Here is a 72,089-nt window from a genome sequence, read left to right on the forward strand (position 1 = left end):
TACATACACCACAGACAGACAGACAGATAGACACTGTATACAGATCCACAGTAGGATACTATAAACCATAAAACAAGAAGGAAATCTGGTTGTTTGTGGCAACATGGGTAGAACTAGAGCTTGTTAAGTGAAATAAGACAGACACAAAAAAACAAGTGCTATATGACCTCGCTCATGTTACATCTGAACAAACTGACTCATGGAAGATGAGATTTATAGGGAAATTTTAACTCAGCAACATGGCTGCTCTGGCAAGGAATCACATCCAAAAACCTCCTAGATCTGTGTGATCTGGCTAGAATACAGACAGGCCCTTAACGGGAAAGATAAAGTTAGTTTGGAGAAGGAAGCACATGTGTATGAACATGATGTCTAATTGAGGGGCAGACAAAGTGACAAATCAGAGAAAGATTTGACAGAATGAGTCAGAGATAGGACACGCCCAACTCACATGAGAACAGACAGGAAGTAGAGGCTACTTAAGAGCAAGCAAACAGAGAGAGGGTGGTATGGAGATGTGTATGTGTGGTATGTGTGGACAGTTTTATAAACAGGTTGCAAACAGAACAGGCTAGACACAGTGAAGACAGAACGAGCCAGAGAATGAGAAAAAGCCATAAGATTAGAACACATTGCCAAAGTTAGTATGAGCCCAAGCAGAACAATTCGGTCAAGAGCCAGGAGAAGCCGGACTGAATCAGTCAGCTTGGAAGATTAGATTGTACAGAGGCTACAAGCTTCTAGGCTGAGGCCTAGGGATACTTAGAAAAAGACTCTGGACCCAACCCAAGCCATGTATTCACATAACTTGGGTACAACTCTCATCTTATCCCTTCATCTGAGGAAATAAAAGTGATGTTTACAACAACAGAGTGGTGGTTACTAGAAGTTGGGGGAAGTTGAGGGGTAAGGAAAGATGTAGAGAGGCTGGGGCAAGGTCAAGCAGTGGTACTAGGTTACACTATGATAGGACCAGACGCCCTGCTATGCTAGAGAGGAACAGGCAACTGTAGGTGATGATGAGTACTGTAAAAGCAAGAAATGGCTTCAAATACTTCCAATAAAAGGTAATGCTTGAGGAAATATTTCACCTGAGTTAAGCCTTACACAGTGTTGCATTAAATGAGACCCCATTATATTGTTAATTCTGTTTCTGGTGTACCCGTTCTGAGAGTGAATGTATGAAACAGTAGTACCTGAACAATCTGCCTGACTTACTCTGCTTCTGTCTTTGGATTCTGGAGAGATGCTGCCTCTCCTTTCAAATGTCCATCTCTAAACTATTCAACCCAGCCAGCAAAAGAAGGTGTCTCTTGCATCCCCCACCCACTCCAAGGGACAAGGGAATAAGGGAGTTGTCTGTTCTGGAAATGAGTCTGGCTGAGGTGTAGAGAGACTAAAAAATGATGCTATCAGGAAGGAATGTTGAGACCGAGCTATGGCGACAAGAGTTGAAGAAGAGGCAGGAGCTGTCTCTGTGGTTAATAGTACTTGTTAATCATGCAGAAGAGTGAGGATCATATCCTAGAACCGACACAGTGGCTCGTAACTATCCATAATTCCAGTTTCAGGGGATCCGGTGCCCTCCTCTAATGTCTACATGCACCAAGCATGCATGGCATCCACATGCACACACGAACAAAACAAACATATAAAATAAATACGCCTCGACACCGCCGGAACCTGAAGGAAACAGACCGGATAAACAGTTCTCTGCACCCAAATCCCGTGGGAGGGAGAGCTAAACCTTCAGAGAGGCGGACACACCTGGGAAACCAGAAGAGACTGCACTCTGTGCACATCCAGACGCCAGAGGAAAACACCAAACGCCATCTGGAACCCTGGTGCACGGAGGCTCCCGGAAAGAGCGGCGCAGATCTTCCTGGTTGCTGCCACAGCGGAGAGGACTTAGGCAGTACCCCACGAGCAAACTTGAGCCTAGGAACCGCAGGTAGGACCAACTTTTCCCCTGCAAGAAACCTGCCTGGTGAACTCAGGACACACAGAGGCAAAATTCCTCTAGGACCGGGCACTTCCTGTGTTTACCGGAAGTCCCACACCCTCGGATCCCGGCCCGCAGCAGCTCTCTGCTCCCAAACCCCGTGGGAGAGAGACCTCACCGCCTGATCAGGTGGGCACTCCTGAGGCTGCAGAGCGGAAGAGACCACCAACACTGCCCACCCCTGCCCACATCCCTGGCCCAAGAGGAAACTGTATAAGGCCTCTGGGCTCCCGTGGGGGAGGACCCAGGAGCGGCAGGACCCCTGCCTGAGACACCGCCGGAACCTGAAGGAAACAGACCAGATAAACAGTTCTCTGCACCCAAATCCCGTGGGAGGGAGAGCTAAACCTTCAGAGAAGCAGACAAGCCTGGGAAACCAGAAGAGACTGCTCTCTGCACACACATCTCGGACGCCAGAGGAAAACACCAAAGGCCATCTGGAACCCTGGTGCACTGAAACTCCCAGAAACGGCGGCCTAGATATTCCTGGTTGCTGCCGCCGCAGAGAGCTCGTGGGCAGCACCCCGCAAGCAAACTTGAGCCTTGGGACCACAGGTAAGACCAACTTGTATGCTGCAAGTGACCTGCCTGGTGAACTCAAGACACAGGCCCACAGGAACAGCTGAAGACCTGTAGAGAGGAAAAACTACACGCCCGAAAGCAGAACACTCTGTCCCCATAACTGGCTGAAAGAAAACAGGAAACAGGTCTACAGCACTCCTGACACACAGGCTTATAGGACAGTCTAGCCACGGTCAGAAATAGCAGAACAAAGTAACACTAGAGATAATCTGATGGCGAGAGGCAAGCGCAGGAACCCAAGCAACAGAAACCGAGACTACATGGCATCATCGGAGCCCAATTCTCCCACCAAAGCAAACACGGAATATCCAAACACACCAGAAAAGCAAGATCTAGTTTCAAAATTATATTTGATCATGATGCTGGAGGACTTCAAGAAAGACATAAAGAACTCCCTTAGAGAACAAGTAGAAGCCTACAGAGAGGAATCGCAAAAATCCCTGAAAGAATTCCAGGAAAACACAATCAAACAGTTGAAGGAATTAAAAATGGAAATAGAAGCAATCAAGAAAGAACACATGGAAACAACCCTGGACATAGAAAATCAAAAGAAAAGACAAGGAGCTGTAGATACAAGCTTCACCAACAGAATACAAGAGATGGAAGAGAGAATCTCAGGAGCAGAAGATTCCATAGAAATCATTGACTCAACTGTCAAAGATAATGTAAAGCAGAAAAAGCTACTGGTCCAAAACATACAGGAAATCCAGGACTCAATGAGAAGATCAAACCTAAGGATAATAGGTATAGAAGAGAGTGAAGACTCCCAGCTCAAAGGACCAGTAAATACCTTCAACAAAATCATAGAAGAAAACTTCCCTAACCTAAAAAAAGAGATACCCATAGGCATACAAGAAGCCTACAGAACTCCAAATAGATTGGACCAGAAAAGAAACACCTCCCATCACATAATAGTCAAAACACCAAACGCACAAAATAAAGAAAGAATATTAAAAGCAGTAAGGGAAAAAGGTCAAGTAACATATAAAGGCAGACCTATCAGAATCATACCAGACTTTTCGCCAGAAACTATGAAGGCCAGAAGATCCTGGACAGATGTCATACAGAGACCCTAAGAGAACACAAATGCCAGCCCAGATTACTGTATCCTGCAAAACTCTCAATTAACATAGATGGAGAAACCAAGATATTCCATGACAAAACCAAATTTACACAATATCTTTCTACAAATCCAGCACTACAAAGGATAATAAAGGATAAAGCCCAACATAAGGAGGCAAGCTATACCCTAGAAGAAGTAAGAAACTAATCGTCTTGGCAACAAAACAAAGAGAAGAAAAGCACACAAACATAACCTCACATCCAAATATGAATATAACAGGAAGCAATAATCACTATTCCTTAATATCTCTCAACATCAATGGCCTCAACTCCCCAATAAAAAGACATAGATTAACAAACTGGATACGCAATGAGGACCCTGCATTCTGCTGCCTACAGGAAACACACCTCAGAGACAAAGACAGACACTACCTCAGAGTGAAAGGCTGGAAAACAACTTTCCAAGCAAATGGTCAGAAGAAGCAAGCTGGAGTAGCCATTCTAATATCAAATAAAATCAATTTTCAATTAAAAGTCATCAAAAAAGATAAGGAAGGACACTTCATATTCATCAAAGGAAAAATCCACCAAGATGAACTCTCAATCCTCATCTTCGGTTGGTTTATATACAAGTGTGCAATTTCTAGGCTTGAAAGTAAAATGATGCTATCTGGTGCTGGATAGAGGAGCCTTATTTTTTATTATGGCAGCTTGCTATTTTTGTAACATGGTGATTTGGTTGAACACAATAAAGTACAGTAGTAACTGATCTCCCCTTCTTCCTGGATGAGTGAGGAGATGATTAAATGTTGATGTCAGCATCCTTGAGCATATTCAGATGAGCTTCTGCTTCTGTTGAAAAGGATGCTGTGTTTGATTGTTTGAAGCACTACTTGGCATCTCCTTCCTTGGAGGTCTCACTGTTTAAACATAACAGATTTGATAGCTTGTTGGTAAGGTGAGGTCCAGCTTGTCTCCACTAGGTCATCTTCATGTGAATCCGGTGGTTATACGGTTTTGTTCTAGGGATATTTCATTTTTTTAATAACGGTTTTAGCTGACATTCATGGAGAGAATGAATCCTTAGAACTGTGCCACTAGTGAAAGGAAATCCTGTCTAGAGTATGTTTCTTTACAAAGCTGTGTCACACCATCCTTTGGGCCCTCTGCTGGAAAAGTAGAATCAAGTCTCAAATAATGCCTTTTAAATTGTATCCTCTAGTATTATAGATGTAGGACAGTACTGTATCATACCTCTGTGGATGTAAAATAGCTTGTACCTGCTTTATGATACGTAGTAGTGACCGTGCTTTATCAGAGCTGTTTTTAATGATGTTGCTCAGAATGTTTTCTTTCCAGATGATGATTGAGAAGCTAATTTTAAAAAAAAATGGTGCCAGGTACCACAAGAGTAACAGAACTGTGCTGTTTTCTCGGGTTTTGTTTTTTTTACTTTTTTTTTTTAATGGAGTGTGCTGGATGTCTCTACAGTTTTGTTCAGATGACTGCAGAACCTGGAAAAGCTGTTGCTGCTGTTGATGCATAACACACTGCTATTATTGGTCTTTTTATATAAATATAAATATATATATACAGATATATAATTTGAATTTTTTGAAACTTTAGCTGTGCTGTCAACTTTGGAAAAAAGTATCCCCGTATACTGTGTTGAGTGGGCACTGTACAGAAATTAACAGCCATATTGGTCTAGAAATGTTGAACTTAAGCTTTTTCCATTTGTACAGGGGTAACACACTGTATTAAATATGTAAGGTCTTATCTACGTGGGTTTGATTACAAAAACTAATAAAGTATTCTCTAAATTTAAAAAAAAAAATAAATACGCCTAAAAATATTCTTTTTTTTTTTAAAGAATTGAAAAGACTGCAGAGTAGCGTTAGCATGGTAGAAAATGAAATTGGTGTTTGGATCATTCTGAGATGTTTCTCAGAAAGGTAGAAAACAGAAACAGAAATAAGATGATGAGGATAGAAATAGGAATCACTGATGGGTGCCCTGGCCCTCACCTAGAATCCTAGCAGTTGGAATCAGAAGCAAGAAGTTCACAAGTTCAAAGCCAGCCTGGGCACCAAGGCTAAACTCTGTAAAAAAATAAAGGGGGGGGTGGAGTCAGGGAAGAATACTGAGAACAATCTTTATAAGAAAGGAAAAGTGAGTCCGAACTGGGGAAAAGGAGGAAGAAAGAATTATATCCTCTGGGGTGCGGGGAGGATCCATTTAAAGCCACATAGAATTGATAACCAAATTTTAAGTCTCAGGGTTTTTTTCAATAATCTTTTATTCACTTACTCTCAGCTTTTTAAGGCTACAAATAAGGAATTTGGAGATAAGAAACCAATCAGTGAATCATCAGGCACGTAAAACCGAAGGTCTCTGCAAAGAAATAACAGCGAGACAAAACTTTTTACCACAACACAAAAACCAGAACTCTGAGGGCGAACATTGTGTTTCAAACATTCCCCACCACCGAGCTGTGTTTCCCACAAAAAGCATCATAACTTGCTGAGATGTGCAAGACCCAGAAAGGACCTTCCCGCCCACACAGCCTTCCCTGGTAACTCCTCAACCGGCGGCTCGAGCTGACAGACAGAACCCAGAGCCTGGCAAGTCACAAAAGAAGCAGACTGTGGTGACCACAGCGGTGACAACAGGATAAAAGTTCAAATAATTATAGACATGCTATTTATTCAAATGTCACAGTGTTACAAAAGATGCCCAGTTATAGAAAACAGACATAAAATCAGAGTTCCGTCAGTAAAGCGCTTGCCTAGCTCAGTTCTAGTCCTGCATGAACCAGGAGATGCACGCCTATAGTCCCAGCACTCACAAGACAGAGGCACTCACAAGAGGGTCGTCAGTTCAAGGTTATCCCCAGCTACATAGTGAATTCAAGGCCCATATGGTGACATGAGACCTGTGTCAAAACAATAACAAAAAATGGTCATACATGATGTAAATGAGATTCTTAACGGTTCGGGGAGGTGACATGTTTCAGGTTCACGTCTTTAAGATTTAATAATAATGAGAGAGAGAGAGAGGGAGAGAGAGAGAGAGAAAGAGAGAGAGAGAGAGAGAGAGAATGCAAAAGTAGGTCATGCTATAGAAGATCAATTTAAAATCATCTGAGACTACAGAAGTCTTTTTTTTTTTACCCCGAGGCTCCTTTCAAATTGCATAATGTATATTTCTGCCATAACCTTACTTTAATAAAGGAATACAGTGCATTGTGCAGCTGTTAACATACAAACACATATGTGTTACTGAAGTGGTGAGAAATTTTTAAGTTATAGGAACAAGAATTTATATTTCAGACCCCATCTACTGTTTGAAGACACAGAGGGCAGACGTGGAAAGGCCATGGTCTTGGCTATAGCAAAGCACCAGAGACGACCTCGCTTGGAAAGCTGTAGGAAGCCCATGATGAAGATGACGGAAGATTCCGTTCTTGCTAACCCTGCTCATCTGGCTAGCCGCCGTCTAACAGTTCATGCTCACTCCTTGATACACACACTTGGAGAGCAAAATCCCTACCTTTTTGTATGTTTGCTTGTGCGTGCGTGTGTGCATGTTAGGGGAGACTAAACTCTGGTCCTTGTGCATGCTAAGCAAGCACAGCACTTACCACTGAGCTGGTCCCATTTGTCCCTTGGCCTTGCAGCAAAGCCTGATCTCATCATGAGGAGTCCATATCACATCATCTCCACCTAATCGTTTCTAAGGTCACCAGATCCAACGTCATTACACTAGGAAACAGGCTCAAAGCACGACTTGGGACATGGGGCACACACATTCAGCCATGATAGCCTTTCTCTCACCAGACAGGCAGCCAGCAGTGGGGCACCCAGTGAGGCCTGCTGGCCACACACCATTTTCAGCAGCATCCACATCTCCCAGTCACACTGCATGGGGCAGTGTACTATGGAGGGTAACTCCCTAGTAGCTCAGGTCCTGCTGTTAAAGACTGGCCCCCAGTGTCACCTCCATCCTGGCTTCAAACCTCTCTGAATGTGGCCAGTCCACCATGAGTCACCCGTCTCTGCAATATTTCAGACACAGGGGGTGACTCAGAGAGAATGGAGGACACGGGCTGCTGTGAGGCAGGAGTGTTGGCAGGCTGTCCAAAGTGTGCCTTATGTCCCCACACGGAGAAAAGAGCCCGGGCAGCCACCTGCACAGTTGACGCTCATCTGTGAGTGGGCTCACCTGCCTTCAGCTTGGGAGGGAAATGGAGGGAAAGGCTAAGGAAAGGGAGATCCTTCTGGGGTGGCTTTCTCAATGGAGCAGAGGTGACAATGGGGAAGGCAGGGCTGAGAAAGCTGGAGTACACACACACACACACACACACACACACACACACACACAGACACGCATGTGCAGGAAGCAGGTGTCTTTTTATTCTTGGCCGTATGTGTCAACTAAGCTTACTCTCAGTCATCTTGTACTCTGCCCTAACTTTAGTTTACTTTGTAAAGGGGGGTTACCCATAACCGACCAATTACCCAGAGGGGCAAAGCCCTCATGAATTATTTTTTATCTTCTTAATCTGCTATTGTAGGATTGTAAGCCTGGTTTACGTTTTATGTCGAGGTTCATTACAATTTGCCTTTAATCTAAGCTTCAGGATTCTCCCGTGGGTTACCTAATGTTAGTTTTACTGAATGGATGGGGCTTTGGTTCTCTGTGGCAGAGCACATGCTTGGTAAGCACAGACGCTGGGCTCAGTCCCCAACACCACAGCTGCAACCAAAGTCCACTCATTATCCCTCATCACTAAAACAGCTATGAAGATTATATAATTGTACTGATTGATTGGCAGCAGGGGTGGGGGGAAGCAACATGACAAAGCTGGAGTTCTCAATTGAGAAAAGAAGACTGGCCCATGGGATGCCTGACCCATGGCTGCTGCTGTGACTGTTGCTGTGATGGTGGCAGTGGCTGAGGCTTCCTCTTCTCCTCCTTCTCCTCCTCCTCTTTCTTCTTTTTTTTTTTAAAGATTTATTTATTCTCTGTATATGAGTACACTGTCGCTGTCTTCAGACACACCAGAAGAGGGCATCAGATCCCATTACAGATGGTTGTGAGCCACCATGTGGTTGCTGGGAATTGAACTCAGGACCTCTGGAAGAGCAGTCGGTGCTCTTAACCTCTGAGCCATCTCTCCAGCCCCCTCTTTCTTCTTTTTAATGAATGATGCAGAAGACCCAGCCCACTGTAGTTGGTGACCTCTGGGTAGGTAGTCCTAAGGTATACAAACTGAGCAAGCCAGGGGAGGCAAACCAATAAACAGCGCTTCTCCATGGTCTCAGCATCAGTTCCTGCCTCTAGATTTTTACCTTAAGTTCCTGCCCTGACTTTCCTCCGTGATGGATTGTGACCTGGTTGCTATAAATTGAAACAAACCCTTTCCTCCCCAAGTTTCTTTTGCTTCATGATGTTTATCACAGCAGTAGAATCCAAAGTGACCCTGTCTCAAAATAATAATAATAATAATAATAATAATAATAATAATAATATAAATTTAAAAATCTCTCCCAATTACTAGATACAGAAAATTAATCAAAAAGTCTTTTGAAAGCAATAAAAAAGATTTAATGGGAATATTTAGTAGAAAAACCCTTAACAGTTGGATGATGGTGGCATATGCCTTTAGTCCCAGCAATGGGGAAACAGAGGCAGACAGATCTCTGTGAGTTCGAGGTCAGCCTGGTCTACAGAACTAGGACAGCCAAGGGTTCACAAAGAAACTCTGTCAGGGTGTGGGGGGGACAAGAAAGAAAGAAGGAAGGGAGGGAGGGAGGGAGGGAGGGTGTCCAGTCTAGCCAATCAGTGAGCTCAAGGTTCAGCAGGAGACCCTGTCTCAAAAAGTAAAGTGGAGAAAATATTGAGGAAGAGATCCTGAGAGAGGGAGGGAGGGAGGGAGGGAGGGAAAGACAGAAGAAAGGGAATCTTTGTGGGTGTTGGGAGCTGGAGAGCAGTTAGGTAAATCAAAGCAAACACATCCAGCTCAGACTTCTGAACTTTCAATATGTAGCCAACAAGTACCTTTTCTCTCTTCATACTTTTCCTCTTGAAGAATTTATATATTTTTCTTCCACAACCCGGTTGACATAATTAGAAAATGACATAGCTCCAAGGTGCAGATAACACCCATAACCTATTCCATGGCATTAAGGCCAGGACAATTTCTTGTAACTGACAAGATTCACAAGCCTTGAGCAGAAAATGAGAAGTTTTGCCTTCACACACGTCTAAGTATGCGGGTCAGGACAGGGCCATCCAATAGCACAGCTAGGTTTTCAATTGTTCAAATATTCTGGCAAATGGATATTGGAGGGGAGACAGTAAAATCAATAACTACCAAGAGGGAAAAATTATCATGTTGGTTTACCTAAAACCTTCAGTACAACTGCCAAGCTATCAAAACCAATCAAGATACACACTAAGAGGCTAGTTAGAAAATAAGTTACCAGACTGGAGAGATGGCTCAGTGGTTAAGAGCACTGACTGCTCTTCCAGAGGTCCTGATTCAAATCCCAGCAACCACATGGCGGCTCACAAACATCTGTAATGGGATCTGGTGTGTCTGAAGACAGCAACAGTGTACTCATATGCATGAAATAAATAAATAAATTCTTTTTTAAAAAAAGAAAATAAATTACCCAAATCAGTAACTTTTCTACAATGATCAAGCAAGGAAAAGAATATTGAAAACAAGAGCTAAGGAGCTGGCCCAGTGAGTGAAGCGCTTATCATGCAAGTATAGGGATCTGGGTTTAGACCCCAACTCCCACAGAAAAGCCAGGAACACTGCATCAGTTTGGAGGCAGGCAGATCCCCGGAGCCGGGTGTCCAGTCTAGCCAATCAGTGAGCTCAAGGTTCAGCAGGAGACCCTGTCTCAAAAAGTAAAGTGGAGAAAATATTGAGGAAGAGATCCTGAGATCAACCTCTGGCCTCCCTTCGCATGCACGAGCACGCAGGCACACATGCACAATTTTAAGAATATAGATCTGTAAGACAGCTCAGTACAGTGCCTGCTGCCTTGCCTGATACCTGAATTCAGTCCTTGGCACCCTCATGGCGGAACACGAGGACCAACTCAAGCAAGTTGTTCTCTGACATCCACACGTGTGCCATTCATGGCTCATGCATGTGTGTCACGTGCTCATGCACACACTCTAAAACTAAACAGAACTTGCTAAGTTTTTGTTGTTTTGCTCTGTTTTTTGAAACCTGGTCTCACTGTGTATGTAGCCCTGACTGTCCTGGAGCTTCCTATGTAGATCTGGCTGGCCTTGGACTCGAACTCAGAGATCTGCCTACCTCTGCCTCCCAAAGGCTTGAGAGGCCTGTGCCACCATACCAAGCATAAATTTATTTTAAATATGAAAACATAAAGCCCATTTCAATTGCCACAGCATCCCTTCATATAATGAATGACCACCCAGAATAAACTTAACAAGAAATGTAGACTTCACAGGACAAAGGAAGTACAAAGTTGTGTCTCTGCGTGAAGGAAGATTTGAACCTGTACCTGTGGAAGTCAACAGATACAAAGGGGACACCCCCACATGCCCAGTGAAGCAACTCACAAGACCAAAGGTAATCTGTGTAATGCCAAACCCAGAAACACGAGCTTCCCGAAGCGTTCTAACCATCGGTCACTGAACATTGGAGATGGCGTCATTACAAAAGGCCCAGTTGGGGGTTGGGGATTTAGCTCAGTGGTAGAGCTCTTGCCTAGCAAGCGCAAGGCCCTGGGTTCGGTCCCCAGCTCCGGAAAAAAAAGAAAAAAAAAAAAAAGGCCCAGTTCCATTGGTCAGCATGTTTCAGTGGTAAGGGGGCCTCCTAAGAGCCTTTACGAGTTGCCTTGGCCATGATCTCTTCACATCAACAGAACCCTAACTAAGAATCTCCCTCCCCATATTCCCTTCTCTAGCCTAAGCTCCACTTCCTCTCCCCAGTTTAACCCTTCCGACTCCATTGTTCCCTTTTAACCTTTCATACTAGTGCGTTCCATGCCCCTAATAGCTACCTCCATACCCCTTCGTAGGTTCCTGACCTCTGTGGGATTTCCAAATGAGACACACATATCTGAAGACTCTAACATGCACACTTGAGAGAAAACAAGCGACATTTGTCTTCTTAGTCTGGGTCGCCACACTCAGAGTGATTATTTCTAGCTCTATTTTTGAAAATAATCATTAAGTCCAGTCCTCCCACGGGAAAGAGAAGAAAGAACAACAGAGAGGGTCTCTGCCACCTTTCATCTATGCTATAATAGCTCAAATGAGAACAGCCCCTCCCCTCGTAGTTCATATGTTTGAATACTTGGTCCCCATGAGGTAGAACTGTTTGGGAAGGATTGGGATGCATAGCCTTGTTGCTCCCTGCCCCCTTCTTGTGGTTGGAGATGTGAGCTTTCAGCTGTTGTTATGACCATGTCTTCACTCCACCATTATAGTCTGTAAGCTCGATTAAACTGTCTCTTCTATACATTTCCTTGGTCATGGTGTTTTATCACAGCAATACTAAAAAAAAAAAAAAAAACTAATACACACGGCTCCTCTGGTTGCCATGGACATCAACATCATGCAAGCAGAGGAAAAGAAAAACATTTTTGCCAGATCTAAATGAGTCATCCCTCACTCCTGCTCCCATCTACGGAGTCCACCCAGGGAGCATGGCACCAGAACTCACTGCCTCAGCATCCTGTCTGACACTGGGCTACACAGTTGAGACAGGAGGAGCAACTGACCATGCTGTTCGTATAACTGGACCTGGCCTTTTCAGTATTCTCTGAGTGTTGCGTAGCTTGGACTTTTCCGAGGATACACAATGTTAGGTTTCAAACCTGGGACAGATCCGTGAGCTGCCTATTTAACAGATCAAAGCAGACCTGGCCTCCAGGTTCTCCCTGCATCCCTCAGTCTGTACCTGTTACAGGATCATGCAGGCTGGCATATCCTTCCCCCTACCCTGAACTCTCCAGTCCAGGGGGCTGGACTACTAATCCTTATAAAACCCAACCAATTTGTTACTCGGTCTTTCTGTACCTTGGAGCCTCCTGATGGTTGCACCTTGTTACCCTCTGTCCCCTCTTCCTCCACCTTCTCCCTACAAGCCTCAGCTCAGTCTGGTCATGCCCGATGCCCGTTCAGAACTCTCCCAGCTGTGTCTGCCTGTGCTCTCCCACATGTCTACAATACACTTCCTCCTCCATCATACCTAGGACCAGTCGTGCTCTTTCCTTTTCTTTTTTTTTAAAGATTTATTTATTTATTTTATTTATATGAGTACATTGTCACTGTCTTCATGCACACCAGAAGAGGGCATCAGATCCCATTACAGATGGTTGTGAGCCACCATGTGGTTGCTGGGAATTGAACTCAGGACCTCTGGAAGAGCAGTCAGTGCTCTTAACCACTGAGCCATCTCTCCAGCCCTTTCCTTTTCTTTTTATTTCTTTTTCATTCATACATTTCTCCCCTCCCCTCCCCATCCCCCTTCATGACAGGGTTTTGGTTGTTTTTTTTTTTTTCTGTGTAACCCTGGCTGTCCTGGAAATTGTTCTGTGACCAGACTGACCTCAAACTCAGAGATCCACCTGCCTCTGCCTCCAGAGCACTGGGATTAAAGGTGTGTGCACCACTGGCCAGCTGAGATATAACACTTGAACAATAGGCAAATATGGGCTTTTTAGTCTGGCTCAGGACTCTTGTCAGGACTACCAGGCCTCCCCTTCACTACCTTCAGGGATTCTTGGAGAGTTGCTGGTCCTCCACTACTGTCTTAATCAGGGTTTCTATTCCTGCACAAAAACATCATGACCAAGAAGCAGGTTGGGGAGGAAAGGGTTTATTCAGCTCACATTTCCACATTGCTGTTCATCACCAAAGGAAGTCAGGACTGGAACTCAAGCAGGTCAGGAAGCAGGAGCTGATGCAGAGGCCATGGAGGGATGTTTCTTACTGGCTTGCTTCCCCTGGTTTGCTCAGCTTGCTTCCTTATAGAACCCAAGACCACCAGCCCAGGGACGGCACCACCCACAATGGGCTAGGTCCTCCCACCTTGACCACTAATTGAGAAAATGCCTCACAGCTGGGTCTCACGAAGGCATCTCCACAGCTGAGGCTCCTTTCTGTGATAACTCCAACTTGTGTCAAGTTGACACACAAGACCAACCAGTACAACTACCATAATCAAAGGCTCTAGATTATTCTTTTCTCATGAACACTTTGAAATGGCTCTTAGTCTATACTTCATGCCTTCTCAAAGTAAGGGCAACACACATCAGCTCCTACTGCCGTCACCACCACAGGCTTCTAGAAGCCCTTCCCTGGCTAATGTCTTGTTCCTGCTAAGATCTAAGCTCATCTTCGTTATGCCTGAAGTAAAGGCAAACCGTGGGAGCAGACAAAGGCGCACTGAGTAAACAACAAAGCTCATCGTCTGGCATGTGATCTGATTTTGACTGATTTTTTTTTCTGTCTTTAACGGTTGCCAATAAACAATATGTTGTTCTATGATATGACACTAGAAAAGAGTGTAAGTCATGCCTCAAAAAGAACCACTTTACAAATAGCTCTATGGGGGGTGGGGTATTGAAAAGAGGCAAAACAAAGTTCTGACAAGGAAGCAGGCCTGCCTCATACACACACACACACACACACACACACACACACACAAATAAAAGCAGGCTGGAAAATGGCTATCGTGGTGCTAATCCTACTTTTAGAAGAGAAATTTCTGTATGTACACAGAAAAATTCCGAAGGAACTGAGAAACTGAGAATAGTTATTTCTGGGGTGTAGGATTACTGAGAACCTTTATTTCTAAAGCATCTACCTGTACAATGTTTGACTGGAACCTTGGTTACTTTTCTGTGGCTGTGGAGGGACACCGTGACCAAGACAACCTACAGAAAGAAGCATTTCATTAGGTCCTTGCGTATAGTTATGGAGGGTGAGTCCACGTTCATCAGAGGGGGGTAATGTCACTGTAGCAGTGGCTGGGAGCTTACATCTTGATCCATAAGCAACAGGCAGAGAGAGAGAGACCAAGACTGAGCCTGGTGAGGGCTTTTGAAACCTCAAAGCTCAAAACTCATTATCAGTGACAAATATCCTCTAACTAGGTCACACCACCTAATCCTTCCTAAACAGTTCTACCAACTGGGAAGAGAGCATTTAAATGCATGAGCCTCTGGGTGGCCTGTTCTCATTCAAGACACCACACATGGATTTTGTAAACTTAATACCCTGGTTTGCATGAGGTCCAGATACTGGTTTGCATGAGGCCTTCCTGGGGGAAGTATGTCACCAGGGTTAGGTATGAGAGTTTATAGCCTTGCTCACTTCCCTTCTCTGCTCGGTGCTTCCGGTAAGACGTGTGATCTCTCGGCTTCCCTCCTCTACCACCATGCCTGCCGCTTGCTCCCAGGACATAATGGGCTCTTATCTCTCTGAAACCACAAGCAAAATGTGCTCTTTTTTTTTTTCCTGTAGGTTGCCTTGGTCATGGTGTCTTATCACAGCAACAGAAAAGTAATCAATACACATGAAAACAATGAGGATGCCAAGCGCATTCGTGCTACCCTCTCAGAAGCTTCTGGAAGATTGATGGCAGCTAAGTACTCCTCTCTATGCTGCCTGTTGCCAAGAATAAGGACCTTCTAATAAACACCAGCCTTGTCAGGTCAAAAGAAAGAACACTGAACTCAAAGACTCATGTGCACATACAAATACACATGTGGGAGCAAACTCATACACATAAACATTTTTAAAATAGTTTTTAAAAGCTTGCTCTTTCTATGGCGTCCAGAAGAGGCTGTCCTGTGGCTGCTACCTCTGAGATCTTCACAGTTGCTCCGTGTCCCTGACCTCTGCATCCCCTCTCACCCACACGTCCCTCAGGCCATGAACTGTCCTCTCACCTTGCCAGTGTGTGCTTTTCTATAAAGGAACCAAGGCTGAGTGGCTCCTTTTATTATCTCTAACACTTTAACTTCTTCTTTCGCAACGTCGTGCACGTCTATGATGTATTTTTATCGTATTCACCCCCTTCAGCCTCCCTTAGGCCCCTTCTACTTCCTCTGGACATCGCCTTCCCAAATGATTTACTTCTCTTAATCAAAGAATGGCATCAGGCACGGCTAGGTTCCCTTCCTGTTTTCTACTCCCCAAAGCATATGTGGAGAGCGTCCATGAGAGCAAGCATTAAAGATGCCTCAAAGAGAATAATAAGGCACGCTGTCACTTAAGAACCTAGTGTCTAAAATCATCTTGTGAAAATTACTGTTACTGTGGCAACCTTTAAATGTGTATTCAGTGACTTTATATTAACATTTTAAGGTAAACCTAACTGTATTGATTGATTTGGCTTTAGTTCCTTTTCAAATATGGACTATTTGGTCTTATAGATTTATCAGACAAACACTGTCATGAAAGCATTGTTGAAATCAGCCCATCAAGAAGCACTCAAATTCAGTTTTCTCTGAAATCAATGTAAAAATGCAAATTTTATACTGGCATTATTTATCCTGGCTATGACCAGGAAAAGCATGTTTTTAAAACACTGACTAGCTTTCATAGTGCCGGAAGGTGCCATATATGCTACTGGAGAGGGAAAGTGACTGTTGGTCTTACCCACCTGTGAGTCCTGCAAGCTATAACAATGACTGTCCTGGGAGGACACACCCCCTAGTGCAATAGTGGCCAGCATGTCATGGAAATAACCACCACTTCCTGATTGGATCTAAGACCCACTTTACAAGTTTAAACCGATAGCTGGCACCGTGACCCCAGCCAGGAGCTGTGGCTAGACAGGTCATATGCCTTATGGGAGAGCCCACTACTCTTATTCCCGTAAGCAGACACAGTGATGGTCTGACCCCTAACAACTTGTTGCCAGCGGTGAGTACCTCTCTCGGCCCTCACTGGAGCCTTCGTTAATGTATGGCTAACTCAGGAACAATAAGTACACTGCCATTCCCACCCTCCAAAGGACACGGTATGCCCATCCGTTCGGGTATTTATAACTTGGACCTTTTAAACCTTACTTAAATAAGTCTTATAGCTTATGCGTGTGCAGATTTGATTCCTGGATTTTGTTTCAAAGCATTACAGTACAAGGAGGAAGTGTAATGCCAGGGAGATGTTAGTGGTCCCCCAAAAAACAGACAGGAGCCAATCTGATACAACTCAGGCAGGGCCTTTATTCTATTCGAGCTAGCTCGGGCCTCTCCCCCTCCCCCAGCACACTGCTGTCATGCAGGATGGTTTTGGGGGGGGGAAGCCCTGAATATCTATGGGGCAAGGCTTTATAGTGAGCAGCAAGCAGGGGGGGTGAGAGTGCAGGCGTCTAAAGCATCTAATTGGAAAGCTACTGTGTGGCCTTTAACATAATTGGCTGGTGCTGGGAGTCATATCATAAACTTAATCTCTGCTTCCCTCTGCATTGGTGGTCATTAGGCAGGGGGTAGGCTTGTAATTTGGGGGTACAGGTTTGTTGGGGGAATAACCTGGAGACACTGGTCTTGTTGGGGATTAGTCCAGAGACTGGAACTAGGCTCGGGTTTTGTTGGGGAGCAACTTGGAGACTGATGCGAGGTACCAGCCTGCTAGTTTACCTGAGTTCAAACTTAAATCAGGTTCTCTAAAATGGAGTCTGAACTTAAAAGATTTGGCCTCTCAGAAGGAGGATAAGACACAACAAAATTATAATGGCAGAACATTGGCCATTCCTGCAGCTGGCCCAGGTGCTGTTCCCTGTGCTCTTGTGTGTGCTTGGGAGTTGTGATGTTATCCCGAGGACGTCAAGTTGTATCATGATTTTAGGTAAGGTACTTTACAGACTGTTAACAACAGAAAGAAACTGCTGCTTTTTGTTTATTGTCTTGAATCTTTCCACTTTTCTAAAAGTCATCTAAAACTCTAATCACTTGTTATTCGAGTCTCTTGAGTTTTCTAAGCAAATAACCAAATCAGAAACAAAACATTTACTTTCCTTCAAGCTTTTGGCAACTACTTTTTTCTTTTACCCACATGGACACTCCTGACACTGAAGCATAATAATGTCAAGGAGTCCCTGTCTCCTGCATTCAGTGCGCTTACATCAAGGTTTTACCATTTAGAATGTCTGCTGCCGTGTTTGAGGCAAGCTCCCTAATGCTCTTAACAGTACTGAGCACTGAGCTGGGGCCATTGCATGGGCTAGCGTATGCCCCGTCTCCAAAATACCTCAGCTCCAGCGTCCTAGTTAGAGTTTCTATCGCTGTGGTGAAACACTGTGGCCAAGAGCAAGTTGGGGAGGAATGGGTTTGTTCTGTTTATACCTCCACATCACTGTTCGTCCTCAGAGGAAATCAGGACAGGAATTCAAACAGGGCAGGAACCTGAAGGTAGGAGCTGACGCAGAGGCTGCAGAGGAGTGCCACTTACTAGCTTGCTCCTCTGTTCAGCCTGCTTCCATATAGAACCCAGGACCACGAGCCCATGGGCGGTGCCACTCTGGGGTGGGCCCTCTCCCATCACCATCAATCAATCACTAATTCAGAAAATGTCCGGTCCTGTGGAGGCATTCCCTCCTCTCGGAAGACTCTAGCTGTGTCAAGTTGACACTAAATTTTACAGCACATCCAGCTTCAAGCCTTTAAATGTTTCACGAACAAACAAGAGATAGTGTATCACCTCCTCCATAGACATAATGATTCTTCCCCTATAGATCTGAGTTCGTGGGCCCATATCCAGACACATTTGCACAGGAGTTTACCATACAGTTTAACTCTCGCTTCCTTATTTATTCACTTGTTAGTTTGTTTATTGCATGTGCGCGCACACACGCCTCAATGAGTGTGCAGAAGTCGGAGAACGACTTTGTGAAGTTGGTTCTCCCTTTGTAATCTCTGTGTGCTCCGTCCCGGGTCAGACTGAGGTGGCCAGATTTGTGCAGCGAGGGCACACCACGACATTCTGTCACACCACCTTCAGTTGTCTTCTGTCCTTATTTACCGTTGTCTCCTGGAGACACCTCATCTTGGCGTGTGTTCACGACGATCTCTTCTATTGTTTACCTCGGTAGTCAGGAAGAGTTATAATTAGGGAACTGTGCAGTAAATTGAGATGTATGAGCTAAAGTGATCTCTTTGTTAAGCACCGCTCGAATCCAGAAGAGGAAAAAAAAAAAAAGTCCAGTCACATACAACTTAATGTAGCTTAATACACTGAGGACTGGATTACTAGATTTTTTTTTCTTCATGCACACGTGCACACACACACACACACATACACACATATACACACTCACACACACGGGGGTGCTCCTCTCTCTGCTGATGTCAAACCAAGTCCCCCAAACCCAGTTCTATCAAGTCATTTGCTTAATTACAGCCAGAAAATCATAATCATTTCCCTTGATTCATTTTTAATGTTGGCTTTTGTCTGGTTGAAAATGATTATAATTAGGTAATTCTGCAATTTTTTTTAAATAGGCCTTTTCTCTCAAGAAACAAAGCCATAACTAATATGGTGATGAGAAACTAAAAAAGCCATTTAAAAACACATTTTATTAGAATACAAAGTCCTGCTGCACAAGACAACAAAGGAAATCACACGGAGAGCCTGCCTGTATTGTTCCTCTCTAATGAGCTTTGATCTCTTCTGTTCCGAAATTCTGTTTCACTTTTAAATTAAGGATAGATAATATGCAAAAATGTAATTACAATGCCCAGGGGGAGAGCCAGACACAAAGCAGTGAGGCATAAAGAAGAGGTGCCCTGACCACCTTGGCCATTAATCACACTGCTTTAAGCTTCAGGTTTGTGGGGACAGAACAGGTAGACGTCCGTACAAAAGGGCCCCAGACCTGAGTACTATGGTAACAACGGGTGCTTGTACTTTGTAAAACGGTTCCTTCCCCAGATGTACAACAAACCAGTTGGGAGGTTAGACTGCGCCTGATCAAATGACTTAACTTAATCATTGCCCTACCCAAGTGTGAGTAAACTCACCTGTCAGAGTGTTTCTCCACTTTTAAATATAAAGTTTATATAATGTACAAACTACTGCTGTGTGTTTAAGACTTTGGAAAGGAAGATAAAGGATATTTTCTTTGTGAATTTTTTTATTTTCTATTTTTCTTTTATTGAAAATAGATTTATACTATATATATATACATATATACATATACACATACACACACACACATATATATAAAACAGATCTTTATTTTAAACTCTGATCTACCAAATTAGCGTTTGCCACCAACTCGGAGCAGAGACCTTCACAGCTTCACCATCTTTTGTTTAAGGGCTGCCTTTGTGGGGGCCTTGACAGCAGCTATTGCTGTCTTCTTTGATGCCTGCTTGGCCTTTCTTGCTTCCTTGGCAGCCCTGCTACCCTGCTCTCCCTGAGCTTTCCTGACTCCTGGTTTCTGAGTCCTCTCGGCCGTTAAATCAGCCAGAGACGCACTGGTGACGGCTCACTGGAATTCGACTGCGCGGCAGTCTCTTTTCTTTTGAATGTCTTCTGACTGTCCTTTCCTGTGTCTTCCTCTGGAGGGGACAGTCCAGGTTATCTGCCGAGGATTCCTTTTGGAAAGGAATGCAGGGTCACATTTGGCGTTAAGAAACTGGAAAACCTTCCCATCCGTCCAGGCGTATCGCTGCCCATGTCCCGGGCAGATCTTGTAAAACTGCACAGCTCGACCTTCAAGGTGATTCATACGATATATTCTGATTGTGACTTTCCCTATCCCAACTCCTCCCAGATCCTTCCAACAAATCCAAATCCACCCCATTCCTCTCATTAGAAAACAAAATAATAGTAAAATAAGATTAGAAAAAAAGTCAGAATAGAACAAAACAAACAAATAGAAAAAAAAAGCCAAACGCATAAGGAACACATGTAGACAGAGAGACAGAAATCCCATAAAAACACAACACCAGAAGCCATGACATATATGCAAAGGATCTGTAAGGTGAAATAAATTAAAAATATAAATAAATATAAATACATAAATACATAAATGCCCTGACTGAATATTATGAGACAAAGAATGCCCAAGGATGCCATTGAGTTCATTTTCTGTTGGCTGTCTACTGCTAGGCACAGGGTCTGCCATGCAGCCCCCATGAGACTCCATTGAAGAAACTAAACTTTTATTTGCAAGTGCTTAAAATGCCATGACCACAGCAACTTTTTTTGGTGGGGGGCGGTGTTTTCAGATTTGGTTTGTTTGTTTGCTTGCTTGCTTGTTCGTTCCTTTGTTTGAGACAAAGTTTCTCTATGTAACCTTGGCTGTCCTGGAACTTGATCTGTAGACCAGGCTGGCCTCAAACACATAGAGATCTGCCTGCCTCTGCCTCCAGAGTACTGGGATTGAAGGCGTTCAGTGCTGCCACAACCTGGTGGCAAGCTGGATTAAAGGAAAACATCTAATCGGGGCTTAGAGTTTCAGAGGCTTAGTCCATTGTCATCATGGAAGGGAAGGAGTGTGGTAGCATGTCGCGACCAACCTCGACCAGCAAGGAAGACACGACCAGAGGAGATCTTCTTCAAGCAGTTTATTCAGGAACCTTGATACAATCTTCTTCTACTACTACTACTACTCCTACTACTACTACTAGTGCTACGTGGGTCATGCAGATAGGCTGTCACTATGCGGAACCTAGCAGGCCAGGCAGGCATAGCCAAATAAGGACTTGTTTACTACAAGGAGCGCTCACGGTCGGGAGCGTCCGGAAGGCGGAAACCAGCGCCATCTTTGAGGCGCGGCACGTCGCAGCTCCCTACAGTAGCATGCAGGAAGAACCGGTACTGGAGAAGTAGTTGAGAGTTCTACATCCGGATCCACAAGCCATGGAGAGAGAGAAAGACTCTGGGGCTAAGAATGGACTTTTTGAAACCTCAAGGTCCACTCCCCGTGGCACGCCTAGTCCAGGAGACCAACTCCTAATCCTTTCAAATAGTGCCACTCCCTGAGACCAAGCATCAAATCAGTGCATGTAGAGTGGAGCTTCTTAGTCAGGCTACCACAGGTCTATCCCCACTTCCCTCTCCTTGGTGGGACCCCCTCTAGTAGATGTGTACAGCCTGTGCATGCTGCCTGCCATAAGTTCATACATAAGTTCATACTCTGTAAGTTCATACGTGTGTCTGTCGTGCTGGGTTTAGACAGTCTCATTTCTCCAGTGTTCTCCATCCCCCATTCCCACCCCCACCTCCCCACCCCCACCACCACCCCCCACCCCACCCCACCACCACCACCCCCCCACCCCCATTTTATTGCTAAATTCCTTTAACAGTAGTATTTGGGGTTTTTGTGTGATTCCATATAAAGCTGAAAATTGTTCTTTCAAACTCTGTGAAAAATTATATTGGAAATTTGATAGGGATTGCATTAAATCTGTAGATTGCTTTTGGTGGGGTGACCATTTTTATTATGTCAATCCTACCTACCCATGAGCATGGGAGATCTTTCTATCTTCTGATATCTTCTTCAATTTCTTTCTCCAATGTCTTAAAGTTCTTATCAGACATGTCTTACTTTCTTGGTTAGAGTTTTTAAAGGGTCTAGTGAAAGGGGTTGTTTTCCCTCATTTCACTCAGTCCATTTGTCACTTGTATATAGGAGTGCTCCTGATTTTTGTGAGTTAATTTTGGATCCTGCTACTTTGCTGAACGTATTTATCAGCTGTAGGAGTTTTGCATTGGACTTTTTAAAGCGCCATTCATGTGTACGATAATATCATCTGACAATAAAGATTTCTTCCCTTCTTATCTGTATCCCCTTGATCTCTTTCAGCTGTTATTGCACTAGCTAAGACCTCAAGGACTATACTGAGGAAGAACAGAGAGAGTGGACAACCTGGGCTTGTTGCTGATCTTAGAGGAAATGCTTTGAGTTTCTCCCCATCAGGCCAGTGATGGTTGGCTACAACTTGCTGTAAATCGCCTCTGTTAGTTTAAGGTATGTCCCTCGTCTCTCCAGGATTTTTATCACGAAGGGGTGTTGGATTTTTGTCAAAGGCTTTTTTGGCATCTAATGAGGTGAGTGTGTGTGTGTGTGTGTGTGTGTATGTGTGTGTATGTGTGTGAGTATATATGTGTGTATGTGTATGTGTGTGAGTGTATGTGTGTATGTGTGTATGTGTATGTGTGTGTACCTGTATGTGTGTATGTGTGTGTATATGTGTGTGTATGTGTGTGAGTATATGTGTATGAGTGTGTGTTTGTGTGTTTGTGTGAGTATGTGTGTATGAGTGTGTGTTTGTGTGTTTGTGTGTGTGTGAGTATGTGTGTGTGAGTGTATGTGTGTGTGAGTGTATGTGTGTATGTGTGTGAATATATGTGTGTATGGGTGTGAGAGTGTATGTGTGTGTGTAAGTGTATGAGTGTGTATGTGTGTGTGAGTATATGTGTGTGAGTGTATGAGTGTGTATGTGTGTGTGAGTGTATGTGTGTATGTGTTTGTGTGTATGTGTGTGTGAGTATGTGTGTGAGTGTATGTGTGTGTGTGTGTATGTGTGTGTATGTGTGTATGTGTGTATGTGTGTGTGTTTGTGTGTATGTGTGTGAGTATGTGTGTGAGTGTATGTGTGTGTATGTGTGTATGTGTGTGTATGTGTGTGAGTATGTGTGTGTGTGAGTGTATGTGTATGTGTGTGTGTTTGTGTATGTGTATGTGTTTGTGTGTGTGTGAGTGTATGTGTGTGTGAGTGTATGTGTGAGTATATGTGTGTGTGAGTGTATGTGTGTGAGTGTATGTGTGTGAGTGTATGTGTGTATGTGTATGTGTGTGTATGTGTGTGTGTATGTGTGTGAGTGTATGTGTGTGTGGGTTTTCCCCTTTCAGTTTGTTTATATTGTGGATTATCTTTATCAATTTACATATGTTAAATTATCCCTGCGTCTCTGATCATGATGATAATCTTTTCTTATGTCTTCTTGGATTCAGTTTGCAACTGTTTTATTGAGAATTTTTGTATCTATGTTCATAAGGCAACATGGTCTGTAATTCTCCTTCTTTGTTGGTTTTTTATGTGGTTTAGGTGTCAGGGTAACTGTGGCCTTATAAAAGGAATTGGACAGTGTTCCTTCTGGTCCTATTCTGAGGAGTATCCCAATAATTCTTCTTTGAATATCTGATAGAATTTCTCACTAAAATCATCTGACCCTGGACTTTGGAAGAATTTTTTTTTGTTTAGTTTGGTTTGGTTTTGGTTGGGAGGTTTATATTATTGCTACTATTTCACAAAGGGTTGTGGATCTGCATAAATTCCTTATCTAATTTTTATTTAATGTTGGTAACTGGTACACACTTAGAAAATCATCCATTTCTTTTAGATTTTACAAGTTGGTGGGATCATAAGTATGCCCTTATGATTCTTGGAATTTTTTCAGTGTCTGTTGTTATGCCCCCTTTTGTCTGTTTATTAATTTGTATCTCCTCTGTGTATGTGTTGTGTGTGTCTGTGTGTGTCTGTGTATGTGTCTGTGTGTGTGTGTCTGTGTGTCTCTCTGTGTGTGTGTCTGTGTCTGTGTGTGTCTGTGTGTTTGTGTGTGTCTGTTGTGTGTGTGTCTGTGTAGTGCCTGGCTGTGGGCCTCTGCATCTGTTCAGTGTGTTGCCGGAGGAAGACTCTCATGGTAACTGGGTAAGGCCCTGACCTATGAGTACAGTAGAATACCATTAGGAGTCACTTTATTGATCCTTTTATTATTATTATCAGTAGTGTTTGGTTTGACCCTAAGTCTCTTGGCTAACTAGTCTCTGTTTTTTGGTTTTTTTTTTAAAAAGGAAAAGAAAAATAATTCCCAAAACATCTTTATTTTATGACCACATACTAACTGTTTCACCCTCTTCCTGTTGTTTTATGTTCACAGTAATCCTACCAGTAAATGGAATTTCTGAGGCTCTTATAGGTGAGAAATCCAAGGATCATAGAGTTACAGCTTGCCAGAGTCATGCTGCTGATAAGTGGTAGATCTGGTAATCGAACCCAGAGACTCAGCAACTTCTAATGTTGTCTAGCGTGTGGGTAGTTTTGGTTAACATAAAACTAATGAAAGTCAAGATTGGTCAATAAAACAAAAACTGTATTGATATTTCATCCCAAAGCAGCAGAAAACCCACTCATAGGCTGGCTACTCTGAAGCTGTTGTAAGGCTCTCGCTGGTGGCCAAGCCCAGGAAGCATCCACGCCTGGAGCTGAAGGTTAAGGAGCACTGACAGCAACTCACAAAGCGCCGGCGCCACCTACTGCCTACAGGCCAGCAAGTTGCTCTCATCTTACCCAAGCCACAGCCAACAGGTCCAGGGACATAGTTTCTTTCTGGCATCTGGGGCAGGGCCAGAGGCTTAGCCGGCTCCGTCCCCAGCCATCTGGGAGCAGAACCCCCAGTCTCTCTCCTACAGAGCTGAGAACAGAGTTCACCGCAGCACCACCCCGCAACCCCACCCCAAAGCCTGCCGGGCAAGCAGCAGGTCTCCTCCGTGGACAGGAGAGGGAGGGAGGAGTAGAGGAAGGTCCAGATGTGTCCTCCAGGGCACGTCTCTGGTAGCCGGCATCCCTCTGCTCCTTGAACGGAGGACCTCAAAACTCCCAGGGCAAGGCCTCATGCCGGGCACTTTGGACGTGCTATTGCATTACTCCTGGAGGTTTTAACCCCAAGGTTCAGAAAAGCCCACTAGAGCGGGAAGGCTAGCCCAAGAGCCACAGCTGGTCTCTCCTATGTCTCCCACTCACGGATAACAGAGATCTTGACAGGCATTAGCTACCCTTTGCCCTCTGTTAGCATTGCTAAAACGGAACTCTCGCTTCTGTGCAGATGCAGATGGGCGGCATAAGAGCTGCTTTGAAAGGGAGTATGGGGGGGGGGGGGGGGTTGGGGATTTAGCTCAATGGTAGAGCGCTTGCCTAGCAAGCGCAAGGCCCTGGGTTCAGTCCCCAGCTCCGAAAAAAAAAAAAAGAAAAAAAGAAAGGGAGTATGGGAAGAAGCCGGCTTTCCAGGGCATACCCAGCCGTCATGATTCATTCCCTCAGCTCAGCTCTCGGACACCCTCGTCTCCCTTCTAACATGTGCCCAAGGACATTCAAGGCTCAGTCACCGTGTTTGAGGAAATGCTCTGTGAGACTACAGAGGCCCCTTGGTAGGTGAGGCTTCGCTAGTGCTAGACAAGTATTCAACCCCTGAACTACAACCCCAGGCCAAGCATTTAGGTTCTAACAGCCGCATCTTCCACCTCCTAGCCTGACCTGTGACATAACTTCTGAGTTGTGAAGTCAAGCAAAGAGAGGGAGTTTGCCCTTCCTGCCCGGGTGATGACTGGCACAGCGGGAGCCCCATACTGTGACTTTAGAACCTGCAAAGGTCTGGCTCCTGCCAAGCTGGGTAGAAGTCTCATCTGGAAAGTTTCTATTTCTCTAATAAGGGGTTTCATTCCTGTTACTATGACAAATATTCCACAGAAACAAGTCTGGGTAAATGGTTCCAGATTATAGTCCACCATTGCCAGAGACATCACAGCTGCACGTGCTGCCAATGGTCATGTCACGTCTACGGTCAAGACGCAGAAATGGATGAATTAATGTCCCTGGGCTTATGCCTCAGCTCACTGCATCCCCTGACAGTCTAGGGCCCAGCCCATGTTTTTGTTTTTTTGTTTTGTTTTGTTTTGTTTTGTTTTACCATAACTACAATAATCAAGATAATTCCAGAGGCCAGCCTGATCTAGACAGTACCTCATGGAAGCTCTCTTGCCAGGTGATCCTAGATTGTGTCAGAATGACATTTAAATTTTACCATCAGGGATCCAATCATTGAACTGCTTGCTGTGGATTTCAGAGACACCCCCTAAGGCCCTCTCACTTCCCAATGCTGTATCCCCCACTTCTCCCACAACCACCTTCCACAGACCAGTCCACGGAGGAACATTATGGGTCCGATACCTAGAACCTTCCTTCTTCCAACTCCTTTGCTGGTGCTAAGGCAAATAAGGGTGATGATGACCTGCTTCTTGCTGGCCCTGAGGAGGCTTCCCATGGAAGAATTCAACAGAGAAACAGCTCGAAGACCCTGACTACTGACCAAGGGATCACTGAGAATTAAAAGAAACTTGTCACCCGGCAGCAGTGGCACATGCCTTTAATCCCAGAACTCCGTAGGCAGAGGCAGGAGGATCTCTGAGAGTTTGAGGCCAGCTGTCCAGGACAGCCATGGCTATACAGAGAAACCCTGTCTCAAGAAGGAGGAAGAAGAGGAGGAAGAAGCCAGAAAATGGAGAAGGCCGGCCAGCACAAGAGTGTGTGTCAGTCCCTGGCACAGATTGGCCTGGCTGAGGGGGATTAGCTGAAGGTTCCTGGGTTTTAAGTGCTTGTGGTGAGGAGTTCCTTGTAATGAGAAGAATTTCCTTTCTGCTCCTTAACAAACAAGTTTAAAAACATCAAAGCTAGTATAATGCAACCATTTGAGGTCTGCTTTTAACTTGGACTAGTATAACTCCCTCATATAATAACCTGAAAAGAGACTAAATAAATAAATATCACATGTGGGAATCAATTCTGGGCCCTACCCATCTCCCTATCCCCCACCCCCATACCCAGAGCTCACCAGAATGCATGGGCATCCTCCTGCTGTGGGAGCTGTCTCTCTTCCAGGATTGGTTCCATCTCTTTCTATAGATGCAGATGCTGGCCTGGCATCCCTCCTACCTTATTCAACTGGAAAACAAACTGCCTGCCCATGGAACACTGCTTAGCAGGTCGCCCTGGCTCCTGCAAACCCGAGGCTCTAAACAATAGAAAGTTTGCTGCAGAATCCTTGGTGGTTCTGGAGAGTGCCTCTGGGCAGATCGCACACAGTGACAAATTCTTTCCAAACTGTGACAATTCAATCTTCTACAAAGGTCCGATTCGTGTGCCCAGCATCCACGGTAGCAGCTCTTGCTCATGTCCACCCCCATCTTGGAGTGGGTTCAGGGCTGACACACGAGGGGAGTGCAGCTCTTCGAGTGGTGCTGCCTCTCACAGGCAGGCAGGGCAAGGGGCTCCCCTGAGAATGTCTGCCTTGCCCAGCTTTCAGCTACCACAGGAAATATGGAGAGATGGAGTTTGGTTTAGCTCACTGTTTCAGAGGTGTAGAGCATGGTGGCTTAGCCCTGTCTCCTGGGAGGCAGGAGCATTTAGTACAGTCAAAAGTATTGGGAAACAAAAAAGAAACAGGAAGGGACCAGAGTCCCAGCATCCTCTTCAGGAACATCCCCCCCCCCCCCGCCCCAGTGACCAGACCTTCCTCTACAAGGCCCCATTGGTCAACAACACCATTACGTAGGGCCAAGCCTTCAACATGTGGCCTGGGCATGGGTATCCAATCAAAGCTATGGCATCTTGGAGTTAAAAAAAATCACTTAACAAAACCAGCCCAAAGACAACAGGGGCTCCTGAAACCCCAAGCTACTGACACCTGTCAGGGAGACAAACAGCTTGGAAGGAGTGATCTCACATTCTAGTCTCCCTAATGTCTACTAGCAATGGGGCTCTTTTCTCTGGAAAGTCTTGTCTTTAATGGTAGGTTTTTATTATGAGGAGAGGAGAGCCTTAGGAAAGGAGCAAATACTTTATATAAGAACTTCCCCCTGATAAAAGTTCTTAGAGTACTTATCTAACAGAACCAAAGACTGAGGCTAGATTTCCAGACCCACATAAACTTAGCAAGCTCACACCTGCAATCCCAACATTCAGGACATGGATCAAAAGGATCAGAAGTTAGGGGTCTGGGCCACATAAGATGCTCAAGGTCAGCCTGGGTTATATGAGACCCTATCTCAGAAAATAAAACAAAATCCTTAACTGTGGTCCCCAGAAAACAAGGTCCCCTCAAAGCATCCTTCCCAAAGGGACTTTTTTTTTTTTAAAGAAAGGTCGACCCTTGCTTTTCTTTCTTTTTTTTTTTAGATTTATTTATTTATTATGTATAAGTACACTGTAGCTCTCTTCAGACACACCAGAAGAAGGCATCAGGTCCCATTACAGATGGTTGTGAGCCACCATGTTGTTGCTGGGATTTGAACCCAGGACCTCTGGAAAAGCAGTCAGTGCTCTTAACCACTGAGCCATCTCTCCAGCCCCCAAAGGGACCTTAATGTTGAATTTTTAAAGAATTCTCTTCCACTAAATGCATCTTAGCACACAAACTTCCCTGCAGATTAATGGGCCTTCCACCCCTTTGGGAATATTGGGAGGAGAAGGGAAACACATGCGGCATTAAAGAGAAGAGCATCCTGCGCTGAGGCATAGCAACCACCAGAGGGCGTGTGCATCATCCTTTCCGGACATGGCTGCCTCAGAACTGACCCGCAGGAAAGCTCCGAAAGGGCTGTGCAGTCAATGTCTCCCCTAAGAACACAAGCCCGAGTGCGCAGAAGCGCCATGAAACACACAGCTTAACTGGAGTCTCCATCAGATCCCTCCCCTCAGAGCTCAGGGAACCCCGTGGAAAAGGTGGGAAGACTGTAGGAGCCAGAGGGGAGAGAGGACACCAGGAGAGCAAGGCCCTCTAAATCATCATGATCAGAGTGCATATGAGACTGAGGCAGCAGCACAGGGCTAACATGTGTGCACCAGGCCCTCTGCATATATGCTGTAGCTTTCAATTTAGCGTTTCTGTGGGACTCCTGGGTGTGTGTTTCTGATTCCTGTGCCTTCTCTTTGGCTCTTTCCCTTCTGTGGTTTTCTTTGTCCAACTTCAATGATATGATGGCTTGTGCTTTATTAATTTTTTTATTTTGTTGTTTTATTGTGATCTCTTAGAAGTCCGTTCTCTTCTAATGGGAGACAGAGAAGTAGATCCAGATTGGGGTGGGGGTGAAAGTAAGAAGAGTAGAGGAAGGGGAAACTGTGACCAGGATATATTGTATGAGAAAGGAAATCTATTTTCTGAAGTGAGACTCAACTGTCTTATGTAAACTGGCCACGCCCAAGATGAGAGACTGCTCTCTTATCTCTCTACTGGAAACAGCCATCAATTCTAATGGTTTGTGGCTTTGTCTTTCGCTTGTTTGTTTTATATATATTTATAATTGGGAATTTCGTGAGACAACTTGCAGGAGTCAGTTCTCTCCTTCTACTATATGGGCTCCAAAGACCCAACTCAGGTTGTCAGGCTCACAAAACCTGAAGGTAAGACCCTGTTGCTGAAGACGTCATACACTTGGAACACAGCATTGGGAGAACCAAACAGGAACTGACCTGGAAGCCTCCTCCCTCAGGATCAGCTCTCACGGCATCAGAAGGTTCGATGCAAGCTGCCAAGGGAGAAAAGCAGTCAGCAGTCCTACCAGGATAGGAAGCCCACAAACCACGGCAATGATCTCCCCAATGGTACAACAGTGACATTCTTATCTTGAGGGTGAGAGGTCTTACCCTCAAGCAAGAGATGTCTAATTAGATTAAGGCAGATTCAGTGAGAGGGTATGTAAATCAAGCCAACTCTCTGGCTAGAGAACCTACTGCCACCTTCCTAAGCCAGTATAGTCTCATTGCATTTTAAATTCTTATCCTTATACCCACAGGTAAGTGTAGCTCTCACCCTCCCATCAAAGAAGCACCTTTCTACAGCAGACAAAGGCTACTGCAGAGATCCACATCTAGTCAAAAGGCAGAGACTACGTGACAGGAGGGTGCCAAGCCCCAGCTGCTACATCTACAGTGTGACTCAGGAAGCATCTCGGAAGAGATGGCGGACGGTAAGCTGGGGGACCAGAAAGTCTGCCCTGAGATAGTGTTGTCTAAACATAACAAGGACAGTGCAGCCATGAGCTCTCAGGAAAGGAGACCTGCAGAATGACAACATTAGTCAGTATGCCAACCAGGATAGGGGGAACTTCACAGTGCCCCACCCCTGGATGAAGAACTGCAAGCAATCCATGGCTACCCTCAGGGGATGAGTCTTCTCCAGAAGAAAGGCCTTCGCTCAGGCAGCCAATCCCAAGTGGTCAGCCCCAAACATGATGTCCGATAACACTAAATGGGCTCAGTAGGGGTGCATACATACATGAGTGCGTGCGTGCGTGCGTGCGTGCGTGCGTGCGTGCGTGTGTGTGTGTGTGTGTGTGTGTGCATGCGCACGCATGTAAAACAATTATAGAAGAAGAGGTCATGAACTTGAGAAGAGTAGAGGACACAGGAAGAGTTGGATGAGCAGAGAAACATGCAAATACAACAACTGAGAAATTTTTCAAAAAACAAAAAATTTAAATTGAAAAAGTATGAAACCTCCAATATAGATTGTGTGTAGTATTAACACATTTCGGGAATAAAACAAAACTTTTTTTTTTTTACTATTTTTCAAAAAGGGAACAAAAACAAAAACAAAAAAACAAAAAAGACATGCTGGGCATAGCAGTGCATGCCTTAGGAAGTAGAGGCAGGCAGATCTCTGTGTGTTCAAGGTCAGCCTGGTCTACAAAACAAGATAGCCAGAGCTTGTTACACAGAGAGACCTTCAAAAGAATGTCTAACTTCAGTCCATCAGCAGTTAGGGCCCCATAAAAATCAATCCCACTTGGCAAGAGCACACCCTGGGTAACTGTCTGCTCACTGCCACTGAGCCACTCACTCCCCCAGGGATCCCTGTGAGGGAAGCAGGGGCACTACCTTGTGGCTGACTAAGGACGCTGGCTACTCTCTCAGGGTTTCAGAGGTCGGCTCCCAGAGCCCATGTCAGGAGACTCACGACTGCAGCTCCAGCTCCCAAGGTATGTCACTGGTCGCTGTGGGCACCCACGGACAAGTGTATACACACAGACACAGACACACGTACACATGAATAAGAACCAGTCTGAGAGGAGACCAAGCCCACCAACATTAGCTAGGAATAAGGAGTCCGTGAGCCTAACCCCTAGCTGAAAAGCTGTAGACAGCTGAAGGCATCTGGAGGAAGAGTCCGTTTTCTCCAGGGCTGTGGCTTCTGGGAGGTGGATGGCATCATTCCCACACTAGATGAACAAAGAGGACTTGATAGGCTAGGTTTTAAAACAACATGAATTTGTGGGACACGGGGGAGGGTGGATCCAATGCTGTCAGGGGGGTTGAATACAATCAGGACGCACTACATGACTGGGGAATACTGGCACGCACCTTTAGTCCCCGCACTCAGGAGACAGAGGCAGGTGGATCTCTGAGTTCTAGGCCAGCCTGGTCTACAGAGCTTCCAAGACAGCCAGGGCTACACATAGAAACCTTGTCTGTAGGTGGAGAAAAGATAGATATAAAATTCTCAAAGATGTAATAAACATACTTTAAAGAGAGTCACTAACTTGGGATCCAAGTAAGAAACAGGAGAAATGTTTGCGTGGCCACCAGGTACTTGACAGGCTCCAAAGACCCTCATGAGTGCAGAGTTAGGACTCAGCCTGGAGTCAGCCAGCCACCTCAGAGCCAATTTTTTTTTCTGTCAGTTGGCTGTGTATATGTTAAACTCTAATTACCTACTCATGTTTCTCTTTCATGTTTTTCTTTCTTAAATTTCAATTTTAATTAGGTTATAAGCCTTATTTTAAAAAAAATGGGCTTGTAGTCCTTATGTTGCCGTAGAAATAAAAAATGGCAGAACCATTCCCAAGTGTACCACAGCATACACTCCAATGGGCCAGTGGACCTAGCTCTAATTCATCTCAGATTAGCATCTCTCCCAATGGTTCTCTGCTAGCCATGAACTCTCTGGTTCCAGCTACCCAATAAAATCGAGACTCAACAAACTACAACCCAACAATCAGATTTACATGTTAAATCCTCAATCCACAATACGTCCATACAATAAACTCACAACCAATTGATAAGGATGTAAACCACCCACCTAGAAATCTTAGAGAGGAAGAGGAGGCCGGAGCGAGAGAGAGGAGCTGGGAGAACATGGCGGCAGATGTTAAGATTCTTCTCTGCAATCTCAATTTCTATGAGATCTGTAGTAGAAATTAAACTACATTGTTCAACTAAAAAATAAAAAAAAAAGAGGATTCTTCTCTGTGTTCCAGGTTGCTATGACTATTCTTAAGGGATGGGTGTGTACAGGATTTTGTGCTGTCTAGATGAGCAAATTATATCTTATCAATTGGATCGGAGGATGTGATGTGTTCTTTCATGTGGCAACTTAATTGAGTTCAAGAGTGTGTATGGTGGCAGGATACAACTGGGCCTCCATGGAATTGGGATGTATGCCTGGCGTAACAAACTGCCCTGGGAACTAGATGGGCAGAGAGATTGCTGCCTGGGTCAGAGAGGACTTGGGGGCAGCGTGGAGCTGCTGAGATAAATGAGCGCTAGTTCCAATGACCCGAGAACTAGGGAGAGATGGCCACCAGGGTACTCGTGGATCCGGTTCCGCCGTTTTTCATTTCTACCACAACAGTCCTAGCACTGGGATAGTAGGGATGTCAGGAGGGTCAGAAGCTCAACAAAATCCTCTACTACATGGTGAATTCCAAACCAGTCTGAACCCGAGACCCTGCTTCAAAAGACAAAGGACAACAATAAACCCCTTACAGGAGATCAATATGACCAATGCACACCAGGTCTATCTTTGAAAGTGTTGTAATGAGCTGGGTGTGGTGGTGTACGACTTTAGATCCAGCACTGGGGAGGCACAAGTGCCCCAAGGCACAAGACCTCTGGGTTTCAGGACAGCCAAGGCCATATGACAGAAGAAACCTGTCTTAAAAAGAAAGAGTCAGGGTTGGGGATTTAGCTCAGTGGTAGAGCGCTTGCCTAGCAAGCACAAGGCCCTGGGTTCGGTCTCCACCTCCGAAAAAAAGAAAAAAAAAAAAAAAGAAAGAGTCGTAAGGAGACTATTACTTTGGGCAACTCACATGTGCTGGTAAGAGTTAAAACACGTACATATTTTAAAGTCTCGACTCTGAAACAGGAGACTTACATAACTTCCCAGAAACCTTAGGCCAAAAGATGATTAAAAATTCTTATTCAAATGCTGCCACCCGGTGGTCAGAGTGAGAAAACTCTGAAATGCTACCACAGAAGAAACTCCCTATTTTGTTAGCTGAAAATCTAATTAGGTGGAAAAATAGTCTTCTCTTCGTCCCCCTCACTTCTACCTATTAGAGATCCTTTGCCCATACAGGATGGCATCAAGAGGTTTATCAGCTGAACAAACTGGCTGACCAGACAGCACACTAACTAGCTCCTTATATCCCAGTGCAAGAGAAGTCTCTTTACTATTTGCTTGCAAAACATGACACAAATTTATTCACTCAATAGAATCTTGTGTCCTTTATTTCCATGTAGTCAGAATTCCATTGTGAAGGTGAGAGAGGACTCCATGGGAAACAGAGTCCTCACCTGTCTTAGTTAGGGTCTTACTACTATGAACAGACACCATGACCAATGTAAGTTTTATAAAGGACAACATTTAATTAGGGCTGGCTTACAGATCAGAGGTTCAGTCCATTATCAAGGCAGGAGCATGGCAGCATCCAGGCAGGCCTGGTGCAGGAGGAGCTGAGTTCTACATCTTCAACCGAAGGAAGCCAGGAACAGACTGAGCATCCCCAGGCAGCTAGGAGGAGGGTCTCCAAGCCCACCCCCACAGTGACACACTTCCTCCAACAAGGCCACACCTTCTAATAGTGCCACTCCCTGGGCCAAATATGCAAACCATCACATCACCCTATGTGGTCATGTAGTTGTGCCTCACATGGGCTCCGGCCTCAGGGGATCTGGGTTAAAGGCCTCCACATACAACAGGCACCTTTTTCTCATTCATGTGAAGAGTATGCAATGGGCTGTCAGCTTCAGGGGCAAGTTCAGTCAGGTCTACATACTGGGGTCTCCTAAAACCTTCAGTCTCCTTTCACTCAAGGTCAGCCACATCAGCTGTATTTGAGAAACAGACCTATCACTGGGTTCTTGAAAGCAAAAATAAGTTCCCAGCTGCCATAGGCTAGAGGGTGCCTGTGGTGTGGAAATGTTAGCAGCAGGTAAGAATCTAGGTGGTCCACAGGCTCCTTAGAGTGCCAGAAGTCTCTCCTCTGCCCTGCGCTCCACCCCTTACCTGCAGGGTCCAGCCACAGAAAGGTTAGTTGACTCATGATAGCCTACACATGAAGGTGTCTCGTGCTCTGAAAACATTATCTGAGAACACTTCCTAGCACATACCCAGAACTGCTAAGGCAGTTGGGTCTTGAACTCAAGACCAAACTGAGCTGCATGAATTCCAGGTCAGTCTTTGCTACACAGTAAGACCAATCTCAGAACAAAGTGGTGTCTCTGCCTCTTTGTCCCATGTGCCAAGAAGGCTTTGTACATGCTTCAACCTCTGCTATGCTCTGCCTCACGATGGGCATAGAGTCAGGAGAGCCAAGACCTTTGAAATACCAATATGAGGTGACTGTTCTGAGTCTGGCTGATTGCGTTTCACAGGATGACCTCCAGGGTATCTGTCTTCTGGCAAAGGACACAATTCCATTCTGTTCATTATTTATGGCTTAAATAACACTCCATTATGCACCTCCCAATTCTGAATGCCCTGGGATACCATAAAGCCCGAGTGACAGACAGGCAATCACACAGCAGTCATGTTCACCACCAAAGGCAGCCAGGACAGGAACTCAGACAGAGCAGGAACCTGGAGACAGGAGCTGAGGCAGAGACCATGAGTGGGGTGCCCCCACCCCACACTGGCTTGCTTCCCCTGGCTTGCTCAGCCTGCCTTCTTATAGGACCCAGGACCACCAGTCCAGGAGTGGTACCACCCACAATGGCGCTAGCCCCACTGATCCCTAATTATGAAAATGTCTTACAGCTGGAGCTCATGGAGGCATTTTCTCAACTGAAGGTCCTTCCTCTCTGATGACTCTAGCGTGTGCCAAATTGACACACAAAACCAGCCAGTACACCATTAGCAACATTCAAAAAGAAAGACCATTCTAAAGAGGCAGATCTGAGCATTGCTGCAAAAGGGAATATTTCATGACAATATTTCCACTCTCAGAAAACACTGAATTTTAATTAATTATGGGCAATGTCTATCTAATCCTTGTACATTTGCTTATTTTCCTCTTTGGTGGGATACTTGAATCCCAGTACCCTGGCTCTGGACTGGCAGATCTCAGCAAGTTCAAGGTCATCCTAGTCTACATGGTGAGTTTAGGGTAGCTTGGGATAAGGTAGGAGAGTGTGTTTGTGTGTGTGTGTGTGTGTGTGTGTGTGTGTGTGTGTGTGTGTGTGTACGTACTTGAGAATTAAGTTATTTCTTTTTTTTAAGATTTATTTATTTATTATATGTAAATAGGATCCTGTTACAGATGGTGGTGAGCCACCATGTGGTTGCTGGGAATTGAACTCAGGACCTCTGGAAGAGCAGTCAGTGCTCTTAACCCCTGAGCCGTCACTCCAGGCCCTAAGTTGCTATTTCTTAAAAGAGTACTTCTGACTTACTGGAACTCAGTGGGTAAAGACACTGAGTCAAGCTAGTGAGTCAATCCCTAGGGCCAATATGGTGGAGACAATTGACTTCCAGAAATTGTCCTCTTGTGTACACACGCGCGCGCGTGTGCGCACGCGCACACACACACAGTGTCAGTCCATAGTAGCAGAGATGGGTGTCCTGTTCACAGGAGGTAAAGCAGCCCACCAGGAGCCGGGAAAGGGTATAGCCTTCAGGGCCTGCCTGCTCCTAGACACCTACTTCTGCCAGCCCGGCTTCACCCTAATGGCTTCACAGTCATCTAAACAACACTGCAAGGAAAGGACCCACGCTCCAGAACATGAGCCTGAGTTATCCCAGATTCCAGCCATAACAGCTGCTTTGATAACAACTGGTCTTGCCTGGCCATGATGGGCCAAATAATATGCTTTGGTACCTTAGATAGAATTTTATTTCCCCTTTTTAAATCTTTTATTTATTTGCTTCTGTGACATAGGGTCTCATGTAGTCCAGACCTCAAGTTCACCATATAGACAAGGATAACCTGGAATGCCTGGCCCTCCTGGATCTACCACCTCCTAAATTTGGGATTGCAAGAGAATTTGCCACTGTGCCTAGCTTTAAATGTGGCTGGCTTTCTTCTACTCTGCAGTCTCCCAACATCCCTCCCTCTGACTCTGAAGGAAAGCTTCAACTAATTGTACAATGACATGTCTGTCAAGTAATCCAGAGTCCAGACAGTCTTCTTCCCCATGGTGATAAAAGCCCATTTCGGAGAGGAGGGCTAGGGAATGAATAAACCTCAATACCTCAATACCTGCTTCCTGCCAGTCATTATTGACATTTTTCCTCTAAGAGATCTATTTTTTTTATTTATGTATTTATTTATGTATAAGTGCACTGTGGCTGTCTCCATGCATACCAGAAGAGGGCATCAGATCCCATTACAGATGGTTGTGAGCCACCATGTGGTTGCTGGGAATTGAACTCAGGACCTCTGGAGGAGCTCTTAACCACTGAGCCATCTCTCCAGCCCGAGATCTGATTTTTACAGATTTAATTATGTGTGAATGTGTGTCTGTATTCAGGTTTGTGTACTTGAATGCAGTGCCCACAGAGGTCAGAAGCAGGTGCAGGATCCCTGGAGCTACAGGCAGCTGTGAGCCACCTAATATGGATGCCGGGAACAAAACTCAGGTCCTAGGAAGGGCAGCATGCACTCACCCCAGTCTTAAAAAATCTATTTTGGGCAGAAGGAAGAATGTAAGCATGGTCACCTCATTCCCCAAATGTTTCTCATTATACCTGACATTCTTACGCTGTCTGATACAGACACTCCTAGTAGTTTACAGCAAATACTCATTTTAATACTGATGTGCTAAACTATATTGTATCAGGTGGAAAGTAAATGAACTATTTTGCAACATCTGTTTTTCTAAGATACATTATCCGAAGTTTAGTTAAATGTTCTGTAATTCTCAAGAGCAGTGGCTGAAGCCTCAGTAAAATCTGCCTGAAGCTAACAATACACACTGCCCAGGCTGCCCTCAACACAGACTGCACTGTTAACTGACGGTTCACACCATCCCAGGATGCCCTCAACAGACTGCACTGTTAACTGACAGTTCACACCATCCCAGGATGCCCTCAACAGACTGCACTGTTAACTGACAGTTCACACCATCCCAGGATGCCCTCAACAGACTGCACTGTTAACTGACAGTTCACACCATCCCAGGATGCCCTCAACAGACTGCACTGTTAACTGACAGTTCACGCCATCCCAGGATGCCCTCAACAGACTGCACTGTTAACTGACAGTTCACGCCATCCCAGGATGCCCTCAACAGACTGCACTGTTAACTGACAGTTCACACCATCCCAGGATGCCCTCAACAGACTGCACTGTTAACTGACATCACTGTACAAGGCTGCCCTCAGAACAGACTACTGTTCACTAACAGTTCACACTGTTCCAGGCTGCCCTAAGCACAGGCTGTACTGTTTACTGGCAGTTCACACTGCCCCAGGCTGCCCTCAGCAGAGGATGTACTGTTTACTGGCAGTTCACATTACCCCAGTTTGCCCTCGACACAGGCTGTACTGTTAACATACTGTGCCCAATATTACCACTTCCAGTTCCCTGGCACAGTCATACACAAAGTATCTCTCTGTGCAGATGACTGCCACATATGTTCACCCAGGCACTCAGCCTGGTACAGTAGATTGAAAGCCTCCTCATGGAGGGAAGAGGAATATCATAGAGCAGGAACCAGGCCCCCTCAGAACCTCAGCTATCTTGATAAAAAGATAGAACATGATCCAGGGGCAAGGGTAGGAACAAATACATTACCAGTCCTCTGCTTCTACATCTTGTATTTGAACCTCAAGCTGGCTCTGCCCTCTTATTAGTCAGGCCTGACATGGTCCTGGGAAGAGTGATCAGGCATGTCTCATCCTCCATTACCAGAAAATATACCATACAAACCCATATTCCCAGTTCCTGACCCAGAGTCACCCTGTGTGGTCACTCAAGAATAATAAGCTTTGTTTTGAAGAGCTGCATGCTTTAGTTCAGGACTGAACGGAGCACAGGCAATGCAGAATGATGCTAGCACTGCACTCGGTCACCAAGGCGAGTGTCACCCGCCCCAGTGCTTCCTGAGGTGCTCCTTCAGCTGTGGGATGGAAGGCAGCAGCTGCTGACACTCATGGCAACGGAGAGGCAGCTTCAAGAGTTCGCAAGTCCCATCTTTAACAGTCACTCTGCCAGCTTCCTGAACCATCTTGATCACAGCTGCAAACACAAGTAAAGAGCAGATCCCAATTATCTTGGAAAGCTGGTAAGACATCAAGAAAAAAACTAAAAAACATGACTCTAATCGACATATCCCAGTATCCTAACGCTCAGACCTTAGAGTTAGACTTCACACTGAGAAAATGTACTCGACCAGATTCTGAGCCTGAGCAGCCTATCTTTGAGATACACACTCCTTGAGAACACACTCCACGTAACCACATCAGGGGCTCATCACCATGCTTTTCCCCAGACGGCTCTTTGCAAAATGGTGGCTGCCACATTAACACCATATCAGTACTGAAGTTGCATAGAAAACATACTGGGAAATGCTTACATTCCAAACATACTTAACATTCCTGCCCCACTGCTAACAGGAGAGACACCTACTCAACTCCTGCCACAGGAAACAAAGAACTACTGAGCCCTCCTGATCTAAGAACCCTTTTGCATTTGGACATAAGTGTCCCCTCTAAAGCCTGTATTGAAAGTGTGGTCCCCAGATGTTGGTAGCATTGAGGTGGTAGCAACTTTAGGAGATGGGACCTCCCAGGAGAAAATAAGTCACTGGGGACACCCTTGAAGCTGTCCCAGATCCCTTCCCTGAGTCTCTCTCCTCTTTCTCTCACTCCCTGACTGCCGAGAAGTGAGCAGCTTGGCTCCTCCTCGCCCTCCCTGCAGTGTTCAGCCTCACCATAGCCCAGCATCAGAGGCATGGGCAAGTCCTCTCAAACATGAACCTACATACGGTTTTAGTTTCTTAGGTTACGTCAGTATGACACAATGACAAACAGCAAAGTCTGGGTAGCGTCAGGTTCAGAACCTGTTCACACACATCTTCCCAGCAAAGAGTCTAATCCAGCTTTCCAGCTTCAGGACACCTGGCATTAATTGGCATTAACCTTACTGAGCTGCCATGAGCTCATCTGAGCCTGACATAACAGCTAACTGGGCCCTCCAGGATGTTCACAGCAATGTAGCCATCCTAGTACAATGAAGCATCCGTGTTCATTTTAGGAGTGGCTTTTTTATAGAGAGCACTAACTATATGAGGCTCATCTGAGGCCAGGTTGTTACTGAGAGAAACAGCTGAGTCAGAGAGGAAAACATCTAAGAAAATGAAGTAAATATTAATAAAAATAACAACAGAGTACTCCTTACCTTGTGACTCCAGAAAATATTCTGTATTGAAAGAATTCCAATGCTTTTTGTTTTTAAGGCAAGGAGAATCAAAATCCTGGCTGATCACATGAAGATGTACATGGCTATTTGAAAGTTAGAGAACAAAACAGAACCAAGTATTAAAAACTATGGATAATCAGAACGACAGCAGTCAAGGTAAGTACAGGTGCATAAAGTTCTGACCCTGTGTTCACTCGGTCACTGAGCTGAGAATAGTTAGTGTTTGCCATGTGTGCTGGGCAGTTTCATATCAACTTGACATAAGCTAAAGTCATCTGAGAGGAGGAACTCTCAATTAGAAAATTCTTCCAGCCAGGCGGCAGTGGCACCTTCCTTTAAGCCCAGCACTCTGGTGACAGAGGCAGGCAGATCTCTGTGAGTTCAGGGCTAGCTGGGTCTGCAGAGTGCATTCTAGAACAGCCAGGGCTGTACGAAGAAACCCTTTCTCAAAACAAAAAACAAAAAAACAAATAAGAAGGAAATGTCTCCATAAGACCAGGCTGTATGAAAGGCTATAAGGTATTTTCTTAATGAGTGATTGATGGAGGAGGGCCCATCAATTCTGGGTGAGTCCATCCCCGGGCTGGTGATTCTCGGTTCTATAAGAAAGCAGGCTAAGGAGCAAGCCAGCCTCTACATCAGCTCCTGCCTCCAGGTTCCTGCTCTGAGTTCCTGCCCTGACTTCCTTTGATGATGAACAACAATACGGAAGGGTAAGCCAAATAAACCCTTTCCTCCTCAAGTTTCTTTGATCATGGTGTTTCACAACAGCAATAATAACCCTAATCAAGACATCATCATGCAAGCACAACGACCTAAATTTAATTTTCAGCACTGAGGTGAAAAAGCCAGGCACAGCAACACACACTCTCCTAGCCCTGAGGAGGCAGCCTAACAAATCAGCAAGCTCCAGGCTCAGGGGTTCACATCTCAAAACATAGCGTAAAGGCTAGGTATGGTGTATGCCTTTAATCTCAGCACTCTGGAGGCAGAGACAGCAGAAGCTCTGTCTGTAAGTTCAAGTGAAGCATGATTTGCATAGTAAGTTCCAGGCCATCCAGAGCTACACAGTGAGATGCTATCTCAAATTGATGGATGGATGGATGGATGGATGGATGGATGGATGGATGGATGGACAGATGGACGGATGGAAAAGCGGTAGTGAGAGAGACTGTCTCAAATAAATATAAAAATAAATAAGGGAGAAAGCAACTGGACACAGACACACACACACACACACACACACACACACACACACAAATATTTAATGCTTAGTAAGTATCTAATTAAACCAAGCACTAGGTTTCATAGTGAATAATATAGGAAAGGACTTTGTATCTAGAATAATTAAATTCTAATGAAGAAAAACAAATAAGAAAGAAAAATTCAAATAAAGAATAAAATGTTTTAAAAGAACATGCCATGCATGCTGGCACATGCCTGAAATCCTAGCACTGGGGAAGTTGATATAGGAGGATCCTGAATGTAAGGCCAGCCTGGGCTAAACAGTGAGAACCTGTCGGGGGGGGGGGGGGGGGAGAAAGAAAGGAAGAAAGAAAGGAGAAGAGAAGAAAAGAAAAGAAAACTAGTTGGGAGGATCAGAGGGGGACAAAAAGAACAAGATATAATCAATACACATTACATACATGTATGAAAATGTCATCATGAAACCCATTATATATAATATACACTACCAAAAAAGCAAAAGGAGGAAAAGAGAGAAATGCAACAGTGATCTAACCCCTGCCCTAATCCAGTCTAACCCTAACACTAGAGCAGTTAACAGTGCCAGAGAAGGCCTCTGCCAGATGAAGCAACAGCTAGGCAACTGTGTCTTCAGAGGCACAGTTCAAAATCCTGAGATTCTCGAGAAGCAGCTTTGTGCAAATGGGGACCACACTGAAGGTAAGGAGGACACAATGATGGCCAGAATTAGGAGAGCCAAAGAGCAGGAATTCAGCGGGAGCCAAATCATAATGGGTCTTAGAGGTCTGTAAGAGTGCTGTGGTTTTGTTCTGACTACATCAGGGAACTGCTGGAAGAGTTTAACCAGAAGAGATTATCCCACTTGTACCTTTAAAAGACCACTCTGGGTGTTGGGAGAAGGGACGGAGAGTACGTAAGGTAGGATATACGGGGTCTGACACCAGGCTACTGCAACAGTCAATGCCAGAAACCAGCACAGCTTACACCAGAGCTGCAGCAGAGATGACGAGAAACAACCCAAGTTGGGCCATGTTGCAGAATAAGACAGGACGTGCTTCGTGGGTGCACATTTGGGCAGTGCCACTTGCCGAGATATTCGGGCGGAGCTAACAGCTCTGTTGCTAATGTGCTTGTGTCCTACGAGCGTGAGAATCTGAGGTTTGATCCCTAAAAAGCACACACACACAGAGAGAGAGAGAGAGAGAGAGAGAGAGAGAGAGAGAGAGAGAGAGAGAGAGAGAGCGAGCCAATTATAGTGTCATGTACTTGAAATCCTGCATGGGAGAGGTGGAGACAGGTGGACTCCTGGGCTTAGCTGGCCAGCTTAACCTAATCAGCAAGTCCCAGGTAGTGAGAGTCCCTGTTTCAAAAATAAATAAATTAAGGTAGATGCACCTGAGGGGAAAGGCACTTGGCATTCACCTCTGACCTCCACATGCATGTGCACAAGCATAAACACACACATGTGTACACACACACACTCGTGCCAGTAGTTTTACTTTATTAAACTAAACAGAATGCCTTTTGTATAATTTTTATTCTTGGAATTAGTGGTATTTCACTTTGTCCCATTAATAATCAAAAGCCGCCAGTATGGAATACAAGCAGTAATAAGTGAGTAAAAATGAAGGGAGCCATATTAAAGAGAGTGAGAGAGCAGTATTTTGGCTAGATACTGTAAAGCTAAAGGGGAGGAGAGGCTTTTCACAAATACTGTACTACAGCAGTAAATGTCTTTCCACAGAAGATGGGTAGCAATACTATAAGTATATTTATGTATGCTCGGACTGAACACACAGTGAGCTCATTATAATGAATAACATCCAGTTTCTCACTGCTGGAGAAAGAAGACAAAAAGGCAAGCTGGGTGTTGTTTGTGGAGAGGGACTGGGAGGCAGGAACCAGCACATCCTGGAAGCTAAGCCGGGTCAAGTCTGGAAAGAGAACCTGCAGGAATCACCACTTCCCATACACACACGAGAACGCAAGTCAGGGAAGGGGAGGGGGCTTAGGATTTGTTTTTACTTCCTGGCTCTACCTGCTGAGAGGACGAGAGGACGTAGAGGCAAAGACACCCTAAAATCAGCCACTCGTACCTCTATAGAAAGCTGGGGTACCTAGGTCTCTCCGGAGAAGATGAGCCCGGGACACCAGGAAGGGACAGAAAATAACCTAAGCCTTAAAAGATGTTGGGGACAACAAGTGACGAAGAACCAATCTAAAGGAGCTTCCGGTGACCAAAGATGAAACATTTTAAGCAGCAAAAAAATTAAAGTATTAATTAGAATGTACAGAACTCCATGAGCAATACTGGGAACGAAGTTCTGCACACAACAGAACAGTTCACACAGTAGATGGGAGGGGCATGAAGAGGAAAGAGTACAGCAGCCGCAGGCAGGCAAGCAGCCCCCACTCCAGCTGAGTGTGGGCGGCAATCTGTGATCCCAGCACTTGGGAAACTGAGGCAGGAAGTCAACTCTGAGATCAAGGTCAACCTGAACAAACAGCAAGATCTAGGCTGACCTAGACACAGACTGAAGCCAGTCTCAAACAATTAAATAAAAATAGAAATAAAGTAAAATCACCAATGGTAATAAAACAATGGGTCTAAATTTGAGTGACAAGATAGAAACAGTCTTGACAAACTATCAAAGGTCACAGTCATCTCAACAGCACACACCTCTGACAGAATGAGGACACTTCACAGATGTCACACATACCTACACTGAAGGAGATCTCATGCCAGGGATGAACACACCTAAGCCCAGCACCCAGGAGGAAGGATCATGAATTGAAGACTAGCCTAAACCATGTGATTTCAGGGCCAGCCTGCACCCAGAGAAACCCAGCCTCGGGGCTGGAGAGATGGCTCAGTGGTTAAGAGCACTGACTGCTCTTCCAGAGGTCTTGAGTTCAAATCCTACAACCACATGGTGGCTCACAGCCATCTGTAATGAGATCTTCTGCCCTGCAGGCACACATGCAGACAGAATGCTAGATACATAATAAATAAATTAAAAAAAAAAAAAAAAGAAACCCAGCCTCAAAAAAACAAAACAAACAGCCAGTACTCATCAAATGCATGAAGATCAGGGACTCAGACTGTGGAGGCTGAGGGCAGACAAAAAGTAAGTGCTTTGTGAATCCTGAGGCTGAAAAAGAACACATTAGCAAAAACAGGTGACCTTCAAACAAGCCTACCTTTCAGTCAGCAGGGGAAGGTCTTTGTTCTACTTCACATGTTACATTGTATCTTTTAATTAAAAACATTGCTCTATAGTAGGAAAACTTGTTAAATTTTCCTTTGTTGTTGGTTTTGTTTTAGAAAGTGTCTCACTTTCTATTATATGTATTCAAAAATTCTATCCGGCTGGAGATGTCATTCAGTTAAGACAGTGACACCAGGCATCGTGGCCTATTCTATAATCTCAGCATTTGGGACACAGAAGCAGGAAGATCAGGAACACATGGGCCAGCCTTGGCTACCTGAAGCCCTACCTCAAAATAAGTAAATAAACAAAGGTAAAAATGGAAAAATAAAAGTATGATTAAGGGTTGGGGACTTAGCTCAGCGCAAGGCCCTGGGTTCAGTCCTCAGCTCCGAAAAAAAGAAAAAAAAAAAAAGTATGGTTAATACCAATATGACACATCTTAAAATGGCTAGCTAAGGGGTCGCAGAGATGTCTGAGCAGTTAAGAGCAGCGGCGGCTCCTCTAGGGGGACGAGGTTCAATTCCCAGCACCACATGGCAGTTATCAACCATCTCTAACTCCAGTTCCAATGGATCCCATGCCCCCTCCTGACCTCCATGGGCACCAAGCACACATATAATAGAATATATGCAGACAAAACATCCATACACATAAAATAAAAATAAATCTCTAAAATATTCAAGTGGTTATCTGGAGTAGAAAACACCTGTAGCCGCAACCTCAGGAAGTTGATTTGACAAGAGTGAAAAAAAAAAAAAAAAAAAATAGAAACTTATAAAAATCTAAGTTTTATGTTGTTTATTATAGTATAGTTTTTTAAAAGTTGGGAGTGAAGCATATCCCCTATTGCTTGGACCAAATAAACTGAAGGAATTTGTCCTGCATGCACTTGTGGGGAGAAAAACAACCATTTTGCTCCAAATCCTTCTGCAACTAAGCCCATGAAGAACAAATCCCACATTCTCCCCTCATTTTATTTGAAATTGTGCATACCCTGAGCTTACATTTACAGAAGTCTATGGTGCCTTGTTTCCTTTAGAGCAATGGTCCTTAACCGATTAAGGTTAGAATGGCAACAAGTCACAAGCCACTGAGCCTCATCTAAGGCAGAGGAGCTCCTTCATCAAGCCTGCATGTTAAGATACTTAAACTCGGGGTTGGGGATTTGGCTCAGTGGTAGAGCGCTTGCCTAGGAAGCGCAAGGCCCTGGGTTCGGTCCCCAGCTCCGAAAAAAAAGAAAAGAAAAAAAAAAAAGATACTTAAACTCCCAGCTGGGGAGACAGCTCAGTGGTTAGAGCACTGACTGCTCTTCCAGAGGTCCTGAGTTCAATTCCCAGCAACTACATGCTGACTCACAACCACCTGTAATGGGATCCAATGCCCTCTTCTGGTGTGTCTGAAGACAGCTACAGTGTACTCATATAAATAAAAAATAAATAAATCTTTAAAAAAAAAAAAAGACACTTGAACTCTGAGAAAAATAAGAAACTACAGGGGACTGAATTACATGCAGAAGCAGGAACTTGGGCTCACAGGCAAGTTGGGCAAGTATGAGATTTGGCCCATCTGCCTCAGAAACCTCCCATCTACTCCCCTGGACCTTAAAACTACTCAGACACTCAAGTCTAAGCTGCTCACCCGAACCAAACCAGTGTGCACCACCTCACCCCAAGGCTTACCTCATGCTGGGAATGGCATGGTAACCCAGTCGGAAGCGCAGTTTGCTGGATCCAGTAAAATCTGCTATCACCTTTTCCCCTACTGCGTGCATGTGTTTGAGAAGTTCGAGGTGTTCACTGGTCACAACCTTCAGACTGGAAATGGAGGCCCATGGTAAGACCAGCCAGTGGTGCCGGGCCTTGGGGTATTTATCCTTAATCACCACCACCTGATCATCCTTGTAAACCTAGCAGAGAGCACGGGAAGGAAGAGACATGCGCTGAGGATTTTTGTCATGTGCCATCTACTCCTTCAGTAACTTACTTGAAAACACAGTGGAGAAAGTTTGAAGAGGTAGAGCAGATACAGACACTGACAGCGTCTTAGCCCTGTCACATCATTACACAGTGAAGAGTCAGGGTTCCAACCCAAACCTCCTGAACTCCAGAGCCCATGTTTTTAAACACAGTACACAGGATGCAGAGAAGATACACAATACAAGAGTTCTCAAGAACCAATGTAAATCTCCCCAGACAGAATCCAATCGTAGCTCTCACACCACAGACCTGGAATACATGTGTGGAGAGTTGGAAGAGCCCTGACTGAGGCAGAGCACTAAGGCTCCTCAAGGACAACAGTGACTTCTGACAGGAAGACAGCATTACTACAGTCACCATCTGACGGTCCCTTCAAAGGGCCTTGCTGGGGTTAGCACTTTCTCTTTTTAACATTTATTATTTATCTGTGGAGACCACAGGACAACTTAACGTTGTTCTCTCCTTCTGCCACGTTGATTCCAGGGACTGAACCCAAGTCGTCAAACTCGGCAGCAAGCACCCTGACCCACTAAGCCATCTTGCCAGTCCACAATCTCTCCTAATAGCACCCAGAAGGTAAAAAGAGACAAAGCAGACAGTATATTCACCTCACGAAGTGAGCGGGGGTTTGGGGATTTAGCTCAGTGGTAGAGCGCTTGCCTAGCAAGCGCAAGGCCCTGGGTTCAGTCCCCAGCTCCGAAAAAAAAGAAAAAAGAAATGAGCGAACTCCAGTTACTTTTTATAAACCCACTTTAACAAACTCACGAACAAAAACCAGCACACAGAGTAAGGTAGTCACTCACACACACACTTGCCCATTACCCACTGCTATACAGCTCATGAATTTTCGTAGTTAAAATGGCCATTCTGAGGCTGTGGAGTTTCACTTAGGGTTTAACACTTTCACTATCAATTATAATTTATGCACTTATGTACAAAAAAAGAGAAGAAACTATGAGAGCTCACACTAGAAAAGCTTGCATGACTCAAGTGTCCATCAACAACGAAAGGGTAATGTGCTATATACACAAAATGGAAAAGGATTCAGGAAATCAGGGGCTGGGTGTGGGGGTGCATGATGTTATCCCAGCACTCAGGAAGCATAGGCAGACAGATCGCTATGAGTCTGAGCAAAGCCTGGTCTACATAGCATGTCAGCACACCCAGGCTATAGAAAGAGACCCTGTCTCAAAAAGGCGTGGGGGAGGCGGGGAGAGATGATCTTAAGAGCACTGGCTGTTCTTCCAGAGGATCCAGGTTTGATGCCCAATATCCACATGGTGGTCAACAATCATCTGTAATCCCAGTCCCAGGGGATTCTTCTACTATCCCCAAGCACCAGGCACATACATGGTACACAGACATACATACAGGCAAAGCGCCCTTCACACTAAAATAAATCAAAATTTTTTCAAAAGAAAAAGAAAAATGAAATAAAAATCTACAGGAAAATGGATGGACTCAAAAAGTATAATACTAAGCAAGGGGATCCAAAAATCAGGAAATTTCTCCTATATGACTCCTAGTCTATAATGTATACATGGATGTGTGGAAATATATAGTAAGCGTAGGTACAGTATAACATTTAGAGAGGGGACCGGGGCTGGGGATTTAGCTCAGTGGTAGAGCGCTTACCTAGGAAGCGCAAGGCCCTGGGTTCGGTCCCCAGCTCCGAAAAAAAGAACCAAAAAATAAATAAATAAATAAGAGAGGAGACCAAGAAATGTGGTATTAAGTGATACTTGTACTCATAGAGAAGTGCAGTAAACAGAATCAACCCCACTAGGAAGAACCGACATCCTTTGGCTTCATTTATAATTATGACTTTTGTAGTATGGTCTTGTACTGCATGACAGACACTGAAACTATACACTGTTATTCTGACCTGCATTTTGGGGTCTTTCATAGATATCTTCAAGCCTTGACTCCAGTGGCCCAGTGATTCCTAAATAGAAAAACAATGTAAATCTAATGCCAAGAATTAAATGTAGCTAATTCTACTTATCAGCAAAGTCCCAATAAAGCATGGAAGTAAGATTAGTTTTGAGAATGACTCCCTCTACTTCAGTTCACTGCCCTTTAGGACCACAAGCCTCCCCAGTGTCTTCTACATTTAGAACTGAGTGTAAAATGGAGGCCTACTGTGGAACTTTGTCCAATGACCAAGGACTGTTCCCGAAGACAAGCGGCTGTGATTACCTGAACAAGGCTGTAACAAGAATGGGCCAAATACTCACTTCCTGGGAGTGAGGAGGGGGATACACAGCAGCTCCCAGCTGCCGAGAGGGACACCCCTCCCTGAGGGGCAGTCACACTTAAGTTGCCCATGCTCCTGTAACCACGACTAAACTCACTGGTTCACCGACTTAGACTTGGGTGGAATAGTTGGCCTGTCATTAGTGCCAGATCGGGGGTGAAGAGACATCTGTTCACATCTCCCCAGAAAAAGTCCCATAAAGCCAGAGTACAAATCAGCCTCCTTGCCTGTTTATTCTCCAGTGCAGCCAAGCCAAGCTTCTCCTTTGACATCAACATGTGAAAAACACTATCAAATAGGCAGACAAGCAAGTGACCCGTTTTAGTAGTAAACGTTAATTATGCTATTATGGCGAATAGATAGATGTATAAGGAGTGGATGAAGTCCTGAATGAGTGTGTGTTGTTGCTATGACCAGTCATGGCAAGGACCTCAGTGCCTAGACGGATTCCTCAGATAGGGCCCAGAGGGATAGCAAATGGCTGGCTACACAGGGAATGCAGAAACCACAGGTCGTCCTCCAAGGTGTTTACAGCCGAGATTGCTCCCTTACAGAGCCCTCCTACCAATGCTACCTAAACCTCCCTCCTTGTGCAGCTATATGCAATAAACCCACGTCCTCAGCTGCGATGTGTAAAATAATCATGCCGAGTGCACTGGCTGGTTTGTGTGTCAACCTGACACAAGCTGGAGTTATCACAGAAAGGAGCCTCCCTTGAGGAAATGCCTCCATGAGACCCAGTTGTAAGGCATTTGATCAAAGTGGGACCCAGCCCATTGTGGGTGGTGCTGTTCCTGGGCTGGTGGTCCTGGGTTCTATAAGAGAGCAAGCTGGGCAAGCCAGGGGAAGCAAGCCAGTGAGTAACATCCCTCCATGGTGTCTGCATCAGCTCCTGCTTCCTGTCCTGCTTGAGTTCCAGTCCTGACTTCCTTTGGTGATGACCAGCAATGTGGAAGTGTGAGCTGAATAAACCCTTTCCTCCCTACCTGCTTCGTGGCCGTGATGTGTGTGCAGGAGTAGAAACCCTGACTGAGACACTGAGTTTCCAGGCTGTTGGTGCTGCATCTCCACTGAGCACAGCCAACCCACTTCCGGCTTTTCTGTATGTGTCTGTCCTTTTTCTTTCCCTCACTAAGCCAGGCAGGGCGTGGCACACTGTCCCCACTGACTGCTCTGTCCTTCTTCAAGTGGTGTACCTCAGGAACTTAATAGAAAACCATCTAAAGGGACGTTCACCAAGTGCTTTCCAGGCCACAAACAAGAGACTCGTTCATCATGGTTAAAAACCCTCATTAGATTAAAACCCCGTCACTGTGTACAAACAACTAAGCAGTCATTCCCTCAATTCATGTCCCCAGCATCTACCCAGCACACTATGCTCACCTCCTTGGCGGCTCCATGCTTGCCCGTCTTAGGGGACACAGAGCACTGGCTGGGGCTGGCCCCAGCCTCAGCTTCCATCTCCTGACTATCACAGTCTGGCCTCTTTCTCTTCCTCTGTGTTACGTTAGGGCTCTCTGCCACCTCCTCAAACTCCACCATGTATGGATAAAGTTCATTCACCATGTGGAGAACCTGACCAGGCAGCAGCTTCATCTCCCGGTCCTTCCCAATGACGACTTCGTCAATGCTGGTGGGATTGACCCCCATCTGCAGATGGATACAGCATGGCAATGTAAGTAGACGGCAGCAGTGCCACTGGAGATAGGGCTGCTGCACTAACTGCTTCCTCTACCCCCACTCCCCACTCCATCACGTCCCATGACAGAGGAGCACTCACTAGCTGACAGTCTGAAACAACATCCTAAGAAAACTATCAAGTTTAAAAACAAAAACGGAAAGACAGGTCGCCAACACATACCTGCTTAACGTTGACATATCTCTTGTTACACTCCGCTTTCAACTGTACTGAAAGAAATAAGAAAACATTAAACACAGACGCAACCAAAACCAGGTACTCTGTTGTCCCTAAAGAACAGCAAAGCGTGACTGCTGCAGGCAATCCATAGCTGAGCTGATTCTGCTTGGCCTGGGCCTACAAATCCCACCACGTTCTAATAGCTCCAAACCCTTCCATAAAATGCCCTTCAGTGAGCAGGCTCTGGTGGTAATCCCAGGCTTGGGAAGTAGGGTCAAGACCAGTTCAAGACCAGCCTTGGCTGCCTAGCCAGTGTGTGAGGTCAGTGTGGAATATGTAAGAATATCTTAACTACCCATACACACACACACACACACACACACACACACACTATATTACTGTATGTTTTCTGTTACCTACTGCTAATACGCTGGCTGAAAACCTGGGATGGTGAAGGGAGGAGAGGCTGCAAAGACGGCTCACTGGCTGATAGTACTTCCTTGCTGCTGCTTTTTCCAGAGAACCTAAGTTTGGTTCCCAACACTGGACAGCTCATTACTACCTTTGACCCCAATCCAGAGGAGTCTGATGCCTCCACAGGGAACTAAGTCAAATATACCCACATAGACACACATATAATTTTAAAAATAAATCAGAATAACAAACAAATGCTCAGTATCTTTCACTCTTTAAAGCTGCTTGCGGTGACATACACCTTTAAATCCCAGCACTTAAGAGACAGAAGCAGGTGGATCTCTGCGAGTAAGAGACCAGCCTGGCTCATATACTGAGTCCAAGACAGCCGAGGCTATATAGTAAGTCAAAAGAAAGAAAGAAAGGGAGAGAGAGAGAGAGAGGAAGGAAGGAAGGAAGGAAGGAAGGAAGGAAGGAAGGAGCGAGCTTTCATGAACCCCTGTGGACCCCTAGCCAGCTCGGGATCACGGACTGCCAACAGGAGAGAAGCTCTAGCTCATGATTAGATAAGATTCCACTACTGAGGAAAAGAAAAAAAACTTCCTAAGAGTTGGGGCTGAAGCTAAGTAGAGGACTTGTAGAGGGCTTCTCTGGCATGAGCTTCAGGGCAGGAAATATCACCATCAAGTGACTTCAATAGAGAAAGAGGAAAAAGATATGATCTTGGAAAACAGGAGTTCAAGCTGGCCTGAAGGAATGGAAAGAATGTTCAAGAAAGCACGGCAGAACCCCAACTCTAGGTCCAGAACCTTAGGACTTACACTGAGCATGCCTACAGTGTTCAGGGGAGAGAGAGAGAGAGAGAGGGAGGGAGGGAGAGAGAGAGAGAGAGAGAGAGAGAGAGAGAGAGAGAGTGTGTGTGTGTGTGTGTGTGTGTGACAAGCTGGAGGCCACATTCTTAGAGACCTACCCTCTGTGTGAGGCAGTGGTGAAGGCTGACACCACCCCACTGTGACTCAGACAGGATTCAGCTTGATGATTCTAGAATTTACTTGTCTTTCTGCTCAACGCAGTATTTCTGGACACAGCAGAGTGCAAGCCTCAATCCTGCCGTCCCAATGTAATAAAATACCAGTCACCCCTCCCTTACCTGAGCCTGCCTTCCTTATGGATCACTGCACTGAGAAGACAGAGTCCAGGACAGCCCAGTCCAGGTTGAGCTAAAAGAACACAACTAAGGAGCCTTGTTTTTGGACTACACTAGGTTTTTCAGCAAGAACCAGGAAATGTGTTTCTCTGGTTATCACTGTCCCCCAGATCTAAACACAGTCATCTTCACATTGCTATGACCAGTTACCTTGCTGTCGGGAACATTTCTTATCTGTGATCTTGGTCTCCAGGCTTCGACCAATCACAACAGCTTCTAAATGGGGAAGTTTGATTCGCTGGTGCCAGCAGTCCTGTCTCACCAACCAGCACACCCGCATCTTGGCTCTAAAAACAACACAGAATTGCTGAAAAACAAATCACCCAGGCCACGCCAGCCTCACCACACATGCCTTCGAGGATGGTCACGGACAGGTGACTTCACCTCCCTCGTCTCAACTTCCTCGGCTATAAAGTTGTGCTAATGACAGGACTCGGGAGGCTGCTGGGGTTAATGCAGTATTTAAACATTGCTAAGCAGTCAAACACTCGTCACACATTTGTTGACATCCTATGCCAGGCACTAGGTTAGATGCAGAGTCCCTCCCTCAGAAGTGAAACTGCCCCTGTGTGCTGAAGAGCCTGGAGTAGGTGTGTGAGTGGACGAGGCATACACTAGCTACCATAATAAGATACAAGCACTCTAAGAGAGAAACTGAACGTGCTTAGTCCAGACAGGACTGGCCCTGGACCATATTAAAAAGGGTCTCATGAAGAAAGGGGTACATTTGAGGGTTGGGGCTGTGACAGAGAACCAAGAACTGAACAATGAAGATATGGGACCAAGAGAGGCAGCTGAGCAGTAGCAGCACTGACAGTCCTTCCAGAGGACCCATATTTGGTTCCCAGAACCTACATCGTGGCTCACAACCATCTGTAACTCCAACTTCAGGGGATCTAATACCCTCTCCTGACCCCCACGGGCATTACACACATATGTACATTTACATACATACAAACAAAACACTCTAAGAAAAAACAATCCTAAGGGAAAAGTTCTTCAGATCTCTGGTGTCTATGTACTAGGCTTCTCTCTCGCGCTCTCTTTTCTTTTTGTTTGGGGGTGGGGGAGTTAGTTGAAGTCAGGGCTTTGCACATGCTAGGCAAGTGCTGTCGCTGAACTACATTTCTAGCCCTTATTTTATTTGAGAGAGGGAATGTGTGTGCTTGTCAGTATGCACCATATGCAATACCTGCAGAAGCCAGGAAAGGACATCAAAATCCCTGGACCTAGAGCTACGGCCCCTATAACCACCATACAAGACTTATTAAAAAAAAAAAATGGAGTGGGGGCTACAGTTCTAATTTGTAAGATGTCATTAAACAAATTAAAGGATTTATAGGAAGACACTGCTTAGAAATAGAAGTGAAGAAAGTACAGAGGTGGCTCAAAGATTAACAGTACATACTGCTCTTGAAGAGATACCAAGTTTGCAAGCACCTATACTCCTGGCTCCAGGGGATCTGACACTTCTGCCCTCTGTGGGCACCTGCATTCACATGCACACACCACCCTCCTCCCCCTACACACACACACACACACACACAATTAGAAAATAAATCTTTTTTCTTTTAAAAAGAAAAAGAGGGGGTTGGGGATTTAGCTCAGCGGTAGAGCGCTTGCCTAGCAAGCGCAAGGCCCTGGGTTCAGTCCCCAGCTCCGAAAAAAAGAAGAAAAAAAAAAAAGAAAAAGAAAAAGAGATGAAAAATCAATTTCATATTGGTTCCCTTAGCTATTGTTTTTTGGGGTGTGTGTGTGTGTGTGTGTGTCTGTCTGTCTGTCTGTCTGTCTGTCTGTCTGTCTGTCCACACGTGCGTACTGCAAACCAAACCCAGGACCCTGACCTTGCTAAATAAGCACACTACCACTAAGCTAAATCCCCAGCCCTGAATTTTACACCAGAACACAATTAATTCACTTGGTGTGTGAAAGATCCAAGAGTCAAGCTGAGATACACAAGAAGAGTGGATGAACTGAACATGTTTGAGAGAGGCTGAAGCAAAGAAAAGGGACGAGGCGACCCAGGCAAGGCTAGGACTAGGTCTTCAGGATGTTTTTCTACCCTCTAGAGCAGTGGTTTCTCAACCTTCCGGATGCTGCAATCCTTCAACACAGTTCCTTAGGTTGTGGTGACCCCAACCACAGAGTTATTTTCATGATACTTCCTAACTAATTTTGCTACTGTGATGAATTGTAATGCAAATATCCGGAATGCAGAATACCTGATATGTGACCCCTGGGGAAGGGGTCGAGAGCCACTGCTCTAGAGCCTTATCAATGTTCGAGCTTCTGGTACCTTGGGGGATATCTTGCCTCCTGCCCAAGCAGCATGCAGGCCTTCTGCACGATTGCTGTATTCAGAAATGAAGATCAAAGAAATCATATTCTTAAAGATGAGAATATTGTTACCATCTGCAAAGACAAGAGGATGCAAGGCAGAATGAGCCCGAGGGGCACATCCTCAGGGACTGGTTAGTGTGAGCACATGCAGGCCAAGGAGGTTCGATGCTGCAGATTGGTTCTAATGCTATTTATGTTCATCTGACTCCCAAACTTACATGGGAACCAGCAAATCTGCCTGAAAGACGCTGAGGGTCCCTGCCCCAGTTGGCTTTGATTGGTGAAATAAAGTTGCCTGTGGCCAATACTAGGCAGGAAGACTGAGGCGGGACTTTAGATTTCCCGGGCAAGGAGCAGGAGAAAGAGGAGTTTTTAGAATCACCAGGCCAGGATGCAGAGAGATCAGACTAGAGGGAGCAGGAGAGAAAGCATCCAGTAAGAGTCAGGGAAGTAGCCCCTGGTCAAGGAAGCAGCCCCAGGGGCCACTTCCCCGATTGGGTCTGGGGTAGCAAGAGTGGCCCAGCCTTTGAGCTGCTTAGGGCATATTAAACGTGTGTGTGTGTGTGTGTGTGTGTGTGTGTGTGTGTGTGTGTGTGTGTGTGTGTGTGTGTGTTTCTTACATTCGAGAATCTAGAGCATTTTGGCTGGTGGTATCAAGAAGCACACAGTGCAGACAGGGAGTTCAGAGCAGATTAACAATTTACTGCTTCAGTTCAAAGTTCTCTGTCAGTCAGAAAAGGCCTCCAAAACTACCAGGTCAGAGAAGGTCAGAAGGCAAAGGGACTGAGCAGGAAGCACTGAAACAGGCATCTCAGGTTAAAGGGCGCAAGTGGCGGTGCAGACTTCCTCAAGGTGAGCATGAGTCAGGAGAAGGCTGACTTGGCTGCCCCAGATACGCTGCCTCAAGAGTCACTCAAATAAAGGGCAAACTTAAGGAAAGAACACCAGGACGAGAAGCTAAGCTTCAACAGCCAAGATTTACATGTCAGAGTGCGATAAAACAGCAGAAGCCCAGGAATACCTAGCCAACAGTTATGTGTAGGCAGAGGAGTTCAGGAAGCTGGGATCAGAGACTAATCCAGAAGCTGCTATTAAAAGAGACCAGAAAGTCCAAAAGACAATTCAACAGGTCTCCGACAGGAGCTGATATGAAGATAAGCTGTTCATCTAAGATCCTAAACCCAGGCCCAGTGGTGATCCCAGGCAGATCCCATTTAGAATGCTATGTTCCATGGGGCATCCATTGGACCTGCTACAAACTGATGGATAGGCAGGTAAGACAGGAAAGTGAGGCGTCCTCACTGGGTACTGAGAAACAAGTCTTCTGACTGACAAAGAAGCCAGCGGACAGTGCAGCTTCTGAGTAGGAGGAGAGGATTCGATGAACAGCGAGGAACATGGCGAGACAATGGAAACAGCACTCCCTTCTGCCACAAATACAGACACATTCCCTGAAGTTGTCAAGTTGTGATGTTCAGATGCGCTGCTCCCTGGAAAGCCGATGCGGTTACTGCACAATGCTCACGACAAACCTTAAACAGCAGGTTGGCCCATTTGAGCCTCCAGACCCAATTTGTAGGAATTAATAACTGTAGAATAAAAGAACACAGAAGGCTGGTTGTTCCTGAACCTTACCCAGACCCTCCAGTAAAATTCCATAAACTATACGCAAGCATCATGACAGCAGATATCATGCCTACCTTAGCACTGTAATTTCCAGCATTTACCCCTTACCATATAACGAGCCTACAAAAATCAGCAAGCTGTCAATCAATGTTGGCAGATAACTGATCAGATGATAACTCTACCAAAGTTCTCAAGGTTTTCCACCTTCTCTTTACTTCCTTGAGACAGGATCTCACCATGTACCTCGGGCAGGCCTAGAACTTGTTATAAAGACCAGGATGGTTTTAAACTCACAGAGATCCACCTGTCTCTGCCTCCCGAGTGCGTGAGATGAAAGGGGTGCACAAACACACCCAGGTGGGTTCCTCATCTTAAAGTAGAATGCCCCAAAACAGGAGTTCATTGTACCATTCCCTCTCCCTTCTGCAATGACCCATTTGCTGACTACACCACTGGTCATTACTCCCCGATTAATTATGGTTTGCTTGTTTGTTTGTTTTTCTTTTTCCAGACAGGGTTTCTCTGTGTAGCCTTAGCTGTCCTGGAACTAGCTCTGTAGGTAAGGCTGTTCTCGAACTCAGAGATTCATCTGCCTCTGCCTCCTGCTGGGATTAAAGTCATGTACCACCACCACCGCCCTAGGAATCTTAGTTAGGGTTTCCATTGCTATGGAGACCCCATGACCAAACCAACTCTTATAAGGACAACATTTAATTAGGACTGGCTTACAGGTTCAGAGGTCAGCCCATTATTATCAAGATGGGAACACGGCAGCATCCAGGAAGACATAGAGCATTTCACCTCTTGTTCTGAAGGCAGCTAGGAGAAGACTGGCTTCCAGGCAGCTAGGACAAGGGTCTTAAAGCCCACCCCACAGTGACACACCTACTCCAACAAGGCCACACCTCCTACTAGTGCCACTCCCTGGGCCAAGCACAGACAAACCATCGCATTAGGGAACCCAAATGATCTTGGCAAGTGGCGTGCGGCCTGAAATCTATCTTGAAGCACTGTTAGCACTGAGCTTCTGAAGGGCCACTAGCACAAGTATGGAGCTGAATTTCCAATTAATTTAAGCACAAGTGACTGTGGAGACTTGAATTTAAGACTGTCAGCCTCTAATTCCTCAGAGGTTACTTATTTCACAGAACTGGCCCCAGTGGCCATCCTTCTCACTCTTCCCTCCCCAGACATACACGCGGGCACCTTTACACACACAGACATCATCATTCTAAGCATGGTATTCTGATGTTGACTTATCCTTCTCTCCTTCCTAGAGACCCAAATCTTAGATTTCAGGTCCCATCTCCTTGGAGGCCAATGGAGTTGTCATCTTCTCACAGCCTTAGGAACGAACTCCCCTCTGTATCCCCATTCGAGAAACATGGAAGAAAAGTCTTGGAAGACTGCTGCTGGCCTGCTCTTGTATCCCAGGATCCCAGGTGTTCAGCATAACCTATTAAGAACATACTACATGGGGGGGCGGGAGGGGGGGAGGGCTGGGGAGATGGCTGAGTGGTTAAGAGCACGACTGCCTTCCAGAGGAGCCAGGTTCAATTCCCAGCACCCACACGGCAGCTCACAACTGTCTATAGCTCCAGTTCCAAGAGGATCCAACACCCTCTTCTTGCCCCCCATGACCACTGCATGCACATGGTACATGCAGGCAGGCAAAACACTCATACACAAAATAAAAATGTAAAAAAAAAATTAAGACATTCTACACAGTGGGTACTATGCTAAATGTCTCATTTACAAGGTCTCACCTTCACTATGGAAAATTAAGGCACAGACAAGTAAGTACCGTGTCAAGCAACCAAGACTCTGTGCCAGAGTTAGAATTTCAACTCTTTCCAAAGAATGGGTTCTTTTTTTTTCTTTTTTTTTTTTTCTTTTCTTTTTTTTTTTCCGGAGCTGGGGACCAAACCCAGGGCCTTGCGCTTGCTAGGCAAGCGCTCTACCACTGAGCTAAATCCCCAACCCCCAAAGAATGGGTTCTTAACTACTACACGATACTGTTTGGGGGCTCACTCACTCAATCTCAATCAAGATTTTTTCATGCCTACTATGTGCTTCATGCTATTCTAGCACTGGGAGTCAAGAGCTAATGCATATGTCCTCCTTTCAAAAGCCTCCAATCTCACAGAAGACCCAGAAATAATTATAATCAGTGGGGTATGATTTGCCTGTAGAAAGAGTATTATAGAAATACAAACCCTTAGTACCCTGTGAAGGAAAGTTTTCTGGAGATGGGATGGGCTTATAAACTTGATTAATTTGGTAGGAGTAGGCAGCCTATCTGAGCAACAAGAACCAGAAACTGGGATTAGGAAGACAATTTCTAGGCAAAGAGAACAACAAAGGCAAACACAGGAAGACATGGCACAGTGCATGGAGAAGCATTAAGTGATAGTGGAACCTAAAACTGAAGGCAGAAGGGACCAGAGACCCCAACAAGCTCCAGATAAAGCCCCATGTGACTGCTGACAGCTGAAAAATTGTACGTTTCAATAGATTTTGAAATTCAGCAGTCAGTGAATGCTTGCTTAAAGAATAGGAGGTGTGGGGACGACATATCAGCAAACAAGTCACTAACAACCAAGCAGGAATTGGACAAAGATTTCCTTACAAAGATCATCTTGGAAAAAAAAAGTATAAAAACCAAATATGCATTTCTTTCCCACATAAACAATTCTGTAAAAAGATTTCTATGACAGAGGTCTGCAGTCTCAGTATTAAGGAGGCACAGGCAGGATATCCAGAAGTTTGAGGTCATACTACTCTACATACTGTAAACCATCTTGAAAAAAAAAAAATGTACAAGGCCTGTATCCCATCACTGGGAGGTAGGGACAAGGGGATCAGGAATTTGAGGCCAGCTGGGCTAGTGGGGATGCTGGGACTCTTACGAAATCCCCAATACATATCGACTCCTCCAAAGTATTCTCCATCAATTCCAAATAGATGTAATTTCAAAAGCCCCAGCTTTGTTGAATCAGTCTCTGCACTATATGAAAAAGGCCTTACTGCTTCCGGCATTATTAAGGCCCGCTGAGGACACTGCTAGGGCGCCTCAAGTTACTCTTGGAAGGCGTTTCTGGCAGAAACAGAACAGCCCCGTTGGCACGGACAGTGTCCACTGTTTATCTATAAATCTTTTCAAGCAGATCTTGCAGCCAACTAGGTACAAGAGTCGGATGGGGATGGGGGGGCGGGGAGTCAGAGAGGTCGGAACAATGAGGCGGAAACCAAAACTCTGAAACACGCCCACCTGAACAGGACGAAAGGGTGGGGCTTGGTCCACCCAGAAGGAAACCTCGAACTCCACCTTCAAGGTATCCGCTCCGGGTTAGCAGCCCCGGCCAAACGCCCCTGCTGGCTTCTAACCCAACCAGCTACGAAAGCAGGCCGACCACTAGCTTACCTCGACTGCACACTTACAAACCTCCACGCTACTCCGCTGCGCCTCGCCGCTTCCGGTGCTGAAAGATGATGTCACAAACTGCTGCCTAGCAACTGGTGATGATTTCAGAGTTTTTTCCAGAATTGGCCGAAACGTTCTCTTGCCGGATACCCTGGTCGAAAAGTGGTCGTAGCAGCTAGTTGTTTCCCGTGAAGATAACTCCTTTGCCTTCTCTGAGGCATCTAGCTGTCATAGCCTCCCAGGGTCTGAATCCGGAGAGATTTCAGACAGCAATCTCCTGTGGCTTTTCTATGCAGCCAAGTCGTCTCTTAGCACTTCCTCCTCAGGAAGCTTGCTATATGTTAAAGCCATCTTTGAAAGGGAAGGAACGAGGTTGGAGGTAGTGAGACAAATTCATTCTGTAGCCCAAATTGGCCTTGAACTCGCCAGAATCTCCTCTTGCCTTAGATTCCCCAGTGCTAGGATTGCAGGTGCGAGCTACCAAACACAGCTTTGAAGCCATCGGTTAAGCTACAAGCTGGAGTGCTTTACCAACCACTCACGTTCAAATTACACTTTCCTTCTCTAAGGAGAAAAAGACTAAAGAGAGAGACAGAGGAACCCTGCTAAGATTTTTTTTTTATGATGTCTTCACTAAATTAACTGAGGGCAATCAGCAAGGCAGGAGGTTGGGATGACATATTTGTACTGATTTTTATTGCAATTCCAGGACGTTCCCTAAAAGTCTTGTATTGTAAATCACCAAAGACTTCTTGGCAGATGAAAGAATTCCTATCTCGTGAGTACATCAGAGTGTAGAATCTGAAACGCAGTAGAAACTGAACCTTTCAGAGTCTTTTTTTTTTTTTTGGGGGGGGGGGTTGTTTAGAAAACAAGGTTTCACTGTACCCTAGGCTAATCTCAAACTCAAGATTCCCCTTTCCCCTACCTCTGAAATACTAGGATAACAGGCTTTCACCCCCATTCTCAGCTAGGAGCTCTTTTGTTTCTTGGTCAGATGGGTTGCTATTGTTTTCTTCCGTGGAAAAGCGGGCTCCACTAGTCTAATAGAGCTGACAAGACAGGATGGGAGGATGTTCCTGGGAACAAGAGAAAGATGTGCTTTTGTTGGCAGAGAAGATGCGGGTGTATGTTAGGATCAGAGCGGGAAGGGAGGAGGCATCAAAAGCTGTGCAAGCCTCAAGGCTGAGAACTCGGTCCACAACTGCTTAAGATACGGAGGCAGATCTGGTGACCTGACAGTTTACATTTTCCCTCAGGATTAAACATCTTAGCCAAGGCTTCTACGCAGATTCCATTGTGTCTCTTACAGCTAAAAATTAAACCGGGTCATTTGTACAAAATTGGTCAGGGTTTTCATAGGCACTGTATTAGGTCTAATCCATTGTCTGCAGTGCACTGACCAGAAAAACAAGGTTGTCTAGAACAATCCATGGTTAAGGGTAGGCACTTAAGACAATCATTGGGGTTCACATTGTTTGGGGACTAAGCTCCCTGTTTCAGCTTCTCTATGAATTAAACAACTACTAATTTTTGTCTTCCACTATTCTTCTCTTAACTTCCATGGGTTTGACCAGCCTGGAAATAACATTTAAATGAAATCATGAAGTATTGGTTTTTGTAATTAATTTATTTCACTTAGCTTGGTGTCAAGTTTCATCTACAATGTGGCACACGTCAAAAGTTCCTTTTTAAGGCTAATGTTTTTCTTTGGGTTTTATTTTAAATATTCTTTCTTTTTTAATTTATTGATTTTTTTAATGTGTATGGGTGTTTTGCATGCATGTATGTCTGTACACCATGTGTGTACCTGGTGTCTGAGGAGGCCAGCAGAAGGCAGATTCCCTGGAACTGTAGTTATAAGAGACTGTGAGTTGGGAATAGAACCCAGATCTTCTGAAGGAGTAACCAGTGTTCCTACTGACCCATCTAGCCAACCCAACACACATATTATTCTTTCTCATTTTCCTTTTTCCTCCATTTCTTAAAGACAGTGTCAAGGCCTTAAAAGATGGCCTTAAATTTCTGATCCTCCTGCTTCAGTTTGTTGCTGATGTTGTTGTTATTGTTGTTGTTGTTGTTGTTGTTGTTGTTGTGAGACAGGGCCTCACTATACCTCTGGCTGTCCAGAAACTTTTTATGTAGACCAAACTGGCCTTGAACTCACAAAATAAATTCTGCCTCTTGAGTACTGGGATTAAAGGCAAGCACCACTAAACCCAATTTTGCTTTTGTTTTCCCAAGTGCTGGGACTGTTGGGTTGTTCCTGTCTTTTGACTTTTGTGAATAATGCTACGTTTATGAGCATGGATATTCAAAACATCAAGATCTGCTTTCAGATACTTTGGAAAGCAGGATTGTTGTGTCACATAGTGTGTGTGTGAGTGTGTGTGTGTGTGTGTGTGTGTGTGTGTGTGTGTGTGTGTGTTCTGAGCAAGTGAAGTGTGTAGGCCAGAAGACTATATATATTAAATGTTGCCCTCACTCCCCACCTTAATTTTTGTTTTGTTTTGTTTCTTTTTGGGTTGGGACTGTTTGTTGTTTGTTTGTTTGTTTGTTTGTTTGATTTCTGATACAGGATTTCTTTGTGTAGCCTCGGCTGTCCTGGAACTCTTTGTAGTAGAACAGACTAGCCTCAAACTCACAGAGATCTGCCTGCCTCTACCGTGAATAGAGGGCAGTGACCATGCCAGGCATCCATCTTAATTTTTAAAATGGTGTCTCTCGTTGAACGTTGAGCTCACCAGTTAGGTTAGATTAGCCCATAAGCTCCAGAAGCATCCTGTCTGCCTCGCAGCACTGGGGTCGTAGGCATCGGCTAGTACATTGGGCTCTTTTACACGGGTGCTGGGGACCTAAACTTAGGTGATGGGCCCTCTGGGACAAGCACTTTCCCAACTGAGCCATCTCCCAGCCAGGGCCGTTTTATTTTTAATACTTTGAAAACAGTCACAATGCTTTCCATGTCAGCTGCATGGCTTTACATTCCCCTAACAGTGCCCAGACACAGTTTCTCTGTGCGCTTGCCAACACTTTGTTATCTGTGGCTGGTTTTGTGGTTGAAAGCAGCCACCCACAACGGTTTCTGATTTACAATTCCCTGATGACTAGGGATGGTGCTCTTTTTATGTGATTATTTTTTTTCCAGTTGTGCATCTTCTTTGGAGAAATGTCCAAACCTTTTGGCCATCTTAAGGTCGACTTCCTGGTATTCGTGTCGTGTTGTTGGAGTTGGGGTGGGGGAGCTTGGTGATATATAGCTCAGCGGTAGAGCATTTGCCGAGAACATGTGAAGCCCTAGGTTCAAGCCACAGCACCAACAAGGACCTGGAGGGCTTTTCCCTGCCCTAAGTGTGGCCCTGGGCTTCAGCTGGCCAGCATTCCTGCCTGTTTCTCAGGCCCCCTTTTCAGTTTGTTAGTTGTAACCTTAGATGTACAGGAGCTTAGTGTCTAACTTACCTGCTGTAATCTCGCTGCCTCTGCGTTTATTGTCAAGTCTAAGAAATCACTATGGAATATGCTGTGAAGTTCTATGTTCCCTTCCATGGACTTTGGCTCAGTTTGCGTTTGTTTTTATACTGCAGAAAGCGGAATTCCTGCATCTTTTCTGTGATTATCATGTTCCCGACACCATTTGCTGAAAAGACTGTTCTCTCATTGTTGGTCCTGTCACCCTTTTTAGAAACGCACTCGATCGTGCATATAAGGCTTTATTTCTAGGTTCTGGTCTGTGTCCTTTATGTAGGTGTGTCTGTTTGTCTGCTCCAGAATCACAGTTTTCATTGCTACCTCTTTGTAAAGGCGTTTGAAGTCAGAAAGTGAGAGGTCTCTAACCTTGTTCTTCTTCAAATTGTTTTGTCTGTTTTCACTCCGGGTTTTGATGTTTTGGTCAAACAAAACAACAGATGAAAGTCAGTTTTGTGGGCTCTTGAAAGCAAATCAATAAATCTAGCAAATTCTGGTGATGCACAACATCTGGGTTAGCACTGTGTTAGCACTCAACTGTTGATGAATCGGCTGTTTCTGTGAGAGATTAAAGAACATCTTTGAGTTTTAGGGAGACTTCAAGACCCTCCAGGTCTAAGGGAAAGGCAGTTGCAGCCAGAGGCTGCAGTCCAGTGGTCCACAGACTTTCTCCAAAAAAAAAAACAAAACAAAACAAAACAGAGTTCTGAGAGAGAGAGTACAACTAGGAGACTGTATTTTGTTTTGGTATTTGGGGAGACTATGCTTAGATTCTCCAGAGAAACAGTAAAGAAGAGAAGGATTAGAAGGATTACGTGAACAGTCAAGAAAGACCCCTCTCTTGGCTGAGTGGAACGGTATATGCCTGTTACACCAGTACTCAGGGCAGAAGCAGGAACATCATGAGTTCAAGGCCCCGATGTGGGCTACTTAGGTAAAGCCCAGCCAGAGCTACAAAGTGAAATGATAGCTCAAACAAATAGGGGACAGGACTAGGGGTATGACAAAGAGGTGCCAAGTATGTGCTAGGCTCTAGGCCTCAGGGGAAGGGGTGAGAGAGAAGGAGCACAATACCCACAAAGAGCCTACAGTGGGGCTTTTAGCCACGTCAGACATCCACGGGAGCTGAGTGCAGTGGAGTTGTTAGTGGGAAGCAAATGGTCAGATCTGAGCAAGGATCAGACATCCAGCAGTAGATACATGACTTAGGAACTGTATGTGGGCTCATCGTTCAGTAAACAATAAAGCTGGAAAAGGGCTGGGGAGATAGCTAAACAATTAAGGTGCAAGCATAAAGACCAGAGCCTGGATCCCAAGAGCACATACGAAAGCCCGGTGGTTGTGAACAGTCCACCTGTATGTAATTCCAGTGGGCAGAAGCAGAAACCACCGGATCTCCAAAGCAAACTGACTGGTAAGACAAGCTATACTAGCCAGCCCTGGGCTCAAGAGAGAGAATGTCCTTACCATGTTCATAAAATGGAGAGTCATCAGTGAAGATACTGAGGCCAATGTTTACATGTGAACATGAATACACTCACACACACACACACACACACACACACACACACACACACACACACATTTAAAAAAAAAAAACACCACCTCTGAAGAGTCAGCTAGGAGTGTCTGGGTTTGCTTCCTAATGCTGTAACAAACAATGTAACCAAAATCAGCTTAGGGAGAAAATGGTTCATTTCAGCTTACAGCTTTTGGCCCATCATGCAAGGAAGGCAGGGCAGAAACTGAAGGTAGGAATCTAGAGGCAGGAACTGAAGGGAGACCATGGAGGAATGCTACTTACTGGCTTGTTCTCCTTGGCTTTCTCAGTCACCTTTCTTATACAACCATAACATCAAATCATCAAAATTACCTAATACAATTACCTTGTAGTAATGGACGAAAACCTACTGAAACAAGTTTAGATACAGGTTTCATAACATCCAAAAACAGCTCTATAAAAAATGATTTTTGTCTGCAAGCTTCCTCTGGCTCCAGGGGCCCTGTCTGACCACGCACGTGTTAGAAATGAGGATTTCTGTCCCTTGGATAATGATGGAAATGACATGAAGAAGTGGATGAGCATCTCCCTGCCTCAGATGGGATGATGTTGGAGCCAGCAGCCTACTGTCTCCCAGAGCACCCAGCTATCCAGAGATGTCACCTCAATTTACCCACCCTGTGCATTCTCTCTCTCTCTCTCTCTCTCTCTCTCTCTCTCTCTCTCTCTCTCTCTCTCTGCTCTCTGTCTCTCTCTCTCTCTCTCTCTCTCTCTCTCTCTCTCTCGGCATGTCTTGGCTTCCTCTCCAAACCGTTCATACTCAAATCCTCCCGCGAATATCTGCTTGTGGAAAAATCCCACCTGAGGCGCTGCTCCTGACCAGTCTCTTAACGGTGGCATTTTATCTTTTTAGTTAACTCCTACTGCTTCTCAGCTATTTTATACCATGACACAAAGATAAAAATATAAAATTTATAGAGCACACTGTGTGGGGTGTGGTGGCGCACACTTGTAACCCTAACACGTGGAAACTAGAGGCAGGTGAATCCAGAGCTCAAGGACAGCCTAAGCAACATGAGACCCTGCTTAAAGATTAGAAGAGAAAAAAAACAGGCTTGGTATCGAACAACATTAGTCCCAGCACTTGGGAGGCAGAAACTGGAAGATCTCTGAGTCCAAGGCCAGCCTGGTCTACAAAGTGAGTTCCAGGACAGCTAGGACTACACAGAGAAACCTGTCTTGAAAAACAATACCTGGAGTAAGTTTAAGGGACTTGGGCAAGTCTTTGAGGAATTTCAGTGACATGTTTTCATTATACTTACAAATAGCAATTTTTAAAACATAAAACTTTTAGGAGCTGGTCGGTATAGTCCAGTGGCACAGAACTTTCCTAGCATGCACAAGGTCCCATGTTTGATCCCTGAACCCAATAAATACATACTTGACAAGCTAGTACTAATTTGGCCAAATAGCAGAATATTTAAGTTTTATGAGAAACTTGTTCTGGAGAATGTGTTCTTCATGATGAAGTAGTGACAGGCTTTATGGTTGTATTTTCGTGGTAATATACTCAAATCCCTGGCTGTTGTATCTGTACTTGGCACAGCAGTACAGAGTTTCTGTCCTATAAACATGATGTCTTCACAAACTGTACCCTACAGTACTCCAACTCCTGCTTTTAGGACTGGTGACCACCTTCCGACATGGGTTCATGGCTCACCTCTCTGAAGGGCCTAATTTCTAGGAGTGGAGATGCTAACCACTGTGACTCCAAGCACACACGTTCGTTCCACTGGTGGATATTGTTAGAACTCTTTTTTTTTAAACATTGTTTTAACATTTATTTATCTTTGTGTGTATTTATGTGGGTGTGCTTGTAACACATCGAGACTGTGGAGGTCAGAGGGTAAACCTCTGAAGTCAGTTCCCACTCATCTCTATGCGGGACCTAGGAATCCAGGTTCAGGGTGTCAGGTACACAGATAAAAGTATGACATTTATACAGCACACGTAGGCCCTCTACCTGCTAAGCCATCTCGCCGTTCCCATTAGAAATTATTTCAATTCAGTAATGTTTGTATAAATTATAGATGTTGTGGTCTATGTTAGAATTTCTTACAAACATTAAGGAAGACAGAAAAAATAAGGAACACAGAAGCCATCGGGGTCCTGTATGACTCAACCCATTGGCCTCCCACTAGCTCTTTATTCCCAGGTTTGTAAAGCAATGTTGAACTTCCTCCACTCCTCGCACCCCAATATATCATTTTGATCCCTGGGGCCCACATGGTAAAAAGAACTTCCATAAGTTGTCCTAGGACCTCCACACATGTCCTGTGGCACTCTCACCCACACAACTATGCCATACACATACAATAGTTTATAAATAACTCAAGAAGAATATGAGGGGTGGCTCAGCAGTTAAGACTACTGGCTGCTCTTCAGAGGACGCGGGCTGAGCGCCCAGCCTCTATCCACATAGATATATACACATGCACGCAAATTTAAAATCATCTTTAAAAGACTACAGGATGGGGGTTGGGGATTTAGCTCAGTGGTAGAGCGCTTGCCTAGGAAGCACAAGACCCTGGGTTCGGTCCCCAGCTCCGGGGGGGAAAAAAAAAAGACTACAGGATGTAGTGACATCTTTGCAAATTCTAGAACTTGGGTTTCTTTTTAAAAAAAAACAAACAAACATAAGAATGTGCTTTCATTTTAATCCAGGTGTAGGGATTTGGGGCTGTTTCAGACTGTCCCCAGCAGCTGACAGTGATTGCTTCTTGCTCTAGAAGAGGTGTAGTTTTGCGAAATGGAGGGTGGAGACAAAGGATGGGGGAAAAGGATCCACAAAGTAGCAAAGACCAGTTACGGTAGAAAAGAAGCAGGCCGTAAATATGTAGGTCACGGGATGCTGGATGCTTATGAAAAAAATAAAACCAGGTAAAGAACTGGGAGGCTATTTCTGTCTTGTAAAACGCCTGTCTTGAGAAGGCCTGAAAGGAAAAAGTCATGTGGATAGTTAGGTAGAAAAAGAAACCATCATGTGAGTTTAGTGCTGTTTAAATGAGAAGAGTTTTCTTCTTTTTCTCTAGGTGAGGTGGGTGACACTCAGCTCTGTTGCCCTCGAACTCCTCCTGAATGTATGTGCATTCGCAAAAGTTAAAAAGGGATCTCCCAGGGTTGGGGATTTAGCTCAGTGGTAGAGCACTTGCCTAGCAATCTCAAGGCCCTGGGTTCGGTCCCCAGCTCCGGGGGAAAAAAAAGGGATCTTCCCCCTCTGCTGCTAAGGGTCAAGCCCAAGGCATGTTCGTAGTCAAGCACTTTCCCACTGGGTTGCATGCCCAGACCCTCCCGAATGCTCTAAAGATAGGGGAACTAGAATATGTGGTCGAGCAGAGAGACACGGATCTCTCATGAACTGTTTAGCCTTTCTTCCTCTGACAGTTTCTTTAGTAGATCCATCAATTCTCACCCTGGTGTACTTCCCCTGCTACACTGACTCAGGACCTGACAGGAGCAACTTTGGTCAATGACCCACCAGCCATGCTGTGAGAATCCCAGATCAGCCACACTGAGAGCCACGCCTCAGCTGAGCTCTCTCACACCTATCAGCCTACACAAGCTCCATCCCCAATAGAGCCATCCCAACAGCTACACAAAGAACAAAGATGGCTGCCCCTGCTGGATCCTGCTCTTGGTACAGATCCTGCTCTTGGCAGTTACACTTTTTTTTTTTTTTTTTTTTTTGGTTCTTTTTTTCGGAGCTGGGGACCAAACCCAGGGCCTTGCGCTTCCTAGGTAAGCGCTCTACCACTGAGCTAAATCCCCAGCCCCTACACTTTTTTATATCACCACCTTTGGAGGCAATGTGTTAAAGGGCATTAAGTAATCGGGGTGTAGAGACAGCATTAAATAGAGGGGGGACAGGCAAAGTAATCGGGGTGTAGAGACAGCATTAAATAGGGGGGACAGGCAAAGTAATCGGGGTGTAGAGACAGCATTAAATGGGGGGGGACAGGCAAAGAAACAAGCGTTGTGTTCCTATTGTTTTCTGGGTTTAAGCCTGAAATGTCTGAAATTTGAATCAAGGCTCGCCTTAAGATGAAACTGCCTTGGGGTTGGGGATTTAGCTCAGTGGTAGAGCACTTGCCTAGCAAGCGCAAGGCCCTGGGTTCGGTCCCCAGCTCCGAAAAAAGAAAAAAAAAAAAGATGAAACTGCCTCGTGCATAAATGTTAGTTAGTGGCTCACAGCTGTAACCCCAACACTTAGGGGACAGACATAAGAGGATTTGGGCAATTTCAAGGCCAAAGTGGCTTACATAACCAGCACCAGGCCAGAGAGGGCTGCAAATGATCATTTCTATAAATAAATAAATAAATGTCAGTTTATGTCTGTCCCCTCACATCTGTAAACTCATGAGGGAAAGGATTATATCCGTCATGGCCGTCCTTGTTTGATGGCCTAGAAAAGACAACGTTTTAATACACTGGCTGAAAGGAGAGGTCATTAGGACGATTACATGCATGCGGAGGACCCTGGGATTAATCCTTAGTGGGGAAAAAAAATCAGTGCTGATTTACTAGTTCTATTATGTCCTCTGCCTGAATGAGATAATTATTTTATTTTTGGTGTATGGCTGTTTGGCCTGCATGTATAGCTGTGCACCATGTGAATGCATGACCAGAGGCGCCAAAAGGACAGTTGGATCCCCTGGAACTAGAATTACAGGCTATCGTGAGCCACTGTGTCTGTGTGAGAACCCGACCCAGGTCCTCAGGAAGAGCAGCCAGGGCTCTCTCAATGCTGCACTCTCTCTCCAGCCTTCAAGATGATAATTTTTGTAACTTATCATTGTTAGCAACTGTAATTAGAGACACCCTTCTAAGGACTTTATACCTACAGTCATGTGTCCCTTAACTGCAGGCAAGTGCCCTAACAGACGCATCATTAGGTGATTTTGTCATTTGGGGATGGTGGTGCAAGGTGTACGTCAATAAACTGAAATGACCACAACGATGTAATGTTATGGAAACTCTGTCCTTAATCAAAACATCATTATATCATAATGGCTATCTTAATTCATGTAGTCCCCATAATAATCCAGTTATCTTGGAGCTATTATTATTCCCTGTTGTAGATGAGGAAACCCGGGCACAGAAAGTATAAATAACTCGCTTATGGCACAGATCCAAGATTCAAACAACAGGGAATCAGTTTCCAGAATCTATAAATCAAACTGTCTTCAAACTTGTAATTCTTTTTTTTCAAAGATTTATTTACTTATTATATATAAGTATACTGTAGCTGTCTTCAGACACATCAGAGAGGACATCAGATCTCATTACAGATGGTTGTGAGCCAACATGTGGTTGCTGGGATTTGAACTCAGGACCTCTGGAAGAGCAGTCAGAGCTCTTAACCACTGAGCCATCTCTCCAGTCCCAAACTTGTACTTCTTGCTCAGCCTCCAGATGGTAGGATTAGAGGAGTGTACCACTACACCAGACTTATACAGCACACACACACACACACACACACACACACGCGCGCCTCTCTCTCTCTCTCTCTCTCTCTCTCTCTCTCTCTCTCTCTCTCTCTCTCTCTCTTTAAAATCCATATATATTCTTGGGGATTTTTTGGTGGGAGGACATGGGGGTGGTATCAAGACAGGGTTTCTCTGTGTAGCCCTTGCTGTTCTGGAACTCCCTCTTTAGATCAGGCTGACCTTGAACTCACAGAGTTCACCTACCTCTGTCTCCTGAGTGCTGAGGCTAAAGGCTTGTGTCATCACCACCCTGGCAGATCCATATTTTGTTAACCACTACCCTGCCTTTCCCATTCTCCTGTGCTGCATCTGGCAGTGCAAGGGTGGGGTGGGGTGGGGCTGGGGCTGGGGCTGGGGAGTGTATTGTTGGAAAAGAGAAAGGTAAGAGGAAACAGCAGGAGACAACAGCACCTTACTCATAGTAACAATGGCATCATCTCGGCAAGAGAGGTCGGGGACTGCACGAAGGGCTGCAGCTCCTGCTCCAGGTCGCCTTTCTGGTGTCAGTGACTAAAGGTGAGGGGAGAGGACCAGAACAGGTGACAGTCACCAGGAAGAAAGATGTATAACACAGGCCCTTTCCCTCAACTTCTAACTACAGTAGCTGAATTTCTGATGCAACCCCAGCTTGTGGGCTTAGCCAATCCCCGGTCTTCAGAGAGGGTCATAAAGTTCTCTGAGTCTGAGCTGCTGGCCCCATCCGAATGCTGTGGCCTGCCGCTCAGCACTGATAATAAAGACCAGCCTTGGTACAGATACCCTCCCTGCCTCTGTGCTGGGAGACGGCTTGGGTGCAGGAGCCTAGACGTAAACAAAGTCACCATGAGCTGGTCTCTTAGTTGGCTAAGTATGAGATTTTTCCACCATTCTCACCACCAGAAAGTGTACACACAAACTCTCCTGTTTTCAATCCCACATTTGAAGACATGAGAACTTCATAGGAAAGCATTAACATGAGCTGGGCTCGGTAGCGTTCCTCCGTAATCCCAGCATTAGGGAGGCAAGTACAGGGGGACTGCCACAGTGTGAGGCCAGCCTGGGCAATACAGCAAGTTCCAGGCCAGCCAACTAAGGGCACATAGTATTCTAGTACAGTCTGTCTGTTGCTATGATAAAAAACAAAGTGCCATTGCTGGGCTTGGTAGCACAAACCCTTCATCCGATCACTCAGGAAACAGAACCAGGCAGATGTTCCACAAATTGCCAGGCCAGCCAGGGATATACAGTAAGACCGAGTCTCAAGAAACAAAACAGTAACCGAAAGCAATTTGAAGGAGTAGAGAGTTTATTTGGCTTACAAGTTACCTTGCCTCATGGAAGGAAGCCAGAACTCAGGCAGAAACCTGGAAACAGCGATCAGGAGAATGCCTCAAAGACACTACTGGCCGAGGGCCGACTTAATTGGGGCAACTCATCAAGCGTTCCCCCTCTTCCCAGGTGGCTGAGGTTTGCGTCTGCTGAAGCTGTGATACAGAGCCATATTCTTTCCCAGTTGGCTTCCTAAGTGTGTGGGGGTGGGGGTGAGGGGGGTCATAAAGCAAAACAGCTCATATTTCCATTGGATTTTATGAACACAAAAAGAATCTAGATGGAAAAAACTATCACTTCAGAAGACACCCGATAGCAAAGTGAGGTAGAGAATTACCTACGTAGATGTGCGTGTAAATAAAATACTCCACAGGAGTACGTCAAAGAAGGGATGCTGCCAGCCACGGTGCTCTATGCCTGGCATCCCAGCTCTCCAGGCGGGATGATTGTGAACTTGAGGCCAACACGAGCTATAGAAAGACTTCCTCAAAAAACTAGAGGGTGCCTGGAGAGACAGCCCTTCTGCCACCTCCCGTGCCAGGCAAGCATGTATGCAAAACATCTGTACACACTAAATACATCTTTAAGGTAAAAAATGGTTCCGAGCTAGGGGTGTAGCTCAATGGTTGAGCTGGGTTCTTGTTTTGCACATGCAAAGCCAGCGTTCAGC

General features: G+C 45.2%; 1 protein-coding gene and 1 pseudogene across 30 annotated transcripts; both read right to left on the minus strand.

The window, feature by feature from the left end:
- Positions 1-19,913: 19,913 nt before the first annotated feature.
- Positions 19,914-20,383, minus strand: Rpl24-ps4 (ribosomal protein L24, pseudogene 4; annotated as a pseudogene).
- Positions 20,384-34,062: 13,679 nt separating this feature from the next.
- On the minus strand, positions 34,063-59,634 carry Aptx (aprataxin). Of its 30 annotated transcripts, none has more exon segments than NM_001436606.1 (10): positions 34,063-37,844; positions 37,943-38,897; positions 40,059-40,162; positions 46,177-46,403; positions 48,359-48,418; positions 50,114-50,380; positions 50,592-50,638; positions 52,360-52,496; positions 54,506-54,621; positions 59,447-59,634. In NM_001436606.1, coding segments are annotated over 7 exon segments (990 nt in total). In that variant the 5' UTR covers positions 52,490-52,496; positions 54,506-54,621; positions 59,447-59,634; the 3' UTR covers positions 34,063-37,844; positions 37,943-38,742.
- Positions 59,635-72,089: the final 12,455 nt, after the last annotated feature.

Source organism: Rattus norvegicus, chromosome 5, assembly GCF_021556685.1.
Source record: "Rattus norvegicus strain SHRSP/BbbUtx chromosome 5, alternate assembly SHRSP_T2T, whole genome shotgun sequence".
NCBI classification, from domain to species: Eukaryota; Metazoa; Chordata; class Mammalia; order Rodentia; family Muridae; genus Rattus; species Rattus norvegicus.

What these genes read in the sequence shown, in the direction of transcription:
- Aptx (XM_087660494.1), bottom strand. An exon ending in GAAATGTTCCCGACAGCAAG is followed by an intron (nt 50,639 to 52,359) that starts GTAACTGGTCAT and finishes TATTTCTTTCAG; the next exon opens with TACAGTTGAAAGCGGAGTGT. An exon ending in TGAAAGACCCCAAAATGCAG is followed by an intron (nt 46,404 to 48,358) that starts GTCAGAATAACA and finishes GCTCTCTGCTAG; the next exon opens with GTTTACAAGGATGATCAGGT.